Source organism: Macrosteles quadrilineatus, unplaced genomic scaffold, assembly GCF_028750875.1.
Source record: "Macrosteles quadrilineatus isolate MER2022 unplaced genomic scaffold, UCM_ALF_1.0 Scaffold_2__2_contigs__length_208266976, whole genome shotgun sequence".
NCBI classification, from domain to species: domain Eukaryota; kingdom Metazoa; phylum Arthropoda; class Insecta; order Hemiptera; family Cicadellidae; genus Macrosteles; species Macrosteles quadrilineatus.
The window spans coordinates 184,485,182-184,557,270 of record NW_026542595.1 but is presented as its reverse complement, the minus strand read 5'-3'; the positions used below and the strand labels follow the sequence as shown (position 1 = coordinate 184,557,270).

The following is a 72,089-nucleotide window of genomic DNA, read 5'->3' as shown; positions in this document are numbered from 1 at the left end:
AAGAGAGACGTGATCCCGCTTAACTTGACGGAAGAAGGGACGACTTAACTTAATTAAACACCTTGTCAGTTACAAAGATTAAAAAACGTCAACAACAGCATACAATTGTATGTTAGGACAGGTTTAATTTCAACTGGAAGAAATATGGAGCTTACAACCTAATAAAACAGCATAATAAATATTGAGACACTATTCATTCTAACTATTTATCGTGTTTGCCATTTTTAGAAACTGATTTGCTAAAAATGTATGTCCTTAAACACCTTGAATCTGATACAATCTGAATAGTCCTCCTCCCAAAAGGTGTTTCATGGCACATTATTAATGTTAGAACTTGAAATAGCAACTGTGAGATTTGGAGTGTAGAGTGTAGAGTAAACTAAGCGACAACTTAGCAAATACAGCCCTTATACAATAGGCCTACTGCTGATGTTAAAACTTGACACGTACGAGAAGAGATTAGAGTTTCTATTAAAACCGTGGAAGTCAACACAGTTTCTACATATAAATACTTATTGTTTAAAAAGTAGATTGTATGAATTTCACACTAATATCAAAAACACATTCTGATTTAAAATTTGTTATCTATTTTAATAACGGTCTACTTTCTAAGTTGGCCTATTATATACAGTAAACTAAAAAAGTAAGCTTACTGAAATGTACGAATTTGTGTTTAGTGATAGAAAAACACACATTTAATTTAAGTACCGGTTTTACTATAAAAGTATTGCTTACTATCACATACGGGTATTTGCCTATTAGTCAGAAATACTTTTAATTTCCTACACAAACCCTGAAAGATACAGTTTATAATCAGGAACCTTTTAAAAATTTATGTTAGTAACCATTCACATATTTATTAGTTACATTACAAATAATGAAAACAACCGGCAATCTTATTTATTGATAGACCATCGATATTTTACCAAACTTATATTCAAAAATACATGAAACCGAAGACTAAAATGCATCGCTAGTAATAATCTTGTAATCACGACCCTGAGAAAGAGTATTTTCCTATCCCTCAGTGAAATGGTATTTAACAGTACAATATTATTATGTACCTTAATTCGTACAATTAGATTACCATGTTTTATGATAGTTCTATGCAACTGTATTCTGTATTTTAGACTGCAACCCACATCAGTATAGTCAGTGGTTATAAAATAAATGTGAGCGTATGTTCTATGCCTTCATAATAGCAGCAATTAATTACTACTATTTTACGACAACGTGTACTTTTAACTAACTGAGTTTCAAAGGACACCAATTACTCTAATGGATACACTCTCCAGTCGATCTACCTTGTTAACAAGAATCACGAGTTATTAATTAAAAAAGAAACAAAACAAAGAGATTCTAGGGACACTTTGAATTCTCTCAAATTATTTCTCAACATTATGATTCAAAACAAAATTACTTAAACATAGTTAGGATTGATAACGTTTATGTTTTTTGCTAGAAAACTAAAACTGTAGAGCCAAGGAAGGTTCACGCTAGACGTGATCCATCGTTCTCTGTAGAAATACAAGATTTACTGAGCTAAGATAAGGATAGTTGCTCGTTGTTCGTGTTTCCTCAAAATAAATTAGGAAAAAAATAAACGTTTTGGCAGAAATCCTTGAATTGTATTAATATTCTCGAATATTTCAATCGACCTGATCAAACTTTTAATATTTTAATTGGAAAGTCATTATCTTAAGTTTTAACAATTGACTTTTTATAGCTTTAGCCTCATAGTAAATTTATGTTGTATTTAAACATTATTATCACTCACAGAATTGTTAATATTTAACATGTTGTTGAAACGTTTAGGATTTAAAATTAAATCAATTTGAGCAGAGATTTTTTGTAAGTTATGTAAAAAAAACTTTCGGTTTACCGAATTAGACTTTCAAACACATAATCTTGTTTTGTGACTCGTTCGAAAACATTTAATCGCAATTTTACAAAATAAATCTTTTCTTAAGACCAGAACTTATCCTCCCTTTTATTCTTAACTGTCTTTAGCGATGTTTGACTGAAAATAGTTTATTAACTTTATCTAGAATCACTCTTTGCTACGACTAGAAGCAAAGAGCATGGAGAAAAGGGCATAGCATGAGGTAGATTAATTTATATTGCATTCTTAAAATATATATATTTCATTAATAACAAATCCATTTCTGTAAAATTCATCTGAAACAGCGTCAACCTAACAATAGATAGAACCAGTTGAATCGACGAAATGTTTTTACCAAATGCACAGTATTGTTAAGTGAAGCCTTTGTGATAACGTCAATATGTAGCAAATCTCACGATTTTATAAAATACAGAATATTATTTCCTACAATAAATATATTTGCATTCTTTACATGTAATATTTTATAGGAACAAGAGTTGACGTTTGTTAACGTATAAAATATTTGTTAAATATATTTATTTGTTAAGATACAGAAATATAATTTAAAAAATAATATCCTATCTGACAAAATAAGTTTAGGACCGATGTATTTATATTTAATATTTAATATGACATATTTATAATATAGGTTTTTTTTACAGAAGCTTATTAATCTATCTACCCTTGTTTTACTCACTTCTGACAAAATTGTGTATTCAATGATATATTTTGTTAACATTTTAAAGATTGGAATTCAGTACAGTACGTTCAAATTAGCTTGGTTCTTCGTTAAAGGCTTGGTTTGGCTGTTATCCGAAGGGTTTTCAAAGTTTCAAATTGGGTTCAGTTAAAGTTACTCAAACTCGTTTGGGAAACAGTCTATCGTCGAAATTAATTTCACCCTGTTCACATCTTAAGGAATACAGGGTGTCCCACTTAAGGTGTCTCAAATTGATTACGGAAAAAAGGCTAAACGTAAAAGGACGAAACACAATTATTTCCCGCTAAATCGAGCCCAAAAAAAGTAAAAATATTTTGAACTTTTTTCCGATACGGGGTGCGCCAAAAACTGAGGATCACTAGTTCGAAATTTGGAATTTTGAATTTTTGGAATTTTGTATAACATGTCTTGTTATATATAAATTTAAGGGTATTGAATAAACAAACTTTTTGGCGAAACAGAAATTATTAATTATCTTCTTACGTTTCAAAATTGTGGCAGTTTTTTGGGGAAAAAATCTATATTTTTTAATATTCTGTGGTTTCTATACCAACGCACTTAGCCTTTTTCCGGTTGAATTTTCTTACTCGTTATGAAATTAGCATTACTGTAATATGCTACAAGTAACTGTTTTTTGAAATTATAAAAATAAAAATAAAAATATTTTTGAAAATTTGCAAATGCCCATCGTTCAAAATTTTCAAATTGCAACATAGGTCAAGTGGCACATCATTTTATAGGTTTCTTAATTCTTAACAACTTTGTAGTTTACACTTACTTAGTATATCTTTTAGTTTTTGTGTAAATAACAAAAAATCAAATATTCCTTTATCAAATGCATGTTATTTGGGTTTAACACTAATGGCCCCATTTCATTTAGTGCTGGCTCAAATGAAGCTCAATCTTGAGGTATACTTTTGGTCACTGTAAGGTTCTGTATTCATTGACTATATCCAGTAGCTGGGGCCGTATACTGGCAAGGACACGACGGATGTTAGCTTATAAATCGTATAACGTTTGTAATTTATTGGAATATACAGTAAAAACACTAACATTATAATCCTGAGAAAAGAACGACAATTCTATCTACTTTTTTCGAGCAGAGCTATTTACAAACATACATCCAATACGACTATTAATCTTCGTGAGCTTTCCCAGCTATTTGTCACACACAATGCAAGATTTGTTCGTGTGATAGGTTACGTTTTGTTGGATAAAGTAAAGAAAACACCAAGTGTTCAACTATGTTTCTTATTTATAATGACGTTCGTTTTTGTTCAAAAATGTTTAGTCATGATCTTATCAATAAAATTGTGTTTTATTTTTTGTCGCAACAACGGTTATTACATTTTCCTAGAACAATAGAACGACATTTAACTGTAATTTTAAATTCTACAAATAACTGTATGAAATAACTATATAATTTCTTTGCTTAAATCGATAATTTTTTACAACGTTGAATCAACCTTATAATGCACGAGTAAAAATCTTTACAGTGTTAAGGCATAGAACATTTTCTTCTGTAATAGTAATAAATTTAAAATTTTGTAACGCTAAAAGTCTTTAATAACAAAATAACTGTATTTGAAATATCTTTATTTTATTCTTTCTCGCCATGGTAAAGTCATTTTTATGTATCCGTAGACAAAATGTTTACACTGAAGCTTTAAACATTTTTTATTACTTATTTGTTAAACCTTAGGTAAATTTCGTGGATCACTATCGCCACTTTACATATTAAACGAAATAATGAGATCCAAACGACGGGCAAAAGCTTCAGCTGTAAATTTAAACTACAGTTTTCCATGACATTATTCATATTAAAGTTGACAGTTTTCCATTTTAGGTTTTAAAGGTATTCAGGGTTGTACAGAGGAATATGTTGGCTCTTATTACATACTTCAGGTTACTAAACAGTATCTTATGATAATTACAACCTCATTAGAGATTGGATGCATCACACTACATCTACCAGGTCCACGACCTGTTGAATCTATGCCAAGGAAGGTAAGACATTAACAAATGAGATTGTGTAGGGACGAATCTTAAGCCAAATATAAAACATAATTTGTATTGCGTATTATAGTTGTATAGGCGTTATTCATGAATTTATAACAACAAGTTATAAAGGTCAGACACTTTTCGTAATTGAACTTGCAGTGATAAATGATCTTTTTCTCTTATATTTTCTGTCATATGATTTTATCATGTTCCCGCAATGTTCATTAGCAAGCGATTAATTACTCTTCTCTTAATTACCCTGGAGCGTTGCACCAATAAAACTCGCTCTCTTTTTCAATTCAAAATAAATGTTCACTACACTAACTGTTTTACTTTTTTCGCCTTGTAATAAGTCCAATATTTTATTAAAGTTGAGTTTTGGAATTATAAGTAAGAGGGTTAATAATTTATATTTGGCTAGGTTGTCAGGCTGTCAAATGAGTAGTAACAAATTGTAACTAACGCAGCCGAAAAATAGTTAAAATGTTCTAACTCAATCTATATCTGTATACACTTAGACTACTTACTTATAATTAATTAGGACGCATCATGGTTTACGAAATTTTTTTAAAATTAAATATATTGTACTGTTTGCATAACATAAAACACTCGCTATGGATTACCTTAATTTTGCCTGAAATATAGGAGTTTAAATAGTAAGACTCAGGGAGGTGAAAGAGCCCTTAAACAACCTTTACCAAACTAGAAGGTTTAGTAATTGTTGTAGTAATTCTCATGTGAGAGCCTAACACAGTTCTGATATAAAATAATTTTCTTAGTTTTTAGAAAAGTACAATTCAATATTTCATTTGACTTATTGTAGGGAATAAGTATGGTAATTCTACAGTAAAAAGTACACTAAGTAGGAGAAGGGTTGGCATTATACCGACAAACAGTTACACTCAAACTATGATGGGAATCTTTTATCTTTACAGAAGTCCTAGCTGTTATTGTTGTAGACGGTAGATTTCTTCCTTTAATAAGAAGTATTTTGAATTTTTTAAGTCCAAGGTGACAGTAAAAATTACCAGTACCTTGTAAAAATGTTTTTGTAACTGATAGCTAGTGACAGTTATAAGTAAATTCAGTAGGCAAAACAACACATTTTTCCTTGTAACGCACACCTTCAACGTGCCACTTTTAGCTTTAGTACGATAACTTTTGCATTTTTTGCCCTTCTAGCTTTTACGTCGAATACACAGATACTTGACATTGTAGTTTTAGTTTAAAATACAGCATTTTTAGTCTATGGAAAATTTATAACGACCAATCTTTGACATTTTACATACCGTACATAACGAGTAAGGACTAAAGGTTATTGTATGATGTGTTTGAATATGCTTTCAAACAAACAAAATATAAAACCATGGAATGAATTGCAAATACGATTTTCATTTTTTATGGCTGAACAACAAGATATATTGTCAAGATTTATCAACTAAAGAAAATATCTTATCTAAATAACAGCATTTGAAGCATGTCATACGAAACCTTACTATGGCTGATGCAGGTGGTTTTTGGTGGAATGGGGGTTTTCATATTTGCGTACTTATGCTGAGTCCACATGACACGGGTTATCTTACTTACAAAACAGAATTGCAACATTTAATTAATTGTAATCTGGTTTCTATGAAACACAACATAAACAAATGAACATGTAATTAAATAAACATATTTTATTTGATAATGCTTTTGCAGAATAGCAGGTAGCTTCCTCATTGTTTATTAATATATATTTTTTATAGTACGATCCTCCCAAAGAATGATTGTAAAATGTTAACATATAGAATATGATAGAAAAATATTTATAATTTATAATTTGTTGGAAAACTGTAAAATGTAAATAAAAACTAAAGTAAATTACTCCTAAAAAAACAATGAAATTAAACTAAAAACAATGATGGTTTGTGAACCACAAGGAGATTTCCCAGAAGGAAAGTTGTACGATCGTCAGAAACATCAGTAAGGGCATTACCCTCAGTTAATATAGCCATAAAAAGTCATGTTTAAGCCATAGCATTTGGGGTCTTTACAACGGACATTAGAAAATGTGTAGCTGACCTAAAAAATATTGCAAAAGCCTTTTTCTAGCAAAAAGCATATTTTCTCAACCTCGTATTCATGAATTTTTTCATCGAACGCTTTACGATTTTTTTTTTTATGGCAAACAATTTAAACAAATCCTGTACTAGAAGCTTTTTAGCCAAACTGATGAAAATTATCTGGTTGTATTCATCAGTGATTGATATATGTAATTTTTAGGTGTAAAGTTCATGATGACACTAACAAATACACTAGAATCCAGGATATTGAACAGACTGTTTACTGAAAACTGACACATTAAATTATGAAGCCTCAAAAATCTACTTTGACAACTATTTGGTTCACTTCTTTACTGTAGTTATCTTACCTCCAGTTAAAAACTGTAGCAGTTAATTTCCTTCCCTAAAACACACGGAATACAATATAAGTAAAACATCCACCTGATTCCTAGTGTTTTCCAGAGCGTATGTATTTGTATGAATTAGAAAACTGATCTAGTAAATGGCAGAAGACAACGCAATGTTAACAGAAGCTATTAATCGTGTTGTACAGTAGCGTTTTAAATTTTCACGATTTAATCATGTTTATTGTTTTGGGGTGTTATCTAATCCACCTGACTTGCAAAAGTGTAATATCTAGTTAAATTAGAGGCAGACATCTAAAGATAAACATATTTGATTATAACACTCCTAAACAAGGTTTCTATATGCTTATTCACTCATACAATTCTGTAGCTAAGATTCTGTGGCTAAAGGATGAGATTTACTTTGTTTGGGGTAAGACGTGGCTGAATATCTTCCTGGTTTTACGTTCTCGGTTGAAGGCCTACTGATGGAGATATACAGTACTCTTGTTACGTTTGCTTACCTGTTCGTATTCAGAGAAGATATATTACTTTTCGGATTAAAAAAAAGCTATGGAGAAAAATGTAAACGATTAGGGATATTACTTTATCTTTAAGGCCCCCTCCTATCACGAAAAGAAGACTTGTTTCTATCAAGTCATAGTTAAAAATATATGGCTAAAAGAAATACTGGACATGTGTATCGGTATTACATAATACAATACCGAATAAATGGCCATTACTAGATCCACTATATATAATGTAAAAAACAAAAAAGTTACTATGTACATTTTTATAGTTAAACAATTACGGATGAATAGTTTTTATGTCAAAAAAATTCCTTGATTGAATTTAAAGTGTAGAAATTCTTTAGGTTGTCTTTCAAACTCAGAATTTAATTATAATCGTTTTAGCGAGCAGCAGATAATCATAAATCGGAATAACGCCCCAAACCTGTGTTCCCTACAAATGTGAGAGCAATTTAATCGAACCAGATTAGAACTTAGGTGAGTCGTTATGTGTCAGCTTTCCAAAGTGTCAAATTGGGTTTGGCTCAAGTTGTCCGAACTTTAGCAGTTCAACTCTGGAAGAACTTACTTTTGCTTTGTTTGATGACTTCATGTGTCCTCGAATCTAATAGACTCTTTTACCATTAGATTAAATTGAACACCAAATCACGCTTTTGAATTTCTCGGATTATTTAATCTTAACTTTTGGAATCTTAGAAAACCCTTAAATGTGTTTTAGTGATTTTTATACATGCATGCGCATAAAAATTGTAGTTAAAACCTATTTTGTTTGTGTTTGAATTCTAACATACTGGTAAATTTCTGTGAATATAAAAATAGTTTTATCAAACTGTATAAGCGGTGTAGAATCTCTTTGGAATCGGTCTCAAATTTTTAAATGTTATACTTCAATGTGTAATGCTTCTTTTACTAAAGCCGTGAAAAGATTCTCATAGGGAAACATTGTCTTAAGCTATGTCAGCTACCAAGAAATTAACCGAAAAACCATATATTTATATATGTTCTGTCAGCTCATTTCGTTACGTACCACTTGTTGAATGATGAAAGATGGAGAAAATAGCAGGGGTATGTGTATACTTTTCCATCTCAGAAACAGGTTAAAAAAATGGTTTACTTTTCAGTGAATTGTTCCCTTGTAGATTAGATGAAGTATATTGCTTTATAGCTTGGTTTATGTTTCCACTATGCTGACCTATAATATAATTGTTTTGTTGAAATGCAAGTTAAAGATTTTTGTGCCAAGTTTTATTTAAAACTAAATTCAAACGCGCATATGTGGATTGTAAGTTAATTATTTCTAAACTAATACTTATGGTACCTTTGTTTTACATGCAATTTATGATAATTTCTACTTTAAAAATTTGTTAAAAGTAAAATAATTAACATTTAGGAATATTAACTAATGCATTATTCGCATTATTATATATCAGAATAAAGCTATTATTAGTTTTTCATCATACACCTAGTGTTATTAGTCGGTGCTAAAACGTTATTTTATTGTTACGGACTTGTTTGAGGTTATATCCATTGCATTTTGTGACCCATTGGAGTCGAGCCAGGCACCAGAGTTGGAGCATTACGGCTATATTATGTTAAAAAAATATCCCACCAAAAGAGGGGTATTTTGGTTTTCTAAAATGCATAATAGAATTAAATATCATACTTCTATCAGAAGATTTTTTAATCAGGTCTTTTTGCAAGTAAGTATTTGTATAACATTTTTAATATCTGACAACGTTCGAGGACAATGGGTCAATATTTATGGAAATGATAGTTTTATAGCTTATTGTAATGTAATTAGCCTTATGAAGTTCAACAAAATTCGTTGTACACAGTCGCAATAGCAGTGAAAAACTATTTTCACCACACTATGATGTTTTTAGCTGTATTATATACGTTAATTGGTGGCTGAAAGTTACGTTTTGCTGGCCATGCCAGCTGTCATCGAAATTTGGGGACCGAGCAGGTTTTTACAGGCCGGGGCCACAAAATCAGCTGTCCGCTTACTTACTTAAAACATGAATGCATTTTAAATACACAATCAAAATCCATAGCATTGCAATAGAATTGTGTTATTGTCGCCGTTGCCTGGCAACTATTTATTTTTATTTTTGCTGATTCCTCAAATTATTTTTTTACATAACCTTAATGTTGTAGTTGTGTTGACTATCAGTGTGCATTATTATAGTGGTGAATAGTGGTAAGAGGGTATAGTGTGGTGAAAAATAGCGTTCGTACCACGGGCAGAAATGGTTTTGCAGCTCTCGATCGATTTAAGTTCTCGACTTCGTCTCGAACTTAAAAACTATCTCGAGCCGGCAAAACCTCATTTTCGGCCCTAGGTACGAAATATACTATTAAACTGTTCAATGATTTGGCGTACTACTAGACATTTATTACGTATATTGCCTTTCGAACTTATGCCGTCCAAAGCATTGCCTGGCCATGTAATTTCTTTCGGACCAGTGCCTTTCGGAGTACTGACTTTCGGACCACTGCCGCGCTCTATATTGCTCGAAATGTCTCATGTTTCACCATTCTGCTTCACAAGGAGACAAATGCGAGAAGCCATTACCATAAATCGTATCTATTTGAAGTGAATTTAAATTAGAAAAGTTCTGAAGTTAAATCGGTTTTGTTCTTGAAGATTGATCCACAATAGTAGGTCAAGTTAGTGATAACTTCTTAACAAAATTGAAATAAAACTAAAGAGTAGACACATTTCAAATAAATCAACTATTCAGATTTTATTACAGTATTCTCAATATTAATTACGTTCTCTAAGTTTTTTTATGGAATGCTCTCGTTTAACCTATCAATAGTATTTATCGGTTACAAGAAAAAAAAACAAAAAATTGAAAATCCCGGTGTGTAAATATAGAAAATAGATACATAGAAATATCTATACAATATATAAATATAATAGTTAGGTGATATTTATATTTTTGATGCGTAGAAAGTATATTTACCTAATTGGTTTCTTTGTATCTATATTCATTATTCACAATAACGATTTCAATTCTTACAGAAGCATTATCGACTTAAAAATTATGGAAAAGTAAATTGCAATACTGTAGCTTAACAGGAAACAAAATAAAATATGCAAACAAAAATACTCAAAGTTATTCCTGGCTGATTAAGAGCTGCCTCATTGTGGAAAATGGTATAAAATGATCCAGTTTAGAATGAGAGAAGCAATTATAATACACAAGCAATAGACGATGAAAAACAGAAAATCCAAATTATAAAAGAATAAAAATGAGTAGTAGGTTATATTTATTTTAGTACTTCTATGGGTTTATAAAATTGTTTAGGTTTTTATATCATGCTGATATATTTGAAACAACTTTACAAACATTTTTTAAATGTATTATTACGGTATAGTAATTTTGTTGTAACGTTATACAATTCAAAAAATGTATAGTTCGATATGTACCAAGAAATTAACACAGTCGTAGCCTTGTTGAATTAATTTACACAGTGATCAGCCCAGGCACCCAGGGCCGTCCAAATGCTGCCGTTCATAACTTGAGTTTCTAAAATCACTATACAGTATTAAATTTGTAAAAAGGCATGATTTAAAAGTTAAAATCATAATATATTTTAAACGTTTTTCCTGCAAGTAAGGATTGGAAAACATTTATTTAAATTTTCGTTCTTTACCATCCCACATGACACAGAATACCAACTAGGTGTTTAAATCGATGAAGTTATGAGGTTTTTTCAGAATACCAACGTAACAAAAAGTTGTGTATTTCTTTTACTAGGATTGTTGTATTACCCCTTGATGAAGTTTAATTGGTTAAAAGGTTTAATGCAAATTTTCTTCATTTGAATGAATACATTCAGTAGAAGGAAGTTAGAGGATATTTTGGATTTCAATTTAAAAGTAAATGTTTAAATGACCTCAAAATCATTACATGGGGACCGTTAGCAAATATCGCATTTCATTGCAATAGGGTTTGATTGCGAGGGAAAAAATCAAATACTTTTTTACTTTATTAAGTTTGTTTGAGACTATTATTAGGTTAATAAAACTACGAATTATCAATTAATCAAATTTGTAGTTTAGATCCATATCAGATATATCAGATTGCAGTTATAAAAAGTAATCTATTTAAAATTGATTTTCATTAACTGAGTGTCTTTTGTTCACATTTAAATCCATATCCAAATCGCTATAAGTTAAGTTTTTCAGCATCACTAAATTTTTGAACGCAAAAACCAAATGCTAGAAGGAAAATCCCTAAATGAAATCACCTTATTTACCATTCGGTACTTAGCCAGGCTATAAGCTTCATAATGTCACCTCAATCGTAAAAATCTGTTGATTAAGACAACTGAAAGGTATGTAACATAGAAAACCAGTTTGTACATAGATAGATACATAAACAGAAACTGTGCGTTGCACGATATCCAAACAGATCAGCAGTTCATAAAAAAAGGAATTACTAAACAATACCATTTGACTGACAATCGTCAGGAATATAAGCTGGACGAAATAAAATTGGACGACACTTGAGTTTGGGCACGTCGTAAAGTTGTTTGTACATACACATTTTATTCTTCTTTTAAGACCAGCTGGTTGGAGTGGCAAATACCTAGTTAGTTTTGTTCTGCGAATAAATTTAAAACGTTTAACTTAGTTTTAGAAATTTGAGACTTTGCAACCGTAATATTTATTTTTGCAATGCATTATCTTCCTTTCCACAATGTTCTAAAAAAAACACCACTACGTTATTTATATATAAAATTATGTTACGATAAAATACACTCTAAATATTCCAGTATTGCTTATTATTTAATAGTAATTGGAATATTTGTTGTATCCTGATAAAAAGTATATAGATTCTGTTTATCATTAAGATTTACTGATCTTGTCCTTGTTAAAACAATCTTTGTGGGTTCTCTACGGTAGACCATTTAAACATTTTGGGCATCCTTGAGAAAATAATTTACGTACAGTGCACAGCTATAAATATACTGCCCCCGTTCTGTCATAATATCGAATTTATATATTGTATTTTGACCTCGATTTGTACGCAATGGTAATCTTCAAATCTATTGTATTTTCCATTACACCACCAAATGGACAGCCTTGCCCTACTTGACTATTAATGCCAAATAACTAAAGATATTCTGATTAAATACACTCTATTAACTTGGAAAACCTTGTTCCACTTTCTTTAATACAGAAAATAAAATTGCCTACGGCAGTTTTCATGGTAGAGACAGTTTCTTAAATGAATATTTTTAAGGATAACGAATACTTTCTTTCTTCACAAGTAGACAAATAATTTTGACCTGTCAGGTGATTTTGACCTGGCAATTTTTTTCTTTGAATCTAAGGTGTATGTATATTATAACCCATTTTTATCCAAACAAAATTAATTTGATTCATTTGAAATAATAAAAAGTTCATATTAACATTTTCTAATTTTTCTAGCACAGGCATTTAGAATTTCCAGCTTAAAGCAGTTATATTCCTTTCATTGTTATAGAGACTCTTCAGCTAAATCTTCGTTTTTCCTTTCAGAAACGTAAACTTATCTGTCGTTATATTTCAGCTGGTAAAATGTCGAGTAATTTGTCAAACTTGCAGCAGACCGTAGAATCGCTTAGTTGGGTGATTTGTTTTAAAACGTTTCGATTATTTTAAACGGATGTAACAAATACAACTGTGGAAAACGTACTTACATCATTTTAAAGTTTTAGTTTGTATAAAATATGAATAATCTAAAAAAGATATCATTTTTTTCTAACAATATGTTGGATCCTAGTTCTGAAAATAGAAGTAAGTTTAGGTATCATTAGAAATTGGTTTTACCAATGTCGATACGTGACAACGAGAATTCCAAAGTTAACCCACTAAAATTAATTTAAATTACCAGCAAACCAGCTACAGGAAAATCTATATTTATAAAGTCTAGGTTTTGTAATATCGTTCATTTATTATTATTTTAATTTATTACGAAAATTAATGTAAGACTTGTACCGTTTTAATAATTCTTTTGGAAACAGTTGATTATCTCTTTAAAACGATCAATATTCCTAATTATCTTTTTTTTTCGTTAAAATTGAATTAATTCACTTTATGATAATATTTGCGAACTTTGTACACATATATTTACTCTGATAATCTTCCTTTCATTTGAATATAAATATAGTAAAGAATCTAAGGTTTGTGATTATGTGTTTTTATTTACAAAAAGAAAAATTTCCACCGAAAATATAAAGTATGTTACATACATTATAGGCTTATTTTAATGAAAAATATTTATCACAGGCACTGAAGAATATAATAAAAATATTAGCCTGTTATTTTATTATTGAAATGTGTTAGATCATAGCCATATAACCCTTTTTGCGGAAATATAAGGTAGATTTGTTGCATATTGGTCTGACGTTCATAGTTAATTAAATTAAGGACAGAACACAACTTCGGGCATAATGTTACAAAGGCTATATCAAATTTTAATTTATTTTGTTGTTCGGTGATATGTTTTTAAATGGAACCGCTACAGATACCCTCAGGTAAGAAAAACTATGTTGTTTGTATCAACAAAATGAATTATAGTAATGACGCATCGTCAATTTTATAATTGTTATGACATTCTTTTGATTATTTAATATAGGCTATGTGTTTGTATTGCTTTGTCATGTATAAAATAATATGTATACAAGAATTGATTCAGAAATTTGTATTTTTATTCAGGATAAATTACTTGTCGGTTCGTATTAGTTTTGTAAATAGTTTATACAAGGTTAAACGTCAAAAGTTTAAGCCATAACAATTAATTTCAAGAAGAGCCTTATGTCCAGCAAAGGTGAAAAATCATGTCTCTTTTTATAATGTGATTTGTTTTGAAAAATGTATGGTAACATGTGTTCAAATTCTTTTATGGGAACAAATTATTTAATAGGAACAAAAGGTAATAGAAATTTATAACACTTCTTTACCAAAGGAAACCTATTACGAAGTGGTGAACTTCCAAGCGAATGTTGTATGAAGAAAAAAAAACGATATACAGATGTACTTAGTTCTATGGAATATAGTAAAAATTTTGGTTTCATTCCATGTCCAATACAAAACAAGATTTATTGAAACAATCAGGTTGTTTCAGTCATACTGGAGAAAATGGGAGCATACTGAATACTGAATACTGAATTGTAGTGCTTATACAAGTTTTTAAATTCTAAAATGAAGATTATATTAAGTGTAATGTTATTTTTCCGAAAATTATATAAAAACTTTTACCTTTACCTATATGCTTTACCTGTTAAAAGCTAGTTGCCCAGTTACTAACTAAACACTTCACTGCTTATTTCTATAACCAGGCAGATAAATGTATGTTATTGACGCTACTACTGTTCTTAATGAATGTGTAAATAAAGATTAATTGTCTATTGGCTATTGTCTATGTTTAGTGGGCTTTACAAAGGGTCCCGTGATTATGTAAAGAACTAATATGTTAAGCTACGCCGAACATGGTTTAACCCGTATTGAATAATATAAGAAGTTTGTGCGAAGGCATAATATCGTTATTAATGTATCTTTGTTTGCAATAGACTAACTATTTTAACAAATGCATTACAGTTTGTATTGTCGTTTTTTTGCATCGGCTTACCCTCAGTTATGTTCATAATTTAGTCCAAAACAATCCTTTTGACATTGAAAGGTTTTAAGTACGAAATTCGTGTTTTGACCCTGGTGATTTTTTACAATAATTTACGTTTTACATACCTTTTTTCTAAATTATTTTTCACCTGAATTTATTGAAGCTGGAAATTTTAACTTTCAAACTAATTATTAAAACAAAGCTAAGTCACCAATAATTTACAGTAGTACTTGGTAAGTAAAATTGACAATATAGTTATATTTACTTTTAAAAATATTCCTTGAGATAATAATGAAATGGTAGAATTATACAAAATGTATATAGTTTTCATGGTAAAATTGTTTTTGCTATCGAATAAAAAATAACTCAACACATAGGTTATCACAATATGGTAACACTCATACAGTTTACAATTATGGGAATAGTTGGGTTAAAATACGTCTACATACAACATTAGGTTTAGTCAAAACCTTAACATATCGTATCAAACTAATATGGAGCTGTGCTGTCTGAAAAATGTTGTTAATAAATTAGCGTGATATAAAATTACGAGTAAAGTTTGGTTGTCGGTTAAAGAAAATGGAAAACTCGCAAATACCCGGATACGTTTAACAGATGCTGTTATTCTTGCATTTCTAACACTATTATGTAGAATGTTTAGATCGACCCTAATTTATTTTAACAGGAACGAAAACTCAAATGTCGTTATTTATCAGCTGGTATAATCCCTAGTAATTTGTCAAGCCCACGCCATACCGAGGAATCGCTTAGCTTGGTGATTTGTCTGACAATAACTTAATTTTTCTGCCAGCTGCTAAAATGGGAAAACAACTTTTATAAAATGTACGAACAATTTGTATGGACTTCCATTCTTAATTTATGATTCACTGGAGTCTTAATGGAACTTACAATAATCATTATTGTTCAAACTATTGTTTCAATATCAAACCGAAACAAAATAATTCGCTAGCGAAGAAACAACTCTGTCAAAGATACTACTAGTAAAATTAGTTTTCATAAAGGTTTTTATATAGGATCTGTAATATATAATTTTTGAATACTCTTAATAGTTCTATAGTAAATTGTTACTACCGTGCCTGTAGCAGCAAACCTAGCTACTTGATAAACCTAATGTTATTACAATATATTTAATTGAAAGTCCAATCAGGTAGATGGAAATTCGCTCAGTCTTCAGGTTTACTGTGGCGGGGGTATTTTTAACCTAAATTAATCACATAGTCAATGACCATGTCAGAACTCTGTTGGGGCATTTTTGAGCATAAATAATTATTTAGGATGTTTTGAAAATCCTATTTTGGATATCCATAACTGGTACAGAAGAATACAATTGAACTGATTGCAAGTAACAAAAAAAAAAAAGAAAAAATAACCTTAACTATTTTCTTCGCAGTTTTACCCCATTGCCCAACAAATCTGACATTGTATGTGACAAATGGTTGGAAACACCTCACGAAGACGGATCGTCTGTTTTTGAAGTACATTCAGTTAAATGGTTTGGAGATGAAATTTATGGAGAACGCTTTGGTTTTGACATAAGTCTTTTTTCCACCTCGTTTTGTTATTAGGTTAATGTTTTACCAGCATTGTATAAATCGTTCAATTCTAATATAGTACGTAGATTTTATGATACTTTAAAACGTTGATGTGGTTTGGAGAAAACCGAAGGACTGTACAGAGAAATTCATCTACGCTATGGTCAAGTTGTGTCGGAAATGTAAATATCACGGCATAACAGTGAAAACTATAGAATATGTTTAGCTGTCATAGTTGTAATATACGTCATTAGGTTTTTATCAATTTTTTTCTAAGGAAATCAATGAAACCCTCAATTCAACTATTTATATCTAGCCTGTAAACAGGAATTTGGACATGGTTTGTTTTACATTACGCAGTAGTGCCTGCTATAAACAGATTAATGCAACATGATAAACCTGTATTAATTATAGGCAATAACACACTAAAGAGAAACCTCAAAGCTGCTGTAAGCAGATTGATCGGGGAAATATCGCTATTAATATACAGGGTGATTGATATAAGTGTGCCAGCGGTTTTATTCGAAAACTATAAGAGATATCAAAAAAAGTTAAATGGTAAGTGCCTTGGATTTTTTATTAAAAAAATTATAGTCAAGTCAAAAAAAATATTTTATCCGCCATTTTTCCAATATGGCCGCCAACTTTGATTTTTCTTATGGAACACCCTGTATTTTATGATGTATTCTGGTAGAACAAGTTATTTTAAGACGATTTTATTCTTGTGATTTTTTTTATAAACCTAACCGTTTTAAAGATAATAATGGTTAAAGTTGTGAAATTTTGAATGGTTTTCGAGCAAAACAGCTGGCATGCTTTCTTAGGCCTTTATCGAAACTCTTTCTCATGCAGAAATTTCAAAACTTTAACCATTATTATCTTTAAAACGGTAAGGTTTATGAAAAAAATCACAAGAATAAAATCGTCTTAAAATTACCTTTTCTACCAGAATACATCATAAAATACAGGGTGTTCCGTAAGAAAAATCAAAGTTGGCGGCCATATTGGAAAAATGGCGGCTAAAATAAATTTTTTGACTTGACTACAATTTTTTAAATAAAAAATCCAAGGCACTTACCATTTAACTTTTTTTGATATCTCTTATAGTTTTTGAATAAAACGGCTGGCACACTTATATCAATCACCCTGTATAGGAGTTTGCACAAAACAATCAATGCTAACTAAAACCATCCCTATGTTATTAATTACCATATTTTTCCTTTTAACATTTTAAATTCAATTTTATTTTATAAACTTCCCCGTAATAGTTGAAATTAAACTAAACAAAATATTTATATATTCAGGCAAAGTAAGAGCTACGGCATTGACTTTTGTAGATTTAACCCTTACTATAACATAAAAGGGATAAAATTGCATAAAAAATGTATCCAATATATTTTTATACTTCTTAAAATACTTAGGTTCTGTTTTATTTATTAAAAATTGTACAAGAAAATCCCATTTCTAATTTAGTCCATCCGATTTCTAAACCAGCTTTATAAGGGAGAAAGCTCTGGTTAATCTTTTTGATGTGATAGCTATTAGACATTTATATATTTTTAAAAATTGGAAAAACACACTATCGTACAGATTTCTACACATTGAATTTTGTATTAATAAAAAACCTAGTTTTGAGATTAAATTACAATCGTGTCTTATTAATTATGTAGAGAACTTTATTTGCATTCAGGCAACCTAGATGCAATTTGTATATATTGAGATGTGAACATTTGATTCTAAACGTAATATGACTTTTTAAATATTAGATTATTTTGGTGTAAGCATTTCGCGCTATAGTTATTATTTACAATAGTTTTTATTAAGTATATGTTTTATCTGGTACAGCAAATATGTTATTCATTATAACTATGAGTAATAGAACAAAAAATGAAATAAGTTAGGGAAATAAATTAAATAACATGTAAGCTTGTGTGTTTGCAATTGTGGATGATAGAGAACATTTCCAAAAACAGATAAATTAATATTATTTAATATTGTTAATGCTTAACGACACATTTTCAAACAGTTTAAAGACAATGCAACCTAAACCACTCAAAGATTTAAGCATTGGCCGGGAATTGAACCTCTCGAACCCCTAAGACGTTATTCTAGTAATAGCCGAATGGGACTTGGTGGAATTAACTTGCATTATTTTAATCAGGAACATAGTGTTTCTATACTTTCAGCACAGTATGTGTGGTTTTACCTTAACCTGGTTTAACCTCAATAAAGGCAATGCTATTAGATTATCTTAGTTTTGAAAGATGAGCAAAGTTTTTCTATGTTTTTAGCCATACAATTTTCTGTAAATTGAAATATCCTGTTCTAAGTATAAACTTGCGAACATTCGCTAGATTTGCATTTAAAAAGCCGAACCAATTCATTGTGCTCTACTTTTATTTTGCTTTCTTTATTTCAGTTTTACACATAATTTAAGACATCATATATATATATATATACCTTAATCAAAGTTATATGAGAAATAGAACGCATAATTAGTTTTAGTTAGGTGTTGCCAAATAATAAAAGGATCATTTCTGAAATAGGAACGTCAAATTTGCTACTCTGTCTAACACTTGCCAGCTTTGTGCTTGTAAAATGAGTTTCTTCATCTTTGCAGATCTCGTTTCTAACCAAATGAGTTCTTTTGTTTGTAAGCGTGTCCCGTGCTAGAAAAGGGTAATGCTTTTTTAATTTTCTTAAGTTTCTTATTTTTTAAATCTGTAAAACAAAATATTTGTAATCTTTCGAAGCTTCTAATGATCAATTTAACTTTATAATGTCAAGTTAAACAATTTAACTTTGTATTTTACTTTGTAAGAGTAAGAAACAACGGTCTCAACGCTTATCCCAATTCAGTAAATTATTGTTCTACTACGGAGAATAATGAGTTATATCCCGTGTTTCCGGTAAATCTTTATCGTATTTTTGTAGGCGGAATTCACTTAATTATTAACTCTATAGAATTCAAAAGCATTATTCAAATCTGAAAGTGATGAAACTTATTTTATATAATTTTATAAGAAATAAATGCTGATATAATTAATAGATCTCATAAAAAATATATGTTTCGATAGTTTATACTATACCCGGCTTATGCATATAATTTATAGTTATTATTTAGTGGGGTTTATTAAAACCACGAAACAGTTTAATTTTTCTTTAACTACACCCTCGATGACATTTCATTTGTTTTCCTTATAACTTTAATAGGTTTTCATCTCTACAATACGTTTGTAAATATTAGGTACTTCAATAACATGACGAAACTTGGGATCGTTAAAAATTAAAAAAAAAAACTGAAAATAGTTATCCGAGACGGATCTATTATGTCACACTTGGTTAATCTGGTTATCAAAATATCGACTGTTTATTCTGCATCCACACCAGTGTTTGTAAATTATATTGTGTTACAATGTGTGTGGATATTTCTGAATTTATTACATCCCTTGCCAATTTTTTTGTAACAAATTTACCGAGTATCCAAATAACTTATCCGGACTAGTTTACTCGAAAAGATATGCATTTTGTCAATACTGTTCAAAGGTAAAATCAGTCTAACTTAACAGCTACTATTTATTTATTTGATGTACTAGAAAGGTTTGAGATGAATACGTATACACTACTGAATTGTTTTAATTGTTTTAAGATTTTGTATACACTGTTGAACATCCATGCTAAACGTGTGGGACATTTAGACTTGTTACATTAATTACTTATGGATTTCCGTTTCATCGTTGTAAATTTGTCCACAGCTATAGGTAAACTGTAGAAATTATTGCTGAATTCTATTATTATTTTATAATGATATCATATCCTTATTAGCAAATTACACTAAATGCATTGCTCACTCCACTCCAGTTATTTAAACTGAAAAAACTCACTCTAAAAACTAACGCTTTTGTGTGTATCATATGTGTTTACTATGAACAGCTGTAATTAATACAAATTATTCGTCTTAAATAGACAAATATTTTCTCTATAAGAAATACATTGGGATTTTGATGGCCTGTGGGGCAAAGCCCAAGAAATTTTAGTACAGGAACAAGGGGGCGTCCACACAAAAAACACTTAATTTTGATACATCGTTTCTAAAAATCCGTCCATTATTAACGGAGGAGTAGTGTTTCGTAGAAATCGCCTTCACGTATTACATATAAGGATTCCATTTAATTAACATCGTATCTATATGAGGCGGATGCCACGTTATTCTACAAACAACTAGGAAACACCAATTGCTTTCATTTGTTACGATATTTATATACATGCAAGAGAAACTACAATTTAGTTGGCTTGCTAACCCTTTAACTTTGTCCTTCAAGTTTAACTTTATAAAAGTACAGGCCTAAAATATTTATATATGAAGATTTTAATATAAACTATGTGGATATACAAATGAATAACACATCCAAATAGATAAGTAGATAACCTTTTTCCAAAGTGGGTTTTAACTAAAAGCTATAATTGTGTTAGTTTAATTAAATAGAAGCAAGCTTAAGGCACAATGGTTTGTTGTTGACATTGTTTAATCTCTGCAGCTGACAAGGTGTTAAATCAAGTTAAAACTTCTCTTTTCCTCCTCTGAGTTAAACCAGAATCAGAACCTACTTTGACAAATCCACTAAACTCTTAGTCACATTCCTTTAGAGAAATGCTAGATGTTTTATTTTTTCTAACCCAGAGCACATTGCTCCTTGAAAAGGGTTTGAATTTTTATTCGTTTGAATATGAAACACACAAAAAGCTTATCACTAAATTTAACATATTGTTGTTTCATTGTAGTCATAGGGTTCTAGTTGGAATTACTATTAAAGATGTTAGATTCTCCCTTAGCCTAATATATTCTTAGTCTTAGTATTATAGATCTTTAAATTCTTAGTCTATAGTCTTAAGAAGTATTCTCGTAAAAGGGGCAGAGACACAGAATACCACCGAGAAAATCACTAACAAACCCAACGTATCAACCTCAGTAGTCAGCCTCAGTTCTACACAATGCTAAGTAACTTCAGAGTTTGTATGCAAATCAACTCAGTTTAGATTACAAGCTACATGACAATTGGTTCATGTTCTAGATTAGTTCATGGCAACATTGTAATCCAAAGGGTTGCAGCTAACCCACCTTCAACTAACTGGTACAAGTCGCTCCTTGCTATTGGTCCGAGATGCTTGAAATGACATGGTAAAATAACGAAACTGTCTGTGTTGAAAACTTTAATTTAATTGTTACTTGATTTTAAAATTGTATTTATTTTAATGATGTGTTTTCAGAACAAACCTAGAATGAAAAAAGTCTTTCACAAAACTTGTGTGTTGATGGAAATCTATTAATTATTTTCCTATTATTTACCAATTTATTTACTATACGCCTCATAGTTAAAAAGCTATTGACTAAATTGAAGATATGCTTATAAGAGTGTTAAGACCATAAGGAGCTTGAAATAAATTTTCGTATAAAACTCAACGGGCAGGTTCATGGTGAAAAGGGCGAAATAGAAGAAATCCTTTTCAATAAATCAGGAAATCAGAAGATACAAAATAGTTTTACATAAGATCTGATTTTTTAGAAAAAGAACACGTTACTGTTGATAATATTCTCCCTCGTGCAACGAAGGCAGGACTTGATTAAGTCAAGGCTGTTACGAGAGCACATTACCTTCTGTAATGTGGGTCTAGTGAGAACAATCACACAAATGGTCACTGTCTCCCTATCTGACCACCGTAGTGCAGAATCAGGTACGTAACATAACAATAACTACACTGGCAGTGGTTTTATATGACGGTATAAAATATTATCTATGGATGATATATTTTAGACCCATCCATCTGATTTAAATTTTAAAAAGTAGGCTTCACTTACATTTGTACATTTCATAAATGTTTTTCAACTAAGCAATATTTTTTATTAATTCCTATGGTATTGGATCTAAATATCACAATATGGTATGATCAGGTACTTGACTGAACTGAGAAAGTTCTTAATGGTTTTATAAAACATTATACACACTATATTTGGTGCGAAACCGTTCAGGGGAGCTTTAATTCTTCAAATGTTGGTTACAGTATTATATTTCTAAGATCCTACGTAAAGAAAATTGGCTAGTAGTTTAGACGTTTACGTTAAAATATTATATGTGTATCTAAATGTATTTATTCAGATAGATATATGTGCAATTATTTAATTCCTATTATCAGAATAGGTTTTGAAAATGGGTTCTTAAATATGTGAGAGGTGAATTTCTGAATTTCTGTTAACTTACCTGATTTAATAAATAGTTTTGTTGAAGTTGCAAACATCATAACTCTTCGACGAGCTGTGTTCAGCAAACTAGAACGAAATACCTCCAATAACTATAAACTGACTGTGAACGATCAAGTTTTTTATATTACTCTGGTGAAATTGGTTTCCATATCCCAAGCAAATAGCTTTTAGTGTTTGGTATGGATTTGCTTATCATGCAATTATATTAATTTCAATAGTAAAAAACTGTTTTTTATTTATATTCAGTAAGGATATGTTCAAAAGACGTTTATCCAACCCAGGTTTTATCAACATTTCTTTGATATTATTAGCATCATAGTTATTTGTTTTTGTGTTTATTTTAATATTTGACATAATTGGGTATCATAACACTGTATTATCCATATTGAACTATGAGGAGGTGCCCAAAGTATACGTTTTTAAAGAAGTTTATGCTGCTATAGTAAAAAATATACAAACATCGTTTAAAATCAGTTTTTGCAATGGTACATTTTGGTGTAAGTAATAAAAACAAATGTTAATTGAACTAGCTTAATCTCTTCATATGTAATAGAAAGTATGAAAACAATAATTTAAATATACTTCAAAGTTAAAACCCTTTTATTGGTTATAAATCTACACCACTCTACGAAAACTAAATTATAGGAACGTCACAAATTAGGTTTTTTCCTCCATTAACCTTCACAAGATAGAGTTATGGACTGACCTTCACTCGTCCCCTTGTCAATTTACGAGAAATTTGCGAGTACGTAATTCTTTTATTTCAATTTGATGGTTTTATATAACAAAAATCTGCTTTATAAGCTTTTCATAGTTAGCGTTTTTTCGTGTTAGTTGTAATTTTATGAACGTTACCTTCATAGGGCGTATAAACACTGAAAAAAAATATTATAGCATATTTTTATCGAGTCAAGACAAGCACCTTATACTGTTCGGCATGCTACAGGATGCCCAAAGACATTCACACCATATTCCTGTTTTTTCGTATTTTCACAAAGCTCTAATAATCCAATGATTTTCGACGGTTACGCTAGTTTTACTATTGCATTCAAACAGTTGATTGCAAACCCTGAATGTACAGAACGTTCATGCACATTATGAGGGATAAATAGTCGTAAAACATCTTCTATTGATGACAAGTAAGAAATTTACTAGGATTAAGGTAAATGTAAAATGTGTAACCTTTGACATTACCACATTTTCGAAAACATTTAGTGATTATGAAATTGTGGTTATTTAAAGTTTGATATTCTTTATAGCAAATGTATATAGAGTTTTAATAGTTTGTACTTTTATTCTTGATCGTTCATAATCGAAAGCCAAATCATAATTTTTTAGAGACGATTTCTGGCTTTTCACGTCATCTCAGAATTAAGTCAACCCATTTAAGAAAAAGGGTAAACAACGTTATTTGATGAGAAAAATAAGGAATTTGTTTAAATATTCGTCATCTGCTAGTCCTTTTCAGATTAAAAGAGTTCAACAAACTAATATTACCAACGTTATTAACTTTATTAACAATGTATATTGGGTTAGTTTGATGTACTCTAACCTTAAATTCGCTCTCCAAACAACTAGTTTTACTCAAATCCTTTAGTTTATAAAATATCTATATTTAGGTTCATCCTCCTTTATTGTCAAAACTTAACTCCAAAGTTGCGTTACATGTACGACCATGTAATAAAACGCCAAGTTTAAGCTCTTAATACGATCTAGTAGTTTCAAATATCATTTACAAATTAAAAAATACATATAAAATTGATAGCACAACAGAACGTTTAAAGAAACATTTAGTCACGGATGGTGGTAGAAATATTACAGATCAAAATGCTGTTTAACTTATCAAAACTTGTACAATTCCATAAAACCATCATGAATATATTATGGTGATTAAACAAATAGTCATAACCGTATACGGAATTCACCAAATCATAACACGTAAAATATCTCGGTCACATATGTGTTTTCTAAACAATTGAAACTAATTACTTTTAAACAGATGTGACTATTTTAGGCCAATCCTCATATTTAAATACAAAAGAGGAAAAAAACTTGTCCACCTTACTGTTAAAGGATTTATTAAAGACGTGGTTATAAACGTACTTTATACTTTTATCATTATTATTTCTCCAATGTATTAATCTTTTGTAGGTAAGCCTTTTAGTCACCGTTTCATTTAAACATACCTTAGGTCAAATACATAGTTTACTAGCATTTCTCTATTCTATAACTTCCTACATTATTTTAAAGTTTATATATTCGAAGACCGTTATAGCAGGACGCGGACATGTAGGTGTACGGTCTCTAAGCCATTAGGGTCGCCGTTACCTACAGATGTGTAAGGATGGTAGTAGAGGTCCTGTTGACACACTTACTTAACATATGGTAAAACCAAATTACTAAATAATTAACATGTCTTCCCTTATCCATAAAGGTTTTTAGTTTTACAAAGATAAAATACACGTATTCAAATTCTTAAAAAAGTAAGCGTTATTTATTTATGTTTATCTATTGTAACTTATACTTACCACGATCAGCTAGACAACAAATCCTTCATGAACACTAATAGTTTCATTCAACAGCGGTTTAGTTGCACATTATATCACATTATAAAATAAAAGCTCTATAAAATAAGCTTGTAAAACAACTCTGAAGATGGCAGTTACACACAGACCTCGGTGTTGGAAAGGTTCGGTAAGCATTTCTCGCCTGACAAATGACCCAACTTATTGCCATTTTGCCTGTTTTGTAATGTAATAGCTGCGTTTCATCTTTATGATTGTCGTGTGAGTAACTCAGATTTGTTTGAAACATTTCCCCTCTAGTTTTTTTTTATTACGTACTTTTGATATAGTAATAGTGATATATACAAATAGTTAAGGAAAAAAAAACAATTATTTATACGTTAGTAAAATAACAATAAAATAGGTAGTATGAAAAGATAAAATATAACTTTTATGTAATCATTGTCGTTTGCAATGAAAGTTGTTAATTTAAACGGCATCATTTGGCTGTAAATAAACAAAACACAAAGCATAACGTAAAAAAATTAACATTTTATGTCAGTGAAAAAATTTCTGGAAAGTTAATGGAACAATTAGAGGAAACGTATAACCCAAACCTAGCCACGTGCTAATTGAATTGTATACAATGCAATTGTTGATTTTACAATTTTAAATTATAAGCCAGGGGCATGTCAGGAAAATGTTAATTAACTGTTACCTCAGTGCTGTAAAATGTCTACGAACATTTTCGTCCCATTTTAGTTTAATTAATTTCACATTTAGGTAAAGTAAATCAAAATTAAATGTAATGTGAACACTAACCATACTAACTTAACACTACATTAATTATTCTTAAAATCCGAAATGCAACTTTAAAAAATCGTTTTAAAATAAAAACAAAAATAATAGTCTTTTTATTGAAACCAATAAGCTTTTCCAAGAAAAATCTTTAAACATTTCAACCCTTCATGTTGTAGTAGCTCTTAAGTACAAAAATTACTTATCAGGTATCAAATCTTAGAACAGAAAAAATAACTCTTACAAAGACCCAAAAGGAATATTGTTGATTTTCATACATATGTGTTTAAAACCACACCATTAATCTTGGCATTGTTCCAGTGGGTTATAGAAAATGAAAGGCTAAATCTCTGGTTATAAATCAAACAAATCTATTCACGTTATTCATTTATACTGACTCAGATCAGAGCACTTTTCGCTTTTTTCTGTTTTACACAAACCTTTACACGTAAAACTATTCACTAGGGAACTCTGTTATTGAGTTTAAATCATTTTTCAGTCATACAGCTTTCTGTCAAGCCAACTGTATAACTACTGAAGTCTGAACGTAAATCACTGAATGCATTTTGATAAACAGTATTTAGAAAAAAGTTCTATCTGGATTACTGTGTGATTTTTTTCTATTTCAATTTTGATATTGCACACAAGAAATAAAACCAACACAATCAGAGGAAACGAAGCGTGGTATCACTCCGCCCTCGAGGGCACGTCGGAAATTGTATTCTTTGAAAGGTTTCTTAAAAAATTCAATTAAGGAGTGAGTAATAGTTCAATGTTTTTATTGAAATGAAAAAAATATTCATATTTTTCGTTTTTTGATCATACTAAAATTATTACAGCCAAATCGCTATCCTTATTGGACAAATTTTATTGAATTTTAGTTAATAGTTTCTTTTATAACTGTTAATGGGTTTCATCTATTAACATAACAATTATTGTTCCGGATTCATTTTCATTGGATCTTGTTATGTGTTAAGCGAAACTACATATCTTACTCTAATAGAATTACAACAATCAAATATTATTTCACAGTGCATTGTAATTAGTACCGGGGGACAAAGCCATGGCTCAGTATGTTTATTTCGATTGTAAAAGCAATATAAAGGAAACTCGCGTTTTCTTTCAAACCAATTTCTGCTTTTATTATTTAAGTTTCAGTGGAATTTCAATTTATTATGATACAAATTTTAACCTGACAAACTAACACATTTATTTATTTAATATTACACATTTCTGTGAAGGCGGCCATTTTGTTTTTTACCCACAGCGTTCAAACAGACCATTCTCAAGAGTGTCGCCATTTAAATTGTATTCCTCCAAGGGCAAAAAACAAAAAGATTAAGATAACTTCCACACTTGCCACATCAATAAGCACATGGGTGTACATTTGACAGGAGAATATTAAACAATATATTGTTTTATTCAATCCAAAGCATTGCCTGTTAAGAAGTGTTAACGGCGATCCCACTTCTTGCTTTTATTAAAAATCTAAAAGTGTAATACTTAGTAAAAAGCCAATTTACCCCACTTTACTCTCAGTTTTGAAAGTACCTTAGAATTGCATTCCATTTTCTCTTCCCAACAAGCAATTTTGGTTTATATTTACAAAAATCTTAAACATATAGATGTAAATCTTACCAGTTAGTGATATTTATATTATACTAGCTGTACCCACGGGCTTTGCCCCGTTTAACTTCATAAGTAAGTATTCGCATGGCTCAATCACGTCCCGGTTGAAGTTCGTTCGCTACGCTCACTCACCTTCAGGTTGGAAATCGTTCGCTGCGCTCACTTGTTTTCAGGTTAGCTCGTTCGCTACGCTTACTCGCCTCCAGGTTGATGTTCATTCACTACGCTCACTCACCTTTTGGTTGCAAATTAGCTGTTGTCATACATTTAAAAAAGTCATCCCTTTTATTGTTTATAATACAGTACTTTTATAAAGGTTTTTATGTTTTAATATTTAACATTGGAGAATTTAAACGTTGTTAAGTGCACAGGTGTGCTGCGATTGGGGTTTAATACATTTGGACTTATTTAAAAGTAAAATAGTTTTCTGTGCTGCAATCTGTAGAAACACCATGGCACTATTTCAAATCATGACTAATGCTAATACAGAATGTTGTAGTTATTCAAACGTACAAAACAGTTGGTGCAAGTAAACATCTGCTTTTAAATTATATTTTTTCGTAAACATTCTAGATCAAAAAGTCTGACATTGGCCCACTTAAAACCCTCTGGGGCAGAGCCCTTTTGACGGATCTGCACCAAACTTCACTCGAACCATCCTTGAAAGATGCTTAATAATGCCTGAAAGTTTCATTACAATCTGTCGAGCGGTTTCGGAGTCCATAACGTATATACACATATATATACATACATACATAGTTCCTCTTTTATAGATATAGATTTTCAACATGTCAACATGAATACTATAAAACAGTAAACTAGCATATAATACAGATATATTTGTTAAAGAAATGTACGAATTAACGTTTAAGTCTATCCTCCGAAATATTTTTGATTCTACCAGTGAACTTAAATAATGTCGCAACGTCATTAAATATGAGAAGTCGACTGTAAAATTTGAACCGAGAGTTAGTCTTTTATGTAGCGTCCCTCCAGTAATCCGTTTATGGAATGTCCATTTGTTAGTATCTAAAAATATAGTCTTCAATGAGTAGTATTTTTAACAAAATTTAGTTAGGTAATCCTCCTTTAGTTAGTTAATAGATTTTGTGTGGATTTATGTAATGTTTCCAAGGTGATGTGTTTTCGTAACTAAGCCTGGCTTGCCCAAATAAAAATAACGTCATAGAAAGAACTAAAATTAACACGAATAAACTTAAGTTTGATCAGGGAAAGATAGGGGTTTTGTGTTATTATAATTAATTTTCTTTGGCAATCAATGCTGATTTCTGATTTGAAATAGAGTACACTAATCTGATAAACCTATTGTTTGAAAGGATAAAATCTAACAATAATATTGGGTTATATCTGCCTTAACACATACCATTAACTGTGTGACTCAAAAATTCAGAGTAATGTAATTTTAACTAGCCACAAACTTTGGCCAATTCAACTGTAAATATTACAGCATTGCAAAGCCCTTACGTTGAAGGTTCTGTGGCTCTAAAACTGCCAAGATCATCATTACTTACAAATTTTACATGTATACAAGAAGACTGGTAACTAACACGTTTTTAACGTAATACAAATTGTATCCAAGTTACCAACTGTAGAAAATACTCTGGAAATTAAAACGAAATGATATCTCGACGTTTTTTTGTGTTTGGGGTTATTGTATTGTAGTCAATTTTCAGTACAATATTATAAAAGGTTTAGTAGCATAAATAGTAAAACCAATGGACAATTTTACAGATATCTCCCTTGATTCAAAGTGAAAATCTGGTTTCGTAATTGTTTTTATGTTGCCAACTACTCCTAAATTAAGTCTGCACCAAAACATGCATACAAATTTGAGTTTGGTGAAATTTAACTTCTACTGAAGTGTAAATTATTACTGACTTTACAAGCATTGTTTTAGATTGTTTTCCTAAAAGGCTTCAAATAAACAGGATTAAGCTAAAATATAGCCTCCCAAAGCACTTCTTTTACTCTGCTCTCAACCTGTACCGTTAAGAAAATACTTCGTAAACAAAAGCCACTTGTTGCCCGTATCGCCTATGGTTTTTTCGTAACCATGCACCGGATATAGAGTATTATTGTTGAATGTATTGATTATTAATAACAATATATTCAACGGTGGTACAGTGTTAGAGAATTTCAAAAGGCCATTTTTTCCCTGTTCAAATCAGAAACATAAATTCCACCAAGAATTGTAGAGGATTATCCTTCATAGATTGTATAGGGAGATTATGTTTAGCTTTGATAAATAATAGACTCCGAGAATAGAGTGATCTTAATGAGACAATTACGGAGGTTCAAGCAGGATTTAAACTAGGGTACTCAACAATAGCCAACATATTTAATAGTTTGTATGATAAAATTAAGACTATCGGTTAAAGGGGGGAAACTATTCCCTTTTTTGTACACTTCAATTCTGCTTTTGATACCATTGACCGAGCGGCTTTAATTTTAAAAATATCGTACCTTGGGGTATCACCAAAATTACATGGATTCTACAGGATTATTACACAGGTGAGGGTTGTTGATCAAGGAGGATTTGGTGAAGATATGAGGTAACTGAAAGTGTTGGTACCTCTATTGGGTTAAGGCAAGGTTGTTCATGTAGTTAAAGCATGTTTAGTTTATTTGTTAATTACCTGCCACAAGTCAAGTCAAGTAATGTGGTCTACAAGGTGAAAAAGCTGGCACCCTTGTATTGTTATGTTCCTTCACATCTTGTATACAGATTGGACAAAAAAACTGTATATATTTGTGAAAATATTTTACTTTAAGAACATCAAAAATTTTAGTGGCAAGTGGTTGGAAAGCTGTTGTAAATGTGAGAAGTGTGTTACGTGCCTCTTGTTGGCAACACAGGATCTGTCAGATAAGCTGACGTAGAACATGTTCACACTGCGAGTGTTAAAAGGTCTGTGTAGAAACATACCACTGATAACGGTAGTTATCTCTTTCAAGTAAATTTTGAAAACCCATTGGATTTTAGGTAACAGTTGAAATTTATGTAAATATAAAAAACGCATAAGGTCGTGCGAACCATTTAGTATATGAGATGAGAATTGTCTTAAACGTTTTTCCCAATTTCGAGTAATGAGTTCACATTAGGTTACACCTCTGTACTAAAATTGTATTTATAAAAGACTAAAAACAGGTGAATACGCTTTTTGGATAATTTCCAGATGTGCGTAATGAAACGACAATAATTGTGTTAACATTTCAAATAACTACAATTTCGTACAGGTTGTTTCATCTAATAAAAATAAGTAATATGTTTACACCAACACACTAAAATTAAAATCTGAATGCTTGGAAGTAAGCTATCTTTAGGCCTACCTAATTCTTGATTAGTACAACCGTCCATATTAAATGTATGCATAGTAAATTAGTACACAGGAAAAGCTTTTACATAGTAGGTAAGAATTTGTTTTAATTTATTTAAATAACTAGATTTGATATTGGGAGATAAAACAATACCACCATTAACTAACTACATTACTTTGCGAGAAAGGTTATGACATTCTTGTGTACGTAAACCATTACTGTAAAAGGATTTTCTCTCAATTATGCTAAAAGCATTCTCGTGACTAGCTGTAAATGACGAAGAAGACAATTTTGTACTGAATTATAAATTGAATAGGGTTTCTTAAAGAACTCATCTAAGCCTTTTTAGGGACGTAGTCTTCATTAGCTTGTAACAATTTAGCAACAACTAGACAAAACCAAATAAAATCTAAAATATACAATTGTATCTGATTAACGAATGTGTTTCAGTAATTGGCTTTTGCTTAAACACTCGGCTGTTTTAATCGAAAAACTGTTTACATATTGGAACAGCTACAGCTTGGCTCTAATGCAACATTTATTTACCCCGGTGTAATGAACTGAACATGTACAATTAACACGTTTGCAATGAATGTACAAAAAACTTTATATTTTTTTTGTTTTATCGATGATACCATATTCTTGAACCACACGTATATTACCACAGGAACCATCTATCCTTGAGTGAAGGCTTAGACAGTATTTCGAGGTTTAAAAATTTAAAAGTACTCTTTGTTGGTTGCATACACTGTTTGATTGAACTGTTCATATTGTGCACAAACATTTTTGTGTTTGTTTTCTATTGCAATATTTCATCACTTGTGATGAAGGTAAACGATCTACATAAACATACGTTTGTCCTTACAATGTAACTCCTTCGACAAGTAAGCACTTATTTAGGTTCGAACCAAACCATAATGACAGTAAGCTAATTTTTTTGGCAAGTTTCTTATTAAGCGATCGTTTAGTGTTTGGTTCATAGACAAGAGTTTTATCCCCCGAGGTTCTATGTGGTACCTGAACCAATGTTTTTTTAAACATTTCATACTTTCGGTGATTTGTAGGTAGTCATGAACCTATATCTGAAGAACACACTTCTAAATATAAAAATGTATATCCCTTAGGTTGGGAAAGATGAGGTAATTATTCCAAATATTACTCTATAAGATTTAATTAAAGCTTAATTTTGGCCAAGAAAGTTTAACAGATTATTTATGTCAATGGTATTAAATTGGTTAGGTTAGCTGATAAAGTTTCTTAAATAAAATATTCACATTTCAAATATACAATATAGTGTCTCAAATGGGATTGAATTTTTATATATAGTTAGTTTGTTACTTGTTATTAAACAAAGTTTTAGGGATCCGAAGTGTCTGACCACGTATTAGGTTAGGTAAAGTTTACCAACTTGTGTTAGTCTTTTGCTTTGTTTAAATTCTTGGTTTGTTTGCTTTAGGAAGTTGAAAGTACTGTACTATAACGCCAACCTAATCCCTGTAAACTATTCAGAAGAAACTTCTTTTTAAACAGCTGCTAAGATAAACAATAATGGTAAGGTATTTTTCACCACACTATGATGTTTTTGGCTGTATTACATGCGTTAATTGGTGGCTGAAAGTTACGTTTTGCTGGCCATGCCAGCTGTCATTGTAATTTGGGGACCGAGCAGGTTTTTACAGGCCGGGGCCGCAAAATCAGCTGTCCGCTTACTAACTTAAATCATGAATGCATTTTAAATACACAATCAAAATTCATAGCATTGCAATAGAGTTGTGTTATTGTCACCGTTACCTAGCAACTATTTATTTTTATTTTTGCTGATTCCTCAAATTATTTCTTCACATAACCTTAAAGTTCTAGTTGTGTTGACTATTAGTGTGCATTATTATAGTCGTGAATAGTGGTAATATGGTATAGTGTGGTGAAAAATAGCGTTCGTACCACGGACCAAAATGGCTTTGCCGTTCTCGATCGATTTAAGTTCTCGACTTCGTCTCGAACTTAAGAACTCTCTCGAGCCGGCAAAACCTCATTTTCGGCCCTAGGTACGAAATATACTATTCCACACCCACTTTTACTACCTGTGTTTACAAGAAGGTTTACCATATGTGTCAATATTCATTTTCTTCATACAATAAAATGTCATCAGCTTCTGTAAGAGTCTAAGTACTGTCTAGTATTCTGCACGATTTAGTTATTATAATAACAATAAGGAATTTTATTATTACAATATTATAAATACATTTTATTTATTACAATAAGGAAATTTCTGAGTTAAATTTTAAATCCAAATAGAGATACGTGACATTTTCCCAGTGAGTACTTTAAAGTCTCAGTAATTACGTGACAACACAATCTGAAATGTATCCTACAGCTAAGACTGTCCCATCACAAAGATTGCAATTACATTAACATGTTAATTGAATAGTTACGGTGCATGTGCAGCTGTTCGTTTGCAATGCGGGTGCCATGATGACAATGAAGGGAAATCAATACTCTTACATTGGCACACCTTATCTCCGAATGGAGAGAGGAAATCGGGAGTAAGGTTTTGTTATGCTTTAAACCTTTCATAGTTATTTGCTTTACTACTTTTAAAAACGTTTTACATTTTATAACATTAATTTATGTCAAAGCAAGTTTTTTAATAAGAGACGGTAAAATAATGTTTAACTGTCAATATCAAAATGATTATATTATCAGGCATAATTTAAAAGATCTCGTAAAATCCAGCCTGTATTGGATCACGTTGGGAATTTTTGTAAGAACAGTTCAATAGTGTATCCACAATACAAACTAAAATAAAAACTATATAGTGTGAAAAGCATCAAGACCCCTTCCCATCTAATATTTTTTCTAATTGATATAATTAGAAAAAATATTAGATGGATATTATTGAGATATCCTTTTAGTAGTCGTACAATCCTAGCAAGGACTTTCATTTTATGATTTTAAAACTTTTGAGTGCCCCCTAAGAATGAAAAATTTTGGGGGCAACTCAATCTTTAAATGTGATCCTCCTTCAAGGACACCTAATTTTTATGTGTTTACAAAAACTTGGTGAAATCCATAGTACGTTATCTCTTCTCTATACAAAATGGTAGCCCTTCAAATGAATTGAAGTTTACATGTTAAAAAGATAAGAAATAATCAATGTAATGGTAACATTGGCTACCATTATAGATAGCGAACTCTATTTTTCACCATTCTTTAAGTTTTTGTAAACACTTCAAAATGAGGTGTCACATGAAGTCGGTTAACATTCAAACATTTTAACTTCCCCCAAAATCGTAAAATAAAACTTTCTGCCAAAGCTCAGTGACCACCCAAAGGATAATTATGTCCAAAGCAATGCGGAAATTACTTTTTACCAAAGAAAATTTATGTAAGAGTACAGGTCATTTAACTTTTGACGGGCTACCATTTTGGATTGAGATCAGATAACCAACTATGGTTTTCACCATTCCTTAAGTTTTTGGAAACAAGTAAAAACGAAAGTGTGACTTGAAGGGGGCTTACGTTTAAAAAAGTCAAGTTTTGGGGGGAAACTTCCTGGTAAGATTGCACAACCACCAAAAGGATATCTCTGTATATTTACTTAGAAAAATATTTGATGGGGGTGTCTTAACTTTGTATTCGCCCTGTATAGCAGCTAATGCATAGTAAAACTCCTCCTTGATTCTCGATTAATACAGTCATTTTAATCCAAAATTGAACACTGCTATTTATATTGATATTATGTAAAATTCTAGACACGTGTATGTAAATGGAATATATGCAAATTGAAATCCATCCAACTAGCAAAGCAATGTTATTTTCCTTTGTACTTCAATCCAATCTGATAGTGATACAGAGTCCAAGGAGGTCATTCTGCAATAATTACAAAACCTAATTAAAACTACTTGTATAATTGCTGCAACATTACTCTACTGAAATACACTCTTAGCTAATTACTCCATTCTGTTTGTAAACATATCTGATATGAAAATACACTTAATTATTAGTCCAGTTAGATAGGTACTAGTTGTGATTTATTAGTCACCAGCTTGCAATGAGGGGTTGAATGTTTTCGTTCACTTGGTGATATACGAAAAAATTTCAATTAATATATATGAATAAAATGAAAACGTCCTTTGAATGATACTTTTAATAATCTAATTTCATGACAACACTCCCTTCAAAATATCAAATTACATTAAGTGTTTATTGCACAATCAATATCAAAATGAGTCTCCTAAGATTACAGTAATAAAAACAGGATTTCTCATGAAATCGATGATTGCAATTTGTGATGAATGCAAAAATATGTTTATTCTAAAACATGAATGTAGAGTTATTTAAATGCAATATATAGGTGAAGCCAAAATGTAGTATAGCATATCAAGTTTCATAATTACTTTTTATAATTTAATCTATTGATTGAGCATTCTAAAATCATACATATTTATTGTTAGTGTTTGTCTCTTAGTCCAAAGATCAAGTGAAATGTAGTTCGTTGAACCGTGTGTGTGGCGTAACTAGTCGTCAGAAGCAAATACAACAGTTTTGTAATACGTTGTAATAAGTTTCGTCTACTACAATCTAAAATAGTAATCTAGTAGTAAAACAGTAATACAATCTAAAATAGTAACTGAAGAAGTCCTCAATGGACGTAAACGTCAAGCTGCGTGATTTGTCTACTAAAGAAAATACAAGTTAGTACATATTATTCACTGTTTCAAAACTACACAAATGGAAGGTTTTGACGTCTTCAGAAAGTTGTAGAAGTTATTAAGAATGCTCTCTTGTGCAATTTTGATATCCTTTTCTTAGAATAAATCTCCGTCTAAAGTTATACAAGAGTTGCCTCTTTTATTGACCAAATTACTTTCAAGTCCCGCTTTTACTTCTGGAAGTTAAACTTTTCCCAAGTTTACCACTTCTTACTTTATAATGGTTTTGGTTCCAAATTCACACACTTCAATTTTGAGCGATTGCTTTATTATTTATTGTAATTGTAAGCCACGAATTTATAAAACAAATTAAATTGAACTGAGGGATTTTTCCTTTAGAGGTGGTGGGACCGGCCGACTAGCAATGGTTAGAGAACTAATCTGTTTAAACGTTAACTGGTCGAATCTTAAAACAACCTTTCATTTTCGAGATCTAGATAGACTACGTTTTATGATAGAACTTTACATTAAAATGATTTCATACAACGGTTCTTTGAAACTTCTAAGAATCAAATAAACATGGTTCAATTTACAGATTTTCCTTTTAAACTGATAATTTCATTAACACATTTCTATCGCCAAAACATAAATATTTTATGATATCAAACCATAAATTGTAGTTTATCAAAGGTTGCTTGTGAGTACGATAAAAGAGAGGAAGATTTACATTTAAAGGGATCCTAACATACAAAGGATAAGAGGCATGAAAAGCCAAGTCAGTGATTTAACACTTTACTTTCCGGAGTGGCTTTGGGTGGTCACTGTATAATTCAGACCCTACAAGATGGCCGGCAGCTTATCACGGCACTTGGGGAACATTTTTTTATATTTATGAGCGCTTTTTTTCTTTAAGAAGCTTACAGTTTTAGCCCATGTTCAGTTTACTTTTAAATTAAATGTTCCCTCGTAGTAGGCCTAATAATCCTTTAAAAATCTTAATTTATAAAAAAATATGTAGCTAATGACTTAAATTATTTCTGTTTTTCAAAAGCCTAAGGTAATACTATTTTACTGTTATTATATCACTTCCTTAGGCTATGAAAATTGTAAACTTATTATAATATTCGTAGTAAAGTTGTCACGAATAACATTTACCCGTAGGTAGTATACTTTATTTACAAGTTTTTGTTTTGTAATTTTTGTTCACATTCCCGTATAATGTTTGTATAAGTCAGCATAATCATTTTTTATTCGTTCGAAAAACATAGGAAAAGAATGAAGTGAGATTTTTGGTTTAGTTATGAAAATTCATCATGCCCAAGACTTATATACACCTTATATGTATATCATGACAAGAGTTTAAAAGTAAAAACAAACTTACCACAAAAAATCAATAAAATCTTTTAAAGGCATACAATTAAACAAATTTCCAATTTAACAAAATTTGATTATTTTAAAGTTTTTAAACTTATTACTTAACTTATTACTTTAACTTTTTACTTTTTTTTAAACTTATCAGAAAACCAAAAAATAAAACAAAAGAGATTCTAGAACCCAGAAACAAAAAGTATGTATGTGCTGAATTTGGAGTAGTACTCAATAACACCTTGAGAAAAGAAATGGCAAAGAATGATGTACACGTTGCATACAAAACATCTAACAAATTATCTACTATGCTTAAAGAAAAAAATAAAACACATTCCGATAAAGTAAACAGCACAGGTATTTACAAAATGACATGTAACGATTGCCCGAGCTTTTACATCGGCCAAACTGCTCGCTCTTTCGCTACTAGGTTTAAAGAACACCTACCCAAAAAGAACTCGAAATCAGCATTCGCCAACCACATAATTAATGCAAACCACAACTACACGGACATACATAGTAATCTAGAAATTATGCATTTATGTACTAAAGGCAGATACATGGACACAATAGAGGAGTTCGAAATATACAAGGCATCCAAAGAACACCCTGACCATATATTGAACGAACAAATTTCATTCAGATCTAATATCATCCACAATACTGCCATTCATTTAAACCAAAACAAAACTGGTCCTGATAAAGGAGTTGGGGGGGAGGGGTAACAGCTGATGCTTGGACACACGACAGCAGTCATGACGCAACATCCATCGGCGCCTGTCTCGTGTGTTCGTTACTTGGCCAAGTTTGTAAATTCGTGTTTTTTAAATGTTTTTCGTGTATTATGTGTATATAGACATATTTATTTCGACAAGTTCATCTATGAATGAATGCTGTTTTATCTAACGTTCTGCCAACAACCTGATGATGTACCCTAGTGGTATGAAACAGCTGTAGTTGTACTAACTACACACGGATCGTCCGACGCAAAAAGGTAAAATAAACCATTTTTATATTATTTTAAAGTGAATTTTAGTCAGAAAGAGTGCACTTTGTCAGCGTATGACCGAGGTCCAAGCACTTACTTACTATGCATAATGTTTGCGGTTGTCATAAAAATAAGCTGGTATTTATCTGCATTGTGCCAAAATACTTACTTGACTACACAGTAAAACCTTTTGTACTGAGCTTGCACTGTATTTAAAATTCTTTACAAGTCCAATATATCTATTATGACGTATACTTAGCGCAGTTGTCCAATATACAGAACTTATAATAACCATTATATAAAGTACCCAAAAGCAAAGAACTGTATGGATAAAACTTGTTAAGCAGAATTATAAGGAACACTATACATTAACACTATACATTCGATAGCTAAAGGAGAAAAGCAGAGAATATTAGTGTAATTTAGAGCGGAACTTCTTTGCATCGTAAGGGTAGTTTGATTACAATAAGAGATAACCGCTAGTTTTCCTTTCTTTACCGAGAAACACAGCTTGAGCTTGTATGTGTACATTTTTATAGGATATTTCTCAATGATCGGGTGTTGATTGTGTAGTTTGACATGTGTGTGATTTAGATAATTGGTAGAACGTTCGACTAAAATCAAGCTTAGTGATGTATAATCCAATGATAACATATTGTCATTATTGTATCAGCATTGACAATGATTAACAAATGATAAGGGTACAAATTGGGTAACATAAATGTTAGCTAGCGTAGTTACAATTTGAATTATACTAAATACAGTTCTAATTTACAAAAATATTATATTGGTATAACTATTTATAATCATTTTCTGGACTCAACGAACTTTCATTTACTTGTTATCTACGTTTCATCCTACATAGCTTAGCTTAAAGGTGTTGAAGGATAGGTGTAATTTATGAAAAGAAACGTTATAATCTACGCGTTTCGAAAGTATTATGTTGTACTTGTGTATGGAAACGAACATTTTAAAGTAGACGTAGAGTAGACATTATCAATAAAATAAAATAAAATCATAAATATAAAAATCATAAACCATAAATATACTTGCCAATTTGATTTATATTTTATGGTCATAAAAACACTTAAGAGTGTTCATTAGTGGTAGTCATATTGGATTTTAGTCCCGTAAGAGCAATGTTAAATTTGACAGAACATAGCTTCATTTGAAGCTGCATGCCGGTGTTATTTATAAAGATATAATTCTGAAAATTTACAATTAGGTTAATAACATAGATTACTAGGGAATGAGGTAATGATATTTCAAATATTTTGTTGTCTTTTCTTAATAAAGTATTTAATTAAAGACTTATTTAATAAAATCATTAACCTATTAAGTGGAGGAAATATTACAAATCTAAAATCCTCATTCCCTAAAGGACCACTAAATCTTAATTTTAACACCTCAATCATTATTTTATCACAACAGATTTTTTAGAAATTCAGTTACAAAGTTAACATTGTTCTTATGGGACTAAAATCCAATATTTCTGCCACTGATGAAGACTCTTAACTTTGTACATTAACTAATAATTTAAATGTGTGTAAACTCTGATTGTGTTGGGAAACTATTAAATATATGCCAATTAGTAAGCATTTAGTGACTATTTTAACTCAAAGCTTTCCATACACGTAAGGTCACACGTGGCATTTCATGAAAGCATCCGTCATAAGGTCCAAGTCTATCTAGAATAGAACCTTTGATGATAGAACCTTTGTAAAAAAATTATCTGTTTAAAAGGAAAGTCAGTCGTGCATCATGTCATGTTTATTTGATTCTTAGAACTTTTTAAGAGCCGTCATTTTAATCAAATCATTTTAATTTTCCCACAAATAATGGGAGTTTTTACCTTTTAATTTACTGCTTTACTAAACGGTAAATGTGTATAACGTGTCGATAAAATAATGAATATAAGAACAAAATTATAAACATTGTTTCTTTATTAAAATATGTTAATATTAATTTTTTTCGTATTGACTCAAAATTCATCGTGTATCAATAGTACTTAATTAAATGTCAAAAGTAAATCTTGTTTTTATTTTAATATTTACTCATATTCATCTGATCAATGTAATGTAAAATGTATTTGCCCAAATTTCTCCGAAACCTATGTTAACATTAGTTAAACACCATTGTCTGAAAATATATGTAATTTTTAACCAAAATGTATTCATTGTCTTTTAACATTGGCTTAAAATTAGAAATACAATGTAGCTGAGCTCAGATTTAAATTAAAATATCAACGAATGTTATAAAGTATGTAAACTCCATAAATGAACGCATGGATCAACAATAATGAGCTGTGTAGTATGAGATTTGAAGAAAGATAAGATCATCAAAGCTGTGCTAAATTCAAATAATAAATTTGTTACATTGTTGTATAATTAGGTGGTATTTATCAAATAGAAGAAAGAAGACTTTTAAATACTATTGGAAGATTAGTTTAAAGAAGACAGAAGACAACTTTAACTGAAGATTCATGAGAACGTTCGAATTTCAACTAAGCCTAACTTAGACTCCTTCAACATCCATCTGAACTAGCTCGAACAAATTTATTCAGAATCCAAACCCATAGCATAATTTTACTTTATTATCATCCTAAATCATCATTCAGCTTTTAAATAAATAAATATTTTAATTATTTAAACTGCATCTTTTTATTCAGTCTTAACGAATCCCCACCCCTGAGATTTTTGTAACCCAATGATTGAATAATGTTCAATTACTCAATGTCGATTACTCAGCAGATGTTTGCCAAAAAAGCTGTTAGTTATTATTCCTATTAATTAGATATAATAAATAGCAACAAAATTAGAGAATTATAGAGGTTTATTTCATTCTTTAAAATACTTACAGCCTACTGAGAAACGTGCATGTTTCGGCATAGTTAAAATAAATACTAATTTGTAACGTGTATGAGGAACGAGTTTGAAAACCAAAAGACTTTAAAAATCAAGAAAAAAACGATACGTAATTTTCTAAATATATTTTTTTAATTTAAAAGCAAATTATTTAATTTTAGAAACATGATATAAGCGAAAGACACATTTTATGATTTCAATTTCACGATGCTCACAGTTCATAACTAGGTTTTCCCATACTTCACAACCACTTACATCTGTTCAGCTCAAACCTCTTTCCAATCTCATAACCCATTTCCGTTATCTAATCGACTGCCACATCCACTAGTGTGTGCGGTAGACGGTTGTGGCTGTGTATCTTTATAAAAGTAGGAAGCAGCGGAGGATGAGTGCGAAAATGGGCTTCACCAACGACCCCTTGAAAAAGAAAATTAGGTTGGGATAGAGAGTTTCAATCTTAAATACTTCAAAAGGGATTAAAATTGTAGACGCAGCGGTGTATGATAAGGCAGCGTACTTGAACTCTCTAGTGATATAAGGCTGAAAAATTTTAATTTAATTTGCAAAATTTTGCTTTTTGAATTTAGAATAAATATGCACATTTTAGTATCAATTAAGACCATGTGGAGCGTTGATTTCATCGAGTCAGAAGGTGTATAAGTAACAGATTAGTTGAAGCGGACACATTTCTGATTTAGCTGTGATATATAAGTCGTTGGGTAAAAAATACATTTTATGGTAAGAAGGTTATTAATGGGTTGGTTTGTATAATTATCAATTATCAATCATTGAGATGGGGACGCCACCTAGGTGCGTATTTTAAACCACATATGAGTGAAGGATGAGTGTAGAATGGTGTAAGATGATCTGTTTAGCTTTGTTACTGACTAAGATCAGCTGTTTCATTAGTCAGGTTGGAACCATCAAAAAGCTACTGACTTTTCACAGGATCGTACCGGTGACCTTTTGATTACTAGGCAAACACTATAACCATATTCACTCAATGTTACGTTGTTTGAGAGAAAATTACTCAACTCATAGTGATTTAATAATTCAATGGTAGATCAAGGTATACAGATATTGCATTGCTAACAAAACCTGATAAAACTACACCATAACAATTTCCAATGTTGACCCCGGGATTTTTTATACAATACATCGTCAACAGCATGACCAAAACAATACCTTTCACGAAACTCTTCTCAGAGCTGTTCTTTTCTTATCCAATCTATTTACCATATTATAACATTGATACTGGATGAGGATTTACAATACAATCGACAACATTAGATTCTTTATATACCCGTGACTTAATATTTTAGATTGAATTTAGAATGCATTCAGGTTCAAGAGCATTGAGAATCTCAAGCAAGGACTCAGGTGTCTGCTAGGACGCTGAATGTTGAGGGGTGTAGGCTGGGTGAGGTGGGGGGGGGGGGCGCCGAGACGCCTGCGCTTGACTATTAGATTCTTCATATACCCGTGACTTAATATTTTATATTGAATTTAGAATGTATTCAGGTTCAAGAGCATTGAGAATCTCAAGCAAGGACTCAGGTGTCTGCTAGTACGCTGTATGTTGAGGAGTGTAGGCAGGATGAGGTGGGGGGGGGGGCGCCGAGACGCCTGCGCTTGACTGAGGTGACACGCGGGTAAGCGACGCCCGCTACTCAGTCTGTGTGCGGCGCCGAGACGGTGAGTGTGTCACGGGTCGTTGTAATGTAGCGCCGTGTGTCATGGACAAACTATGATCAACCAACCATATGTTGAGGGAGGTCCAGATAATAAAGGTGTGTAAATAAGAAAATAAATTTGGTGTTAAACGTTTCTAACAGTTTAAAGCTTTAAGGTGTGTCTCTTAGATTTAATGATAGCTTTGAAAATTTGTTTTACGTTATCAATAGTAGTTTTTGGTTGAGTATATTTCGATTTATATACTTTGTACATGGGACTCAATGCACGTAATTCATCCTACAGATAATTCACAAGCATTTTAGTTACAGAATATATCGTCACTAATTCGTAATGGTACTAAAATTATTAATTGTACGAAGTAAAATAAAATGTAATCATGAGATTAATAAATCTTGTTAATTGGGACGGTAATTATAGTTCGAAAGAAATTTGGCAATACATGCAACAAACAAAAAAACGTTAATTTTCAATTTACTTTGACTGTACTCAAAACTTTGGTAACTCGTATATCGTGATACCAACTGATGAGTAATTAATTTTTGTTCATTGATTGTCAATGACCTTAAAAATGGTCGAGTGTCTTATACCAAATTTTTGAAAGTATATAACAGTCTATTTCCTCAGTTATAAGGAATATTAATTATTTTGTTGTAACTTTATTAGCCATTTGCGTTGTATATAATAGCTATTCTTCCTTAGAAATGATAATTTAAGATTATTATTGCAGCTTGCGAATAATGTAGGCTATTCCTGATGTCCAAACTTACTTCATGCAAATCCAATGTTGGAGTGTTGGTCAATGAAATATTAGTAAATTCCTTACACCATAATATAAAAAAATCTGAACCCTTTAACCTAAATTAGTCACTTTGAAAGATCTATACTTATAACACGATTCTTGAAATATGCTGTGAGGCTTTAATAAAAACAAACATTTTTGAATGTAATCCAAATTGATTGCCACAATGCAAGCAAAAAATTAAATTTAATTAGCACTGATCGGATGAACTCTAAATTTAAATTCCGTGAGGTTCTGTTCCAGTCGTCCATGTTTGAGTTTACTGTTGACAGTCGACAACGATAATTAAGCACTTTTGTCATTTAATCTGATAGGCAGCGTGACAATAAACACATGCCTTGCTTTGAAAATTATTTCCCTAGTAAATAATGTGATTGGTAAATGCAGTAAGTGAAATACTAGTTACTGTTCGTTGGATCATTAATTTTCTAAAAATAATTACCCAACCATACAGAAAAACTAAAACCTCATGTGGCCTCAATACATGTGCTATGGTGGTAGGATAATTTATTCCGTCCCACTAAAAATAAATAAACAAAGATCAGCCTTATTTTTGTTTATTTGTGTATACCTATTTTATAAATAGATATTCCATGGGTAAATGAGTTTAGTTTTACAAGAGTAGATTGTTTTAAATTGAATGACATTATGCAGTATATCGAACACAATTTAACTAACGTATGTAATAATACAACTGATGGATGGTCGTGTCCTCAGAGAAAACTTGCACCATAACATTACATCAGTTATATAGTAATGCCTGTAGTGTTATAAAATAAGGAGATGCAGTACGTTGCATTTAGCTTTAAACAGCTGTTCTTGCTTATTGTCTTCAAACTGTAAAATTCCACATTCAGTTAGAAGTAACCCGAAGACCATTTTACTGTTACTGTCTTTACTGTAATTAGCAAGTATGTAAATCCATTACGGTGGGATATACTATAACATTTTACATGTTATATATCACAGATACAAATCTCAAAAGAGTGGTGTAAAATATTGCAGAAACAGCCAATACAGTATTATTTAATTTACAACAGATCCGTTTTAATTTACAACAGATCACTTGACTTGTATGGAACAACTTAGAACAAAATGAGTCTAAAACCGCACAAAACTGTTTTTTTGTGTTCGTTATTTTATTTCTAATGGACGTTGGCATGTTTCAAATAATAACAAATTTTCTTATGCATGTAAAGAAGTAGAGCGTCAAAAGTTCGAACCCATTTAGACCGTAGGTTCTGATTACCAATTTGTTCGGATTTTCAGACATAGCCTATAAATGCCTAATAGACACATAATTAGGCATACAGTGTTAAAGATACAGTTCTAGGATACTGGAAATAAAATAAAAACAATGGTTTTTGTACTTAGGTATTTTTGGTACATTACCAACTGTTATGCTCGCGAAATTGTAAAACATATCATTTCTAATTAAATATTTAAAAACCCTCAGGAGCGGTTTAAATTTTTGACGTTTAATAATTTTTGAAGTTTGGATTTTTGACGCTCTACTGTACATAAAAATATCATGATCTGTTTTGTCGTTTTTCAGGAGAAGGACGCGTAAAACAGCCTTCTGGGACATGACAGACAGACAGAAATTGAGATAAGCCTTGTTTCGGCTTCTTTAATATAACAAACTTAAAAAATAGATCATTCCGAACAATTGTACAGACAAAAATGTAATTTTATTTATATCGATTTATTTACTGATGGGGTAAGCGTGACTCTATATAATAAACGTAAATAGTTACTGAACTAAAAACACTTACCGGTTAAAAATTACGAATGAAAGGTTGTTTTACTTGACGAAAATTTCATACTTTGAACACAATTTAAGCATAGGACCTAGAAACAATATCTCTGTCTCACTTATAAACATGTTTGCACGAGTCAAACATTTAACAATAAATCTTCAAAGCAAGCCACTTAAGTTTGTTTAGCAAGACTCTCTGCTTGTTTGCTCGGTCTTAATCAAGTTTATGAGTTAAATGAAAAAAAACTCTTTACACAGTCAATTTTAAGTCTCTTTACTTTCATGGATTTATTACTAATTCAATTTAATTTGCAATTTTTTTGTTGAAAAAGTAGTTTTAAACATTGAAAAGAAGAATTCTTGAATCAAGACTACCACAACTAACTAATTGTACAGTTAAATATGGATAGGCACAGATAGATACAGAGAATCGTTATTTAAATTAGGCGTTTATAACAGTCTTTACTGATTTGCTTGGGTGTAGCAAGTTATGTTTATTAATGTTATGGTACCGACCAACTGTTATGAGAGAAAGTTATCTATATCCACGAGAGGATATTTTACAAATACCAAAAAAGGATTCAATGCAGTGTATGTTAGACAGTTAGGAATATTTTCAATAAATTTATGCCTTTTAAAAAATTACATTTTTACTTTTAATGGTTTGACTGCTCTTAAAACAGTTCAGTAAGGCAACTAGTTTATTTTAAAGTATAACAAGATACCAACAGTCAAGTCTTTTTTTTCTTTTAAATGTCTAACAATATTTTGTCTAAGCTAAGACCAATTATTGTGTGATAAAGTTCCTTCTACAGGAAGTCAGACATAAGAATAAATAACACATAGTTGTTAATGGTTTCACAGTTTGCATACTCTCTGACCTTGTCCTTATCATTGGCAAGGTTACCGGCCTGATAAGAGTCTAGTCATTGTTGCTATATTCCTGGTGCTGTATTAGTTTTTCCTGCCAGTCTTTACCATTGTATTTTTAAAATTAGCAATATTAGTGAATAGCAATATACAAAATAAACATTTAAGACCTTAAACAATATTATAACTCTTATTTATTACTTGGGAACAAATACTGTACAAAGAACCTACGTATGCTACAAAGCAATAACAAACTATTCAAATCGATTAAATAAAACAATCTTAAGTAACATACTGTAAATCTATAAACTTGATAATAAACAGAACTTGCACACAAACCGCCAAAAACCCGTCCGTCCCACCAACGCCTGCATAGACCGTCTTAACCCTGCATTTTTAAATTGATTCTTTTTACCTTATCGGCGATTTTAATGCAAAATCTTTCAAAGAATTGACTGAAGGGAGCCTCAAAAATATAACTTTTAACTAACCTAAAAATAGAGAGTCCTAAATCAGGAAACAATAAAAAATAATTAATCACTTGGCTATTATAAGTGGTAATTATCTAGTCTAGTCTTTTAATTATCCTTGATTTCATATATTTAAACAACACGCTATTTATAAACTATATTGAACAATCTTATCCATGAAACATTCTTGGATGCCTAAGGGTGTCGTTTTGTATCATTTTATTGGTAGTTATTGGATTATAATAAATAAATAACACTGAGCATCATATTTTGACTAAACACGTTTTTTTATAAAACAGATGGCTAAGGGATTAATTGTTAATGATAACTCATGTACAAAGTTATTAACTACGTCTACTAACAGTTTCTACACAATTTTAGTCATCAGATAAAAAAGTATATGAAGAATAGTAACAAAAACCAAACCTACAGACAATGTATCCTTGCACCAACCAGTTATAAACCTATCCAACCACTACACCTAAACCAAATAGTGTATATTGGTTTGACAAACCTAAGGGCATTTAAAATCATTTTCTTATCCATTGTCCATTCTATTACCATTCTGTTAGTTTTTTTTTTATATTTAAAACATTAAAAGTCAACAGATTGATCTAGTAAGTCTAGGTAAAATTATACAGTATTCACTTGGTTTTTATTAACAAACAACCAGTAATGGTTTTAAAAATATCATAATAATCTTAATTATTAATTTATAAAATGGTAAATCCAAGTTGTTTTAATTAAAATGTAATTTTTATTCCATGAAACCTTTATTAGTAAAACATAGGTTGACCTCTTATCAGTAAACATAAAAGGTAACCTTCAGATATTCACCATACAACACTGTGATATTAATGCAGTTTCTGCACGTAGTCAAGTGGCGACCCACCTTTACACTGTTGCATCTTTCATTAAACCCTTTCAACAATATTCCCCTGAAGGTAAACCTCCAATACAGCTCCAAACTTCGATCCTTTGTCCCTGTCCCAAACATAAAACATGCGCTCGTGAAAGCCTCTCAACTACGTTCAAAAGCGTGCCATTTTATATGTATGATCGAAAAAGAGAATTGTTATGGGCACAAAAATCCGAGTCGTAATAGTACATTTAGTCAGTGTTTTATGAATTTTAGAACTGCTTTTTCTATTTATAAACATAGAAATGTGTTTTGTTTGGTTTTTGCCAAACGAAAACTACGTCTTATTTTGTAGGAAACGTCATATATGAGAAATTTTTGAGAAAGCTGTAAGAAAATAAACTATTTGAAAAAGGTAAACTTATATGGATAGATTTCATTATAACCAAACTATCCGGGTTGTTCACCTATAATAGTTGCTAATATTGAAAAACTTCAGCATTAAAATAAAGTTAGTAGTTGCCTAAAATAGCTGTTTGGCTAACAGTATGCTTGACAGGCAGTTTGCATTACCGTATAAAACTGATAAGTATATTATCTATATATTAATTGGCAAGCATGTTTTTTTAGCCTTTTTTCTCAGCTCGTGTGTATCGTAGGGAAAATCTACGTATACTGTGAGAAATATATTTTCCTGTAGGTGTGCATAATCCCTTTATAAATTAAAATAGGCTCAAAAATAAGCACAATAATAAATTTAAAATTTTACAAAACTAACATGGGACTTATTGGTTGCCTTCTGGTGACGAAATAACAACGAAATATATACAGAAAATCAAAACAAATTGAAGAAATTCCAATCACATGTTTTATTTACAGCGTAGGTTAAAAATAGCCTGTACATAACATATCTTTGGTCGAGTTTTCGACCACTGAACGACCACTAGTATATTATATTCGACAGAAGTAATGAACATCTAATATCATTGTAGATAACAATAGTCTTAACTTCTCTTAGTGTAAGCGATTTCTCATTTAAAATTAGATGTATAAAATTAGGAGTTGTTTGTTCTTGTTGTTGAAGCTTGATATAGCTAATGTATAACCCACGTTATGTACTGTCTCTCTATGTGTTCCTCTCTTATTTTGGGGATAGATTATTCGATTTGTGGGTTTTCTTTGGTTGAAGCCAAAAAACAATCCCATTTTGTGGATGGTTATGTTATGGGGTATAATTAAACTTAAACCATAAAAATAAATACATTATTTATTTATGGCTCCAATTTCATCTTCAAGAATTTGAAGCAGTTGTTGGTTTATAAATAAACGAAAGATGGTTCTTCTGAAATACTTATTTAAGCTAACATTAACAACCAATATGAAGTTTACAGCTCCCTTAAAGACCATGCAAAGTTTGGAATATTCTGAACATTTTGTATTTATTTTATAACTAATTTACAGTATACATAACACCAATGTCCATTAAGTGTGTACAATAGCTATACAAACTTAATAATAATACTTTTCTAAGAAGTGGAAACTCTTTTCTGTTTGTATTTTCAAATAGGTAAAGGAAATGATTTCAAAGTATCATTCAACCATTTGCATTCAGACAGCACAGCCGGATATTGCTTTAAAAGGAACTACGCTTGGATAAAGTTACTTCTTGAGCAGAAAATCGAGATCATAAGTGTTTCCACAAATATTGTATGTTTGGTATCTACAAATAATTGTCAGTGACATTTTTACAAACATAGTTGTACAGATGAAGGACTCTTTAACGTATTTTATATAATTTAAAAAACTATTATAAGGAATATCTTAAAACATACATTTTCCTTTAAGTTTCAACATAAGAAAAAATTATGTAAAGAGATTAAACTAGCATAACATATCTTTAAAAATAGGAGCTACACTTTTACTCGTCTTTAATACTTGTACAACTAATCCTTACTAGTCCTTCTAGTTGGACTAGTCCAACTAGTCCTTACGGGTAGTATCAAAAGGAATTTATAAAATTCATTTTTTTATCCAGAAGCTAAAGCTTCATCACAAAATGCAACTGTCTTACAATCACCTATCACGTTTACACATGTGATGGGAACATTGACTGCTATGTAATGTCGCCATCATTTAAATAAACGTTGAATATGAATATTTATTTATTAAGATATTCACTAGAATGAGTGATGAAAACTGTATTTTATCATTCCTTCAATACTGAATTCACTCTATTTTAAAATGGACCAAATCTCATCCAAAGAGAATGTAGTGCAGTACAACCAAAGTAAGCGGTCACCTTCAAAAAGCCTATCTTTCTTTCACATGATGTTAGCTAATGTAACATGCAAGACCATAGTTATAACTAATTTTGGAATGAAACAAAAAAAAGGTTTGACAGTAACAAACTCTGTTGGAGTTATTTGAAAAAATTTGATAATATTTGCGAAACCAATAAGTGGCAAATAATTTACTAGTCTATCATCTGTATCTAGTCATGGATACATGATACAGCCATGAAAATCTACCATGACAATCTAGTCTACAAGGTAGTCAAAATCTTAGTGTATTTCAAGGAAGAGAAAAATAATTTCAAACGCCACTTGATAACCAATGCTTCATTAAGTCCCATCGGAATTGGTTTCATTAGCACAATCGGCTTGCCTCTAAGCTGCTAATGATTCTAGTAAACAAGATAAAAGATGATTTCACTTGAGGTGTCCACTCAGATAAAACCGTCTAGTATTAAGCTTAGATTGCTACTAGTATTAAATCTAAATAATTTTTATGTTACGTAAATAGATTCCACGTTAATTTATCGTTTTTAGCGTTAGTAAGCTCTTAACATTTTAATATTAATGTTATTTAAAATAAAATAAACTAAACTTTTAATTTAGATTTAATGGCAAAAACGCATTACTACTATAGTCTCTTAAAGAGGCAAAACTTACTTTCCGAGTGTAGCCCTCCCTGAAATCCCCTTTTTACATAAAAGACATGTCCAGGTAATCAATAAATATAATCATGACTTTTGAATTCATCAAATTACATTACTATCATTGAAGTAATGCAGTTAATCCATGATAATTCAACCAAACAATTTGTATATGATAACAATATATATATATATATATTTTTTTTTTATCCAACCTTTTATCCCTACCTAACAAGTTATTTATAAATTATTATATGAACTATTCGGCCAATAGGTGGAAGTTTTAAAGAACTAATTCAACCACAAAGTGCTAACAATATTTCAGAAAGATAAGAGTAATATTTCGTATTCCATGGGAGAGGTGAACAACTTTGAATGGCCTGACGCTTCGACGCCCTTTCTTGCTGAAATAAGCTCCCTTTGTTAGAGATAATATCCTTCCCATTACCAGTTGCAGTTCACACTTCTGATCCATAAATATAAACTGAAGAGATAACAACAATTTGTCGGATCACCAAAGTTAAGGTGGACTGTAGTATAGTCTTTGCTATTACCGATATTATTGTAACAAACCTTATTCTAGTAATATTTACCAGTCAATCCTGTGCAAGAGTAAATTCAATAGAAAGCTACTTATCAGCAGATAGATCTATAACAGTATCAAACACCCAAATAATAACACAACTACAGTTTTCCTACACCATGTACAATATACATGACTAAAACAATTCTACATAGGAAACCACGTGTGATTAATTGTGTTTAAACATATTACCAGATCCTATGATTTTGATTTTGATTTACAGCTTTATAAAAATGATTTAATGATTTTGATCAAATTAATGATTTTCAAAAAAGTTGACAAAATCAATTTTATAAAGCTGTAAATAATCTTAATAGTCTTGTTAAAGCATTCTAACATTTTTGTAAACTTGACGCGTTTTGGGTAATTACATCAAAATCGGGTGCCATGTAAAATATTTTTTTCTATAGTGGAAAATATAATACCCTGAATAAAAAAAAAAACTTTAGTTTTTTCGTGTTTAATGAAATTTTCCAGGAAACGGCAATAGTTTTGGATTCAATTGTGTATCATAACAATGGAATAAACTACTTCATTTCAACGTGATGTCTGAGATCGACATATTAACACGGTCATTATGGCGAAACTACAAGTTTCATCAATTAGAAACGTTTGTCTGATAGATATTATAATTAATTAACACTTTAGGATACAATACACAACATAGTTTTTTAAGAAGTTAAGAGTTATAGATGGCATGTCTAATGAAGGTCTCAAAATTAGATATTTATGAACATATCTAATCCAAACCCTAAGGGAATATGTATATTGTTCAGCTATTTCATCCTGAATAAATAATTACTCACTTATGTTAAGGCTAAAGCCGAATATTATTTTAAAGTTGTTAGAATTAACTATTTATAATCCGATTCCCACTGTCACCGATTCAATACGTTCAATTGTTCGTGAAAACCAGGTCCAGTTTTGAGGCAGCTTACGAATAATTGAGTCTCGAAGCTATGAGTACATATAGGCTAACACGATACACTACACACAAAGACTCTTTATTTTATTTTTCTATTGTAAATATGAACAACAATTACAAACATCATCAGAGGAATACATAAATAAACTATAAGTTATATAACCCTTTTTAAAACACATAGGTTCAAATGCTCTGCTATGACGGTGTTCCCGAGTGTGTTTAATGTAATGTTGCTTGCGCTCACCACATCATTAGTCATCATAAGTAAATATTTACATAACCTCGCTTGTTCCTCGTTGCATGGAAACACTCTAGCAGGTTGTGTGTGCTATTTGGTTATGTTACACCTGAAGTATTATCAGTCCCGTGGTAACCTAAAATGTATGACTTTTGTAAAATGTTATCATTTTTGGGTAAGTGAAAAGTTAGAAGGGAAACAATAAGAACTCAATATTTGCAAAGTAACTGGCTATTTAAAATTATACGAAATATTTTTGAATTTATGTAACACGATAAGTTTGAAAATCTTTAATGTTACTGATTAAATTTCAAATGTAATAGAACTAAGCATAATTGCTCATATTTCAAGGTTTAAAGTTTAGTTGTAAAATAATACATTTAATTTATTTGTAAATAAAAGAGAAACACTCAAATTCAGTCGAATTACCTAGTAAACATCACACATATCCGAGTATTAAAGTAGGTACCACGAAAATACTACTGACATCACTTCAACTTGAACACTCTCCAACCTTGTCACCCTACCACGACAGACGAATGTTGAGCTAGTCAATGATGTCAAGTGTTTGGGCATCACCATCGTGGACGTTTGATATAACCGTGATTCATTTTATGAATAAATATTTACAGGGTGTCCCAGAACTCTCTACCAATATTTTAGGGCATTGTTCCTGGGTAGTTAACATACCTAAATATAATATTTAAATTTTCCAGAAGTTCTTTGTTAATCACACAGCCACCATTTTGTATTATGAATTTAAAAAATCGTCATAATTTTATGGTAGCTTTGTCTAGTTGTCATAAATGTGTGTGCAAAGTTTCAATTTCGTATGTTTTACCATTCCTTAGAAAAAATTAATAACTTAAAAAAACAATGCCCTAAAATATTGGTAGAGAGTTCTGGGACACCCTGTATAAACGTTATGATTGCTACTTCGACTTAAACAATAAACTGTTTACCTACCAGTGGCTAAAAAAAACTAGTTTTACATGTTTCTCAATGGTATAAGAAGTGACTAATTTGAATATAAGAGAAAATATTTCAGTTTCTAAGACTGAAACAAAGAAGCCAGGCGTTTTTAAACCAAGGTATAAAAGCAAAAACATACAATTGAAGATGTTATTTGTATTATCTCTTATATTGTAAAATTAAGTTAGTTATCAAAATAAGTGAGTCTACTTTATAAGGGTAGACCAACCCATGTGCTCTGTGTATGTAAAGCACAAAAGTAATATTAGTGATGTAACATGTATGTCAGAGTTCTGAATATGTGATAGTATTATTCAGAAAATTCAAAAACACAATATAATTAGTTTGAAAAAAAGTTGAGCTACTCGGTTAAACTGAAAGGATGACTGGAATGCAATTACATTCTAAATCGGTTGACAATTAAATGTTATTCATATTTAATTTGTTGGACTGAAAACGCAAATGGCCATCAAACCTTGTTTTAATACCGTACAGGAATTCATTGAATCAGGTAATACTCGGATGAATAAAACTTCAACGTTTTGTATAAATTAACCAACTGTGTTGAATAAATTGATGCATCCATTGGCTAGTATACAAGTTATCCTATTAATTTATTCCTTGCTATGATGATTTAAATGAATTACTTATATAGTAATTTAAGCTACGTAAACAAATACAATTATAAATAATTAAACAAGGTTAGTATTTAGAGACAAAATACAACATTTATAGTTTATTTTCGATATGTATGTGATGTTATTTAACCGTTCCAATAAACAAGAAATTGGGCTTAACAGATTACTCACAATTATATAAGGCATGATAGGAGATGTATGGTGATTCTATACAAGCTGTAAAATGTAATTGTTAAGTTAAATAAAAACCAATTAATTTAGCTTTAGGTCCGCTTGGGGTTTAGTCACTCTGTAAAAATAACTAGAACACAATGTAATCCAGTGGTAAGAGCATTACTTATCTGTGCAACTAGTGAGCAAAGTGAGCAATTGCCTCACTCGAGAGAAATCCTTACTCACGAGCCGTACGCGAGTGAGGAATGGTTTCTCGAGTGAGGCGATTGCACTTTGGACTCGAGTTATATTTTTCCTTATATTATATTATATTTTTATATTATATATTTATTACATTATATTTTTCCTACAGTTACCATAAAACAAATAAATTGGTATAGAAACGTGCCTTCACGTTGCAAATCTGGAGTGAGACCAAGTAATTAGAGTGAGACAATGTTAACATTGTCTCACTGATGAGCCAACTGGCCACTTTGCTTTCTCAAATCAGTTAGAGAACATGAACATTGTTAGGTAACTGTATGAAAAGATAATCTGTCTTGGAGGCCCGGGTACGGGTCCAGCCAACCACAAATGACATTTAGGTTGGCTGTTTATATCAATGACTAAAGTCGGCGGTTTACAGCCTACCTTTGACTCTAGGTAAAAATAAAAACACGGACCCTTTGGTGACGTAAACATTCTCTGTGAAGAAAAATGTATTTGGTTTAATAAACGTCACAGGAAAACACAAGAAAACCCTTCAATAATCTACATACTAACAGATTTGGAATATAATTGTTTACTGATGATTTTATAAAATAGAGATCACCATCGAGTTTTTGCCCATTCATGGTTAGCCGAGGAAACACCTAGCGATATTACTACGGCTTACTTTAAAATTATAAGATATTTAAAATGAGTAATTCCCTGATATGACCATTACTAAAGTAAAGATTTCAGCTTTGTGGTGAACAACAGTAATGTAATATAACAGTAGACGTAGTAATGTAACAGTAATGTATTACAGTAATGTAAGTTGGTGTGAGAGGTTGCAATATAGAGGAGGTTCAGGTCATGTAACTTAATCAACATTATAACACATGACTGAGTTATTATGGTTAATGTTATGCGACGTTTTCATCTCATAGTTTACAAATGTAGTTTTTAATGTTGTTACAATGTAGAAAATTTACTTTTTTCGTCTCAAGATTGAAACTTAAAAGTATTATTAAGTTGTAATATTATTTTTTTTATTTAGTGTAACTGTTATAACAACAGAAACATTTATTATGTACATTTATTTAATATACGCCTATACTACAAGCTTAGGTGCTTTCCTGTTAAAGGGAACATTCATTATTATCGATGATTTTTTTCACGATATATCGAAGTTTTTGTTTTCCGATCAATTACAAATTGACAACAACTAACTGATCTTGTTTAGGCTAAAATAGTATATTATACGGATTAAGAAATGAAACTGTTCTAAGCTAACCTAACATAACCAACCAAACTTGCTGTACCATTTAAAAATTCCGTTTGGGTTTGAATATAAAAGGCAAGTTATAAACACGGAATTTTTAAATTTTACAGTAAGTTTGGTTAGTTATGTTAGGTTATTTTTTTTTGGAACAGTTTCATTTAATTAATGTTTGTTGATGCTGAACAATATTTTTCGTAGTTGTCAGCTGTATACCCCTACCTTGTAGCCAATTAGGTAGTATACTTCAATTTAGGATGAATCTAATTTAAGCTGGTAGTAGAAGTGAGATAAATTAAAAGACAAAGTAGGCCAAAGATGCATTTATTTTACGGATGTCAAATTTCTCAAAATACACTTTCCAAATGAAATTAAATATCCAGTTGTTACTTCCAAAAATTATACTAAATAATAAAATAGTGGAAAGATCTTACTTTAATCAGAGACACTGGTTTAATGGTCAGAACTGGCACTAGCAGATACCATGCAAAGCAACTAGAAGTGGTGCAAAAGCTACTGGACCAATCATAAGAAGGTGAACAAGAAGTGGTAGTACTAAGAAGTGGTTGATTTCTGTCTGAAAACATCACACAAACCCAATAAAAACTATTCTCTATAAATTCTAATAATTAAAAGTAGATTTAAGATCTTTACAACTTCTTGTGAAAATGTGCTTCTCCTAGAACAAAACTCAACAGGTCTGTATAAACTTTACTTGTTTTCTTTTCTTGTGAAATGCATTAAAATTGATTTGAAAACTGTTCATTCCTTTTCATCTTTTTCCAAAAGTGATTTCTACAAAGCTATATACAATAAATCAGCTAAAATCTTATTACTAAACAATATTAAAACTACTTACAATTTTCTACAGCAACCACAACTTAGATGACCATATTTCCAGTGAACTTAAAACTGACAAAGTTGAACCTAGTTATCACTAACCACTACCAACCCTACAAAACTAAAACTTCTAAACTGCTGGTCACTCTTTCTTAATCTTTCTAGCCAATGATTAAATAATATTGATTTTGTTTTGTTATTTCAAATAAAAACTAACTACCATCGGTACAGAATTTCCCCTCCTTAACTTGAAATTACATAAACAAAATTATACACTCTTTCTCAAAATTAATATTTACATTTCCTTTTAAAACAACAACTCTACAAAAGAAAATAAACAAACCTTTTAAAACAAATCATAAAACCCTATCTCCGTTTGACATTTCAACTAGCGCTACCTATCAACAAATTCTACAAACACTAACTCCTAGTTCAAATAGCCTCCACATGTTTACAGCACCTTACAGAACCTTCTACTCAAAACAACAACTTCTATTTACACAATTTTTCATTTTGAACCATTTCATTTTCCTATGACAATTCAAATGTTATCAATCTTATTTACAAAAATTATACCTTAAAATAAAATCTTTCTTTAAAACCCCCAATTACTTAAGCGATCTTAAACAAGCCTATTTAAATCTCTTTTGAACTCTTCACATCCGCTCACAGTTCACTGACCCCTCCCAACATCAACTCCAGACAAGACAAATAACTTTCACTTCTCCAGTTTAGTTTAGTTATGTCGTTTGCGTGTGCTGTGTTTTTCTTTAGTTTTCCCTTAATTTATTTATCCCAGTGTGTTATATTCCCTGTTTTTATGTTCCCTCGTGTGTTTCGTGTGAAGTGTTTTGTGTTCTGTGTTATTTTCCCTGTTTACAAGTGCAAATTTAATCAAAATGTTCTTGTGCGTCCATTTAGTAAAAATCCCACTCATACACTACCTTCAGACTCCATTTTAGATTCATACAGATTCATACTACCTTTTGCTGCCACAAATACTCACACATTCACCAATACATACACATTTATACACTCTCTTACTAAAAACACTTTAAAACTTTGAAAAATTCTTAAGAACCTAAAACAACTCCCACAGTACTAATTTACAAAATTTCAAATTCCCTCTTAACTTGCTAAAATCCCTTAACTAATTAATATTTCAACTAAACAAATCTAACTTCTACTTTACAGACATTTCATAAAGACCAATTTAGCTTCAGTCTTCCGTAATCTTCCATTTAATTCCATTTTTCACATTTCCTCTTCCATCAATACATTGGTTACTTTTGGTCCTCTTCACTACTTAACTCTTCTTTAAATCAATTATATGAATTTTCTTCACGTCTTCTAACTTGCTAGGATTTTGTACTAGTACTGTTGAATCACTCAGAAAATAGCGTATTACGTAAGGTCCAACGTATCTAGGTGCTAACTTCTTGCTGAATTTATTCGCTGCATTACTTAAATAATGTGTCTTGATGTACACTTCCATATTCAACTTAAATGGATGGTTTCTCCGAGGATAGCTATATCTCTCCCTTCTTTGATTTCTGGCAATGCTTCTTCTGACGTTATTTATGGCTTTCTCCAAATTTTCCCTCCTTTGATCAGGAGTTAACTTCTCCGAAATAATGTCATTAACATTCCATAAGTTTGTCAGTGCATTGTTACAAGGATGGGCAAACATTAAACCAAAAGCAGTCGATTTAGTCGAACTATTTACAGCAGTATTCAAACTTGCGGCAATCAGTCCCAGATCTGAATCCCATTTATCATGTTGATTACCATAAAAACTCCGTAAAGCATTATTAGTCTCCCTCAAATATCGTTCCGACAAATTTCCGTTTGCTCTATATGCAGCTAGCTTTCTGTGTTCCACATAGTTATTGAACATGAATTTCTTAAATTCCTTGGATGTAAAATAACTGGCATTATCAGACACAAGTATTCGGGGTACTGAGAAACTATCAAAAATTATCTTCAATTTTTCTATGATGAATTTTGTCTTGCAATCCTTCAGAGGGTACAACCATACAAAACGGGTAAATGCATCGACCACAATTAAAATGTACTGATTGAGTTTATTTGATCGGGGAAATGGTCCAGCTAGGTCAATAAACACAGTGTTTAGAGCTTGAGTTACAGGAACAGATATCAGTCGACCTTCAAACTTACGTTGTTCCGACTTAGACATCAGACAGATCTTACATTCACGGACTTTACCTTTTACGAATTCATTTAATTCAGGATGGTGAAAACTTTCATTTACTTTACTTTGAGTCCTAAAAATTCCCATATGACCACCAATTAATGAGTTGTGATAGAATGCGAATATTACACTAAACAGTTTCTTGGGCAAATAAATCTTGTTTTTAAACAATAAAACTTCATTTTTCAGGGTATAATTTTCATTATTAGTCTTATTCTTGATGCTTTCAATGATTTTCTTACACTGTTCATCGCTCTCTTGATGTACTTTAATGTCCTTAAGATCCAATGGTATTTCATTTAACACATTACAAAAATAGACTTCATTGTTGATATTGCTTAACAGATTAGTTTCGTGAATTTCCGTCTCACTCTCTTTCTCTCCACTAAACATACGTGATAACGCATCAGCTATTATATTCTCCGAACCTTTTACATGTTCAACTGTGAATGGAAGACTAAACAACCTTTCAAACCATCTAGACAATCTTCCACGGCTTTTTCGAGATTTGAGCATGAAACTAAGACCTTGACAATCAGTAACTAATTTAAAACTTCTTACTTCTAAGAATTGATGCCATTTCTCTACACACAATATTACACTGTAAGCTTCCTTTTCGTAAGTGCTATAACGCATCTCAGTAGGTGTGAATTTCTTCGAATAGTAAGCAATAGGCATTAAATTCCCCTCCTCATTTCTTTGCAATAAAACACCAGCAGCTGCTAGGTCGCTTGCGTCGGTATGCAATTCAAATTCTTTAGAAAAATCGGCCATTTGTAGTATAGGCGGATTTGCTATCTTACCCTTTAAGGTTTCAAATGCATTTTGACACTCCTCATTCCACTTAAATTTTACACCTTTCTTTTTCAGCGCAAACAGAGGTAAACATATCTCAGCATACTTTGGAATATATCGAGACCAATAACCACACATTCCTATAAACTGTCGCACTTGCCTCACAGTTTTTGGAGCAGGAAATTTCATTAATGAACTAGTTCGCTCGGGATCTATAGTAATGCTATCTTGTTTAATAAGATGTCCTAAAAAACTTATTTCCTTACAAAAGAATTTGACTTTTTGTGGATTTACTGTAAGTCCGTGTTGTGCTAATCTCTTAATCACTTCTGTAACATGCTCAATATGGTTTCTCTTATCAGGGCTATATACAACTATATCGTCACAAAAGTTAATCATATACTGAAATTTGATGTCATTAAATATTTTGTCCAAATAATGTGATAGTACGCTACTGCCTATTTTCAATCCAAATGGAATTCTCTTCATACGGAATTTACCAAAAATTGTACTAAAAGATGTTAAATCTCTGCATTCTAAAGCTATGGGACATTGTAAAAATGCTTTGTTTAAATCTATGACTGTAAAATATCTAGCTCCTTTTAGATGCTGATACATATTCTGCATATCTCCTAGCGGGTAATCTACATTGATTAACTTCTTATTGAGTTCAGAGTAGTTAATTACAAGTCTGTCATCTTGAGTTAAAAATGCAGGGGCGCTATACGGACTAGTGGAAACTTCCGCGACATCTTGTTTTATCCAGTCATCAATTATAGCTTTCATCTTCTCTACTTTGGGTGGACTTAAAAAATAAGGGCGTATACTAACAGGTTTATCATCCGTCACTTTAAGCTCAATTTCCAAATCAAGTGCTGATCCTATCTTATCCGTAAAAACAGTAGGAAAATTCTTAATTAACTTCTCAGCTTCTTCACACATTTCAACATCTCCTACTTTAATACTACTTAAGCTTAATTCACTCAGGTTTGTACTTGGAATTAACTTAATTTCATCTTCAGGTTTAAATGTAAAATAACCCATTTGTCGATCCATATTTAGGTTTAACTTGCTTGCACACATAAAAGGGTATCCTAAAATCATGTCAAAATATTTTAACTCAACCACTAAAAATGTTTGTTTCCAGGTAAATGATTTTATCTTAATCAAAGTTTCACATTGCTTATTTATGTTCAAAGGTTCATTGTTTGCAGCTACTATGGTTCCCTGCCAAGTATTTTCACTCATAATTAATTTATTTCCCAATAATCTATTGTACAAATCCAAGCTTATAAAGTTGTGACTAGCTCCAGTGTCTAACAAAGCTCCCACATTTAATTTGTTTCCTAAATCCACAGAAATACAGGGTAAATGTGTTACAGTTTTAGCTTTTACTTTCTTTAATCCAGGTGAATTTATTTTATTAAAATCCTTAACAACTCTTCTCAGTTCAGATTTAAAATTGGGACTATGAGAACTATATACAGGTTTATTATTTCCGAATTCTTTCTTGCCGTCCGGAAAAACAGATTTGTAGTCTAGGCTACGTGTTTTTCCTGGCTTAACTAGTTTTTTGGATCTGGTCTGTAACAATTACGAGCAATATGACCTACTCTTTGACATTTGAAACAAACAGGCCTCTCATTGTTACGATTTGAGTAGTGACTTTTAGGTCGTTGAACTCCTGGGTTAGGTTTATCCATCCTAGGCTTATCATCAGTTGATAGATAAGGCTTGCTAACACTACTATTACTAAGTGGAAAACCTTGATTTCTGAGGTAATCATTGTATGTTACATTATTTAAACTTATACAAAGATGATCTAAGTCTAAAAATGTTTCAGGGTTCTTCTCAAATATTAGTTTGTTGCGCAAATCAGGATGTATTCCATTCTTAATAAAACTAACAAGTTGACTCTCAGTTAAATCACACTTTAATACCTGGTGGTTTATTTTTATTTCATGCACATATATAGACAAAGGTTCAAGGTGTTTTTGAGGTCGAAAAATTAAATCTTGTTTCAGCTTTTCCCTTAAGGTGATTGGCAAAAATGTAGTGATTATATTAGCATGCAACAAATCAATTGATTTTGATTCCCTTTTGAATTCTAATATTTTATTCACTAATGGTGCTGTAGAATAAATTGGTAGAATCTCATACAAATCTTGCTCAGATAAAGAAGTTTCATTACGGACAGTAACTAGGTTTCTCAAAAACTGCAACAATGTGTTTGTTTCTAAACCATTACACACAGGAAAATTTTTTAAATAAATTTCCAATGGGTTTGACAACTTTGTAAAAAGGCTACTAGGACTTAGGCTACTATTTACAACTGTACATGAGTTTGGTTGATTATTTATGACTTGACCCGGCACATTTTGTTGAAAACCATCCATTTCTACTTTTTGAGGTGTTGATGAAGTGAAGTTTTCAGTTGGTGGAACTACCGATTTAGACTGATTTAATTTTTCCCCAATTATTTCATTCTCAACTATAGAGTTATTCAGCTCCTCTTCAAAATCCCCCATCTCCTGGTCTGAGAAGGTATGCATTGTTTTAAATTGCTCAAAACTATTTAAGATTTGCTGATTTAATTTGTCTAAACTAACTTTCTTATCTGGATCCAGCTTACATTGTAATAGATTAGTAGTCCGGTTTTGTACATGCACTATTTTAGCCTTGATTTTAGCTATTTTGAGTTTAGTCACATTTTCCCTACACTGTTCAATTAGAGAATCAATTTGTTCACACTTTTCCCCAATTATAGTTATTTCCCCAGATAAAGTGTATGAACCTTTTAAATTTGTTAAATCGGTATTCTGGTTAATACAAGATCTTAAAGTTTTTCTTAAAGAGTCTACATCACTATCACTCGTTTCTTCCCCTCTTATTCTTATCTCGTACAGAAGTTCTTCTTTGTTTAGATAATTTAAATTGTATTTTGACATGTTGAAAATTTTCAGCCTCTACTTGTTTGCTGTAATTCTTCTAACATAGGCATAATCCTCAATAATCATGTAGGCCTATGTATTTCTCACTTTTACCAGCTTCTAATTTTAAATGATTCATTAGCAGAGATGCGCACTTGTATACCCCTACCTTGTAGCCAATTAGGTAGTATACTTCAATTTAGGATGAATCTAATTTAAGCTGGTAGTAGAAGTGAGATAAATTAAAAGACAAAGTAGGCCAAAGATGCATTTATTTTACGGATGTCAAATTTCTCAAAATACACTTTCCAAATGAAATTAAATATCCAGTTGTTACTTCCAAAAATTATACTAAATAATAAAATAGTGGAAAGATCTTACTTTAATCAGAGACACTGGTTTAAAGGTCAGAACTGGCACTAGCAGATACCATGCAAAGCAACTAGAAGTGGTGCAAAAGCTACTGGACCAATCATAAGAAGGTGAACAAGAAGTGGTAGTACTAAGAAGTGGTTGATTTCTGTCTGAAAACATCACACAAACCCAATAAAAACTATTCTCTATAAATTCTAATAATTAAAAGTAGATTTAAGATCTTTACAACTTCTTGTGAAAATGTGCTTCTCCTAGAACAAAACTCAACAGGTCTGTATAAACTTTACTTGTTTTCTTTTCTTGTGAAATGCATTAAAATTGATTTGAAAACTGTTCATTCCTTTTCATCTTTTTCCAAAAGTGATTTCTACAAAGCTATATACAATAAATCAGCTAAAATCTTATTACTAAACAATATTAAAACTACTTACAATTTTCTACAGCAACCACAACTTAGATGACCATATTTCCAGTGAACTTAAAACTGACAAAGTTGAACCTAGTTATCACTAACCACTACCAACCCTACAAAACTAAAACTTCTAAACTGCTGGTCACTCTTTCTTAATCTTTCTAGCCAATGATTAAATAATATTGATTTTGTTTTGTTATTTCAAATAAAAACTAACTACCATCGGTACAGCTGATGATATGTTTCAATTTGTTTATATCGATATATCGAGAAAAAATCATCGATAATAATGAATGTTCCCTTTAACAGGAAAGTACCCAAGCTTATTGCAATATATATTTACCAAGTATTTGGCTTCATTATGTAATATTATAACTCCTAACCTCCCAACAACCTCAGTTAATCGAAAGTATACTGTACCAAAGCATTAATGTTTACTTTTCGTCTTATGTCTAAGGCAGTATCAGTTTCTAGTTGATCTCAGGGCGAAGTATATCTAAAGATCGGAAATGGATAGGTCTCACGAGGGTTGGAGATCTATCTCTATAATGGAAAACCGCTTTCCCTCAGAACCACGCAATCAATATCCAGCAACATTCTGTAAAGTACCTTAGAATATATGAGTCCACGTTGTTACACATAGCAGCCAGAAGCAACTAAGAAGGAATCAACCGTTAATCAATTTCAGCAAATTATATATGATATGGAAAATCATATTCAATATTTCAAGTATAATCCAATTGTAAGCTCAGCAGGTGCCAGGTTTGCGCATAGTGAGATTAATTTTTGGTCAATCATCTTTAATTTTTATTTTTGTTAAATAATATACCTAAGAGATAAAAAAACTTAACATTTACATGCCATCATATGTTATAGATATCCCGGATGAGGGTTCACAGATGACTGCCCCTTACGACCATCACCAACAAACAGCATGAACGTAACTGCAAACACTACGTTGCCGACCCCCTCTGAATCAAGGTATGGTATTCTAAGTAGTGATGTCATGTTATTAAAGTGTTACTGAGTTAACTAACCAGTAAGAATATGGACAAAATATAATGAATTAAACATTTAATCTTTGTGAATATTTTTAATTTTTAACTACTAGAGTTATTAACCATAAATGATGTTTCCGCTGTAGTGATATCACAATTGGACAAAATTGTTAGTCCGAGAACAGTAAGATCAGAAGGTTTTGCCAGTAGAGGTGGATACCTTAGTATTTTCAACTCTGTTAAATCTTAAACATATCTTCCATTCAACATCGGACCTATTCCAAATTTGCTTTGAAGATTTATTAACTTGATACACAATTTAAGTTAATTAAGTATACATGTAATGTGTTACAGCTACTGTGGGCCGGGGCTGGACCATTTCCACGCCACCTACCGCGGAGTCCACGGTTATGTCAGTCTGCTAGTCTGTGTGTTTGGATCCGTCGCTAATGTTCTGAACATTGCTGTACTGACCAGGAGAGAGATGACGTCACCAACCAACGCCATCTTGACCGGACTGGCTGTGGCTGATCTGCTGGTTATGATAGAGTACATCCCCTTCGCGTGCCACATGTATCTGCCCCAGCGGCCTAAGAGGGAGAGGTAGGCTATTGTGGTGTTTAAGTAACCTGATATACAATTTTTAAACGTTTCTTTCCATCAGAAACTATATTATAAAATACAATCTTTCTCAACTACTTAATACCTACCTGAACAACGTATGGAAGTCCAGAATCAAAGAGTGGTTTAAAGAAGTCTTGTGACCTAAATGGTCTTATTACCAACTTAAGCTTACCTGATACTTATCTGATGACATAATTTCACCTCCATCAGCCTGGTTTCTCTATTACTGACCCTGATGAGTGGGAGAGGTAGGCTATTGTGGTGTTTAAGTAACCTGATATGCAATTTTTAAACGTTTCTTTCCATCAGAAACTATGTTATAAAGTACAATCTTTCTCAACTACTTAATACCTAACTGAACAACGTATGGAAGTCCAGAATCGAAGAGTGGTTTAAAGAAGTCTTGTGACCTATATGGTCTTATTACCAACTTAAGCTTACCTGATACTTATCTGATGACATAATTTCACCTCCATCAGCCTGGTTTCTCAGTTACTGACCCTGATGTAATGCTAAGGTACTCCTATGGCTGGGCCCTGTTCGTCCTACTGCACGCCCAGGTGTCGCAGGTGTTCCACACAATCTCTATCTGGCTGACAGTGACGTTGGCTGTGTGGAGATACATCGCCGTGGCACATCCACAACGTAACAGAGAATGGTGTGGCATGCAACGTACTCTGGCAGCCATCGCGGCTGGCTACATCTGCTGTCCACTGCTGTGTATCCCGCTCTACCTGGCCTTCGAGATCGAACCTAAGGTAATATATAAAAACCTGTTACCCCGGTGCTATTGAGTGCCGTTTTGCAGCCGGTGAGCTTGATGGACTTAAGCCATCCACCCATGGTGTGCTCAGGGTTGGTGTATAAGCTCCGGCCTACGCCATGGGTCCCTGGTTAAGGTCAACTAGGTACCGGGTAGTCGTCGGGGAGTTTCGGCTCCTTCGACAAAGAATAAAACGATAAAACGGTGCTACTGAATATACGGTAGTTATATTGCTAGGAGAGAAGTAATTTTGGAAAGATTTTATGGCTAATTTGCATTAAATTATACAGATTTAAAAATATTATGACAACTATTTGACATGAAAGATATTATTTTTGGCATTTCCTAAAGAACTTATTACTATTTCTACTTGCCCACTTCTGTAAGCAATTTAATTATACTTAACTCATAATAATACAGGACAGTTAAACATATAAAAACATATCCTCTCATTTTCTGAAATAATTTAAAATTAGACTAGACACCCGTCGAAATTTATGGCTACTGTTGATGTTTTGAGCAAACTCATTTACCTATCAATCGATGGTGAAAACTCAATTTTTAGAGCATTGGCTCGGCTTTAGATAAAGTAAGTTGCCCCTATAAGTATGTTTAATTCTGACTATAATGAATTATGGTAAATTAAGAAGCAGGAACGATCTGTGTTACTATTGCCATTTATATTAATATAGCCTTCTTTTATCTAGAATATTAAAAAAATATCAATAGTACTACGATGTATAATTATTATTTAACCACACATTTTTGTAATTTCTAATTTTTTCTCATATAGAACATAGGCCCTACTTAAATGTGTGAAATAAATACAAATCTTAACTTAGAGAGATATTTCTGAACTAGAGATTCCGTTACTAAGGATCGGTGAAATAAAAAATGAGTTTTCATCATTAAACCAACATGATTTAGCATTAGAACTACATAAAGCTCATTCAGTGTATTACTTCTGAGATGCTTAGCAAGAAGTTGGATTTGTTTTCAGCATAAGTAAATTATTCATTAAACTGTATCAAAGTTTAGCCAGTTACTTAACTTTTAGTAAAAATTAAATTAGAGGAACTTAAACCAATTAATTTTGCAACGGTAGTACGTGTTAAGCAGTTTAAGAAAATAACAATTAATAATTCAATATTAAAGACTACCTTTCATATGAATGTAATATAATATCCACATTGATTTATGATTATTTTTTTAAATACTTACAGATTGCGTTACTTGGCGAAGACGGCAACGACGCCATGCCCAACTCGACGACAGGCCAGAACACAACGCTGTATGTCGTGGACCTCAGCGAGATGGGCAAAGCGAACAACAACCTCCTGATGGACGTCAACTTCTGGGTATACAGTGTTGTTATCAAGATAATCCCTTGTATAGCGCTGACCGTGCTGAGTCTGCGGCTGATCTGCGCGCTGCTGGACACCAAGAGACGCAGAGAGATGCTGACCAGTAGCAGCAGCAGGAAGTCTACCAGGGTCATGGAGAAGGAGCGACAGACAGACAGAACCACCAAGATGTTGCTGGCGGTGCTGCTGCTGTTCCTTCTCACTGAGTTCCCTCAGGGTATCCTAGGAGTGCTCAGCGTCGTGCTGGGTCAACGCTTCTTCCGGGACTGCTACAACAAGCTGGGGGAAGTGATGGATATCCTAGCCCTCATCAACTCCGCCATCAACTTCATCCTGTACTGCGCCATGAGTCGCCAGTTCAGGACAACGTTCACGGTGATGTTCAGGCCTCGGTGGATGCCAGTGCCACAGGTAGACGCCAACGGCCACAACAACCACACTACCACGCAGGTGACACAGGTCTAGCGGAGAGCCAGCAAGAGGGTCCCCTGCACTTCTCTCTAACCTCCCTCTTGCCTCTCCTTCCTTACAAGTGACCTTGCCAAGGTGGATGCCCGTGCCACAGGTAGACGCCAACGGCCACAACAACCACACTACCACGCAGGTGACACAGGTCTAGCGGAGAGCCAGCAAGAGGGTCCCCTGCACTTCTCTCTAACCTCCCTCTTGCCTCTCCTTCCTTACAAGGTGTCCCAGCTACGTCCCCAGACATTGCTCAACTACCTAGTGTCACGTTTGTTTTTACAACGGTCGAGTCTTGAAAAGAAAGAAACATTTTGTCACATTAAAGAGATGTACACTAATAAAGTCAATCACTCTACATTTTTGATCTAATTGTTTACATACTTAAAAATGTGTTTTAAAAGCCAGGTATGTGAAGAATAAAACTAATCTGAGCCTTGGTTTTATCTTTTACATCGGAACTGGTTTCGGACAGTAAAGGTTTAGTAAATGAGGCATAAATGGAGTAAATATTAGTTAAATATTACTCAAAATGTATTAAATGTGCTATGTACTTTTTTATAACAATTTAAGATCCGTGTATTTACATATTTTACTCATGTTGATATAAATTGTGTAGTTTTTATAAAACTGTTAAAAGTACGATGTAATGTTTATTTTATGTTGCAATTTTAGCGAAATGCCTACCTAAGTTGTGAGCCCCCTGGGAAGGAATTTCGCAAAGTTATAAATGTTTTAACAAGATGTATAAACTGTACCAAAAAAATAAGAATATTTTTCATTGTTATCTTGAATGGATTACAATACTTGTGTAAATATTAAAATATACAGTTGTACTTTGTTAAAATGCGACTCATTTTGTAGCCCAAACCTTTGAAATCAAATGTGTAATGCACCTATCCTGATTGCACTAATCACAATCCAAAAATTGCTACTGTAATACCATTTCGAATAAACCCATTCATTAGGTTTTTCATTTCAAAACAGCGATCCCAAACATTAACATAAGAAAATTGTCTTAAAAGTTTGTTCAAAGTGACAAGAACCTTGATGAAAGACAAGCAAGTGACACTGACAAAATACACATTGTCTACGGCTAATTTTCTTCACTAAAATTACACCCATATAATGTTGAAGCCACATTGTTCGGTCCAATACTTTTCCACGTATAATAAAAAGAGAGATTACTGCGTTTCTATTTGTGATATTATTTATGTGGTATGATAAAGGAGAAGATAAAATCATAAGAGCCTATATACATGTGCTTCGCAACGGCGCGTGGCGGGGAGTAAGCGAAAGAGAACAATGCCGTTCCTTATATCTGCTACTTGAAATAGTTACACATCCATAGCTTTAGGTTTAAATGTTCAATTGTAGAATAATTTAAATTATGAATTAAAGAAAGCATCTATTTCATACCTGATTGGGTGCAGAAATATTATAATTATTTCCAGTTACACAAAGGAAATACTTAATATTTATCAGATTAATGAACTAAAGTGATATCTAAGTTCTTGTAAATATTATATGTATTGCTACAACTGATCAATCAATTATTGTTTTTTTTTTTTTTTTTTTTTTTTTTTTAGTAAATGGAAATTCAATGTTTGGACGATAATATAACCGATGTTGCCTAAGTAACTTGAATTTCACAATACATATAAAGGCGAATCAGTCAATAGCTCGTTAGTGTTTCATTTCAAAGAGAAGGGTTTAATATATTATTGCAGCAATTAGGAGGATTATTCAAATCTATAATTCCGATCTAAAAGGTGAAGTATTAAGGTTCTCGTTCAACATCATATTTATGCTCATATTATTATACTCACTAATGACCTTGTTCACATGGAATCATTTTGTTATCAAGTAATCCTTTCAATTAGCCAATTTATTGCGGATTAGAATATTCCGGTTGAAATAATGTTGGAAACACTACGAATCGATTATTTTGAGTACAATACATATGTATTATATATTTTTCGCAAACACTCAGAAAAACGTTTTCAAGATTTGTTTATTATAATCTAGGTAACTATACCACGGAACCCGAGTAATTATAATTAGTAGTAATTATAGTAATTATAATTAGTAGTAATTATAGTAATTATAATTAGTAGTAATTATAGTAATTATAATTAATTAATGTATTTATAATTAACTATATTAATTATAAAAGCGTAAAACTAGCTTATATTCACCGTGATTTGTGATTTTGGAAGAGTATTGTATGATTTATAAAAATAACTTCATTAAGCCTATAAACAGCTAAAGAGGTAAAAACTCTTTTTGGAAAAACAAACCGTATAGTCTTATAGAAAACAATTTCTCATTTTACAAAAATAAATTATACAAAATTATTTATAAACTTAAATGATATTTTATAATGAGTTTACAGTTTTGAATATGAGTTACGTCACCCAGACTAGCTATAACAACCAAAGTTTTAGGATAGAAAACGTAGGAAAGTGAGTGCTACACTATACGTATTTTCTGTACTATCGTGGATAGTAGGGACATTGAAGATACTATAGTTTATACAATACGTAGCTATCTCATTGTAAAGTCTGTATATAGTTGATAAACCCGTATCCTAAAGTATCTAAGTTAAAAGGCAATTTATTTCCTGAAAAAAAAAACTACAAACTTTTCTTGGAAACGTGTATTTTACGGTAGATTATCAATCTGTCATCAACCGTCAAAGGTAAAAGTGGAATACAACTGGTAGTGTGGATGAATGGTAAACTCTTTGATTGAGAATGTTGCTTTATTTTTCGCAGCACTACATCTTGCTATCTAGAAAAATATTTGATTAGTTACATTGTGGAACAGTAGTTTTCTTTGTAAATACTTTATAAGAAAACTTATACAGTTAACGTTTGATGTTTATTCTGAACAGTAGTAAAGACTGAGGAGGATTAAATACAGGAATAAATACCTTAAATAAATACAACGTTTGTAAACATTCCCCCAGGACACATTTAAAGGTCCTAACAAAGGTTTTCCAAACAATTGTACAGATTTTGTCAAAATATACCATATATAAAACTAATACAATACATAGTTACGAATACTAACAAAGAATAGTTTACAGTGGTAACTTGAATATGAATTAACTTGCTCAAATTAAAGTGGCGTTAGTCCTGCGATCTTACAACTTAAGGTATTTTAATGAAGGGTGTGGTTTACGCAAGGTGATCAAGATATTACTTAGGCCAAGGAGTGTTCCATTAATACGTACAGAAAACAGCCCTTATGTCAAGGGAGCAATATTTTTTTATAAATTGCCAAAGTCAATTAAAGAACTGAAAGGTACAAAATTCAAAGATTTTTTGGAAAATTTGGCTTATTAATAAATGTCCAGCCAGACTTGAGGATTTCGTTAAAAAAAAAGAAAGAAAAAGGATGCCTAGCCTATTGTGTGAGTAGAACTTTGTAGAGTAGAACGCATGGTTTTGTACTCAATCTGTATTTTTGCACGGTTTGCTTTGTATGATAAGTGACAGTAACATTGACGAGTGCAATGCATGTTTTTTATGTTAAAAGCAAATAAAGACATTTCATTTCATTTCAACACTTCATCTGTGTTTGCACTTGTATAATATACCTTAATATTAACTATGGATTCGAATTTATGAAATATTATTTCAGTATTGAATTGTTTTAAATAAAATGTGTGTAATTGTGAAATAAAGTGAATTGGACAGTATGCTTGCTTAAATTTAAATCCATAGTTAATATTAAGGTATAGCATACGAGTACAAACAAAGATGATGTATTTATTACTGGATCAATCCTTTCGAATTTACACTTGATAAAATAATGAACTTAATTTTATTGGTATTAGTTATCGTTTTCTCATCGCTTCAATTACGTTACCACGTATAACTTACTTTATGAACTTATCGAATGGTTTTAATCATAGTATAAAATCAGTCACACACTTATAAAACTACACGGTCATGTATATTTAAATTACCCACAATCCTATTAAAACTACACGGTGATGTATATATAAATTACCCACAATCCTATTAACCGGTAATTAGTCAGGGAACAATGTTCTGCATTGTAATGTTTACTCGATTGTATAAACATTTTCACTTTGCCGTATATTATTGCTCATGGAACTGCATGCTGCGCTTACTTAATGAAAGAGGTAATGGAATTACCGAACACCAACCCACGATTTAAATTTTTTTTATTGTTTTTATGTTTAAAGTGACATCCGAACTCATGATGTCAAAAGCAGTTTTTCCATTTCACTTTTTAATTACTTCGCAAGATAGTTTACTTTAAAATGTATTGCGTCTTATGGGATTAGTTTGCCATTAGTTTTATTAATCGATGAAACTTTAGTGAATTTTATTTTAAAATATAACCAACTGCATACATAGGCTCATTGTCTAAACTGCAAAATGTTGTATGTCTGCAAGTATTAGCAAATGCTTTTATTTGATGAGACAAATTATGTTTTATATCATTTGCAGATTTTACTCGAGTTACCGAAACTAGTTGCATTGGAAAAACACTGCCTAATGTTAGTGTGCCAGTTTTAGTTAATATAGCCCAGTTGACTTTTTAGATGTTATTTTATAAAATTATCTTTTAACTAGTCATTAGTTCAGGTTCTATTGATTGATTCTTGGAAAGATATATGACGTAAAGTAAATGGAGAACAATCACATGTAGTTAATTTTTGTAAACGTATGGTTATCTAATGAATAACTATATGCAGGTAAATGTACAATAATTTAAATAAAAAACAAATCCAAGTTAAACCATAATATATATATATATATATATATATATATATATATATATATATATATATATATTGTGAACAAC

The 72,089-nt window shown here is 31.4% G+C and overlaps 1 protein-coding gene across 2 annotated transcripts; it reads left to right on the top strand.

Moving 5' to 3' along the window:
- Positions 1–42,777: 42,777 nt before the first annotated feature.
- Positions 42,778–68,053, top strand: LOC128987304 (G-protein coupled receptor dmsr-1-like). Of its 2 annotated transcripts, XR_008490227.1 has the most exons (6): positions 42,778–42,880; positions 63,910–64,014; positions 64,386–64,634; positions 65,173–65,413; positions 66,642–67,328; positions 67,470–68,053. XR_008490227.1 is itself a non-coding variant. In XM_054408076.1 (5 exons), exons 2-5 carry the CDS (start codon positions 63,968–63,970, stop codon positions 67,245–67,247), a joined length of 1,143 nt encoding a protein of 380 aa, XP_054264051.1. In that variant the 5' UTR covers positions 42,778–42,880; positions 63,910–63,967; the 3' UTR covers positions 67,248–68,053. The 2 variants fall into 2 exon arrangements, 1 of the variants encoding a protein (XP_054264051.1); XM_054408076.1 differs by having other exon boundaries at positions 66,642–68,053.
- Positions 68,054–72,089: the final 4,036 nt, after the last annotated feature.

Coding starts and splice junctions, on each gene's coding strand:
- LOC128987304 (XM_054408076.1), top strand. CDS start 63,968: ATGAACGTAACTGCAAACACTACGTTGCCGACCCCCTCTGAATCAAG. Junction 64,635..65,172: donor CAGCGGCCTAAGAGGGAGAG/GTAGGCTATTGT, acceptor TGTAATGCTAAG/GTACTCCTATGGCTGGGCCC. Junction 65,414..66,641: donor CCTTCGAGATCGAACCTAAG/GTAATATATAAA, acceptor AAATACTTACAG/ATTGCGTTACTTGGCGAAGA.